The sequence below is a fragment of the Vigna angularis genome, chromosome 2 (assembly GCF_016808095.1).
Source record: "Vigna angularis cultivar LongXiaoDou No.4 chromosome 2, ASM1680809v1, whole genome shotgun sequence".
Lineage (NCBI taxonomy): Eukaryota > Viridiplantae > Streptophyta > Magnoliopsida > Fabales > Fabaceae > Vigna > Vigna angularis.
Genome location: NC_068971.1, coordinates 28,762,414 through 28,834,502, shown reverse-complemented (window position 1 = coordinate 28,834,502; position 72,089 = coordinate 28,762,414). Strand labels below are relative to the sequence as shown.

Below are 72,089 nucleotides of genomic sequence, written 5' to 3'. Positions count from 1 at the left end.
TTAAAATGCGACCATTGGACTTACAATCCTGCACTGCTTATGAGGAATTCTTAGGTTCAATAAGCTTAAATAAAAGTTATTTGATACCGAACTTGCATACATGCCAAAGAATGATTTTTGGCAATATATAGCTCTTTGGAGCTAGAGTTATCTTCAAGAGTTTGGCCATTTGATATGAAAGAAAAGCTATGAAGGGCATCCGAAACAGGAAATTGTCAAAGAGGAGTAGATATTTTGGTCTATATAATTCATACTGTACCCAGAATCTGAGGTACATTGTAGAATCAAATACTTTCCATGGATTTTCATATGCACAAGACATCGTGTAAACCCAGACAAGTATAAGAAAGTACTGCAGAAAGAAATTTGAAAAGTTTTGAGGACAATATGATGATAATTATATGGCTTGAATGGATAAAGAGACAATTTCTGTAGCACACATGCAAATAGTGATGTTATTCTATAACTCATCATTTAAGTTTTAACTTAGAGACTACAAATCAGTTTGAGTCTGTTTCTGAACAAGCACACTTATGAAGGAAAAAAACATAAACTGGATAAAATAAATCAAACATTTCGAGTTAGTTAAAATTTACTTATACACCTTGACTTTTGAATAAATTTCCTCATGTAAGTTCGCAAGTACCTATGACCCAAACTCTTTCCTTTAACGGTAGCGTTTTCCAATTGGAAAACTCTCTTAAGTTAGTAGCTAATACAAAGGGTTTTACTAGTTTGTCCGATTGCTAATAGAATGACATCCAACAATTTCCATTAGAAGTCATGAAGATGGCTGTTTATTCCTGCACTCTCGAACTGTATTGTGCACCCTCATCTGAGTAATGCAATGACCAAAGTACCCTTGAGAAATATTTTAAAAAAACCTTTCCTGTACTACTGACACAGCCTTCGTGATTTGCGCACACTTTCGTGCATCATTGCCCACAAAAGTAACCCTTCTCCCCATTTTTGCTTCATTTTGATTCCAAAAGATGTTGGAATACCTTCTGGATTAGGGTTTCTGATGAAGCAGAACTAGGAATAGAAGGAATTCAAAAGAACTGCAGAACTTGCAGGAGATTCAAAAGAAGAAAGAATGGATCCCGACACTGTTATTGAATGAATGAAGATACAAGAGAATTACAAGAATTTTTCTGAAAGCCATCAATACTACACTAACCTCTCATATGTAGCTGTTCTACTTGCTAACTAACTTCCAACTGAAATGGCTAAGTACAAAAGCGTGTCCCCTGTTGATCATATACTGTAACGGTTTCTGAAATGGGCTATCTAGGAAAATATTCCAGATAGGGTCAATCCGGAAGTAAGTAATTATTTTGGTGGAAGTTATGGATAAGACAATAAAAAACATTACTCAAGAACTGTCTATCGAGAAACTTGCAGACACCATTACAGGACAACGACCAGCAATGAAGAAGGAAGGGGAAGGTAAAACAGAAATAGAACTCAGAGGGACAATATTGTATTTTTAAAGATATGGGGGTGCATGAAGAAAGTATACGGTGTAGGATGAAATGGCCCATAAAGGTTTATATTTAGACTAGCTGCAATTTGATGAACTTTAGAGTTTTAGGCCGAATGGCTGAATAAATTATGAAGTTTTTCATAAGTTAAAATTTGTTTTATGTTTCGATTTTTATAAATTTCTGACATTTAAAAGTTTATTTAACTTATGCATGAATTAATTATTAATTTATTAGAGAAGCTTGATTTATTTACCCTTTTGTTTAAAAGTTTATCCAATAGGAAACCCATCCCCCTCCCATGCTGAAATAACAAGAACTGATATTGACTTTAATTATCGACCAAAATTACTAATTTAAGAGGAAAAACTGGCAATATATTTACTTCTTATGGCGAACCACTGCCCTGTTTGACCTGCTTATTGTATTGGCACTTCACTTGCTTCCCTCAATCTAAAAGGGGTTATTTCTACATTCAATGCAAGCATATATTTCCATGTGGATGGCTGCTTTAAAAGCAACATTAAAAATTACAGCAACGTAGCTATTAAAAAATAGAGCTTTAGTGCATCTCCTCCTTTTCTTTCTAAAACAATTTTGCATCCAAGTACATTATTGCGATGGGAACCATTCATTGAAGTAGGAATACCATTGACGTATTTGGCTTCTTTCCCTTCTCTCTCAGAGGGGTGGGACTGAGTTTTAGTGCTTTGGAGGATATGTCCCTATGAAAGGATGCTTTAGAAGGAATGTTGCAAACTCTCGACTTGCTTTTCTAAAATTAACCTTTGCAGATTGGAAGAATAAAGTTGTGTATCATATAGGTCTTGTATATGTACATCTTATGCTATATTAGAACATGTGGAAGGCAGATACCATTTCTAAGAGGGCAGGCAGGCAGGCATATGATATAATTGAAGACAAGGCACTTGTTTGGAGTTCTAAACACTGTAAAAGCATGATGAATCTGCAGTTTAGTAATTTCATAAGTATGACGATTGCAGTTGTGGTTGCTTATTTTAGATCTATTGCTCTCAATTTTTTAATGGAAAAATATTTTCTGAGATGGTAAATGGGTCAATATGAGATGAGGAATTGAAGCAAGCTGTTTGGTTTTTCATGCTGTGATAGTTCATTCCCTTTATTTATGGTTCTGATTCTGAAACCAGAAAATTAGTAGTAGATTCTAAAAGCAGAACTGTTTATGTCCCGTTTAACAAAACCTTTCTTTTTCATAGTTTAACAACACATTATTGATCACATGTCGTGTTGTCAATTTTTGCCCAATTGATTCAATTATGCATACCATGATCCAACCTAACTTTTCCCTTTCTTTCTTTTCTTTATGGGTGATATGATCCAACATAACTTTGTGAGAATGAAAAAGAAATGTGCTGCATGCACATTCAGTTGGGCCATTTGCATAATATAATTTCTTTATCTATTTTCTAAGCAGAACTTGCAGTGCGGGGAGAGTGTAACAATAGAAGGACAAGCCTATACTATTTCAGCTGTAACACATCGCTATCAGCTTCGGAAAGGAAAATACGAACCAAGCGAGAAGAGACTTGATGTTTTGTCCACAGGAAGATACTTAGTAAATTTATATTTAGAAAATTTATTAGAACAATCTTGATTAGTACAGTTATGTAGTAACTTCTATTTTTGTATCAATGTGTAATGACTTAGTTATGTGTCCATTCTTTAACTTGTTTCGCGGCCAATGGAAAATTGGAAAAAAATAATTATAAACTAAGAAAGGTGGGAAAATGAATAGCTAGTACATATTTACAACAGATTAGTAAAGATCTCACAAACTGAAAACCTTGTTCATGTTTATAACGTTCTCTTTGGTTTAAGAGGAAAGGATAAGGGATGAAAATAGAGAATAAATAAGTTAAGTAAGAAATAAATTTGAATGTTTAGTTATTTGATAAAGTACAATAAAAAGTGTTTTAAAAGTTGTGTAATTTAATTAAATTGATAAAAACAAGAAAAAAAGACAAGTATAAATATGGGTAATAGTAAAATGAATTATTTATTTTTCTTTCTCATCTAGTCTTCTAAGCATACATGCATTATTTCTTTCTTCTATTCTCACTTTCTCAAAACTAAACACAATGTGATTTAGTTTATGCATTAATGAAATAATAAATAATTTATGCTTAGAGTAGTATATTTATTTTTCCTTCTCAAACACAAACTAATTTATTTACTAAAATAATAGTATGTGTATTTTTCATTCTCATATAGTCTTCTAACTTTTCCAAGAACTAAATTAGTTTATACATTAATTAAAAGTAAAACTTTGAAAAAGTTATGAATTTTTTCACATTAATTGATGTATATGCCGACTTTAACTTATCAGAAAATCAATTTTTTTTGCATACTTTTGCTTTCGAGAATTTTTTACGAAGAAATTTATTTGAATACATCCTAAATAAAGTGATATGTCTCATCAACCAAATTGTATAATGCAAATAATAGTGGATTGTGTTATTTATCCAAGTGTTTTAAAAATAAAATATATTTACCTTATGGGTGCTAAAAAGTTCTGAGGATATTAACGTTAATGATTAATTTGACGAATGTGATGGGAAGAACAAAAAATTGTTGCTTAAGAAAGGTTTGATTATTAATTAGGGTCCATGAATAAAAAAAGATATGGGCATTTATTTCACAGTGTAGCAGGTTCCCGGGCAAAGCCTGCACGTGGGACCACTGCAAGTTCGCACGTGCAACTCTGGTAATAATGCCAGAGACTTTTATCATGCAGGGTCCGAAACATCCATGCACTGAACGATGGTACAACAATTTTATGAGATATACGAGCAGTTATACATATGGTGACTCCTTTGTTTATTTATTTATTTATTTCATTTGACCAATACATGTGGTGCCTAGTACACACCTCTTTGATTCATACTCTTGTCGTGTATTTTGGCAATAATTAATTAATTGACACCAGATTCTATCTGTCCTTTGGACAGATAAGATTGCACTAGTAACTTCCTCCAATTATTTCCTTCAATTGCTTGCTTCCATTCATGTGAAGGAATACAACAGATTTTGAAGAGTTTATATATATATATATATATATATATATATATATATATATATATATATATATATATATATATATATATATATATATATATATATATATATATATATATAAAATTTATTTGTTTTAGAAGAGTTTTAAATTTGAACTTTATAGACAGAAAAAAATATAATTAAAGCTGGGGTTATTGGTATTTTTTTTAAAAGAGAAGATATTATGAGTTAGATAAAATTATTATAAATAATTAATTTTTGTAATATTTATTGTTACTGTAAACTGAGTATTGATTTCAAAATTATTAATTAATATAAAAATATATGATTTCACAGTGTTAAAGACAAGATTATCTAGTGACATTAGATTGTCTAACAATTTATGTTTTAAAGTTTAGAAAACAACACTCAACAAAATGTTAATAATAGAATGTATCGTCCAACATTCTAAATGAAATAATGCTTATCATACATAAGCATTAATGTTTTAAAGGATAATACTAAATGAAATAATGCTTATCATACATAACAATCTATCTAAGTGTTGAACAAGATAAACATTTATAAATAATACAATGCTTAAAGTAAACTTTGTCCAAATGCAAACAATGTCTCATATAATGAAAACATAATCCATGTAAATGCTAAATGGTGATGCTTAAGATTCAATAACCAAACGCATTATGTCTCTAAACTTCTTATAGAAAGAATTACCTAGGATATCAGTATAACGTGTTAAACGCTATCAAAAGATATATATAAAAGCGCCAAACACTATAGAACTCCTAACAAAGTGTTTAATCACCATAGAGCTTTAACAAAGAAATATAGTGCCTATGAAAATAACTTTGCTAAGCAGTACTAAACGATGTATTAAAGCTTAGACAACCCTATGAAACAGGTGTTTAAAAGATCATCTCATCTAAAGCATAACTCATCTAAAGCATAACACATCAAACACTTTGCCCTCAATCAATGCTTTTATCAAACAATGCTGACATGTACCAAAATGTTTTAAACACGCAATATGCTTAATAATCATCAACGTTTAAAACATTTAATGTTGTACAAAAAAGTGTTTCCTTACTTGCATGCTTTATTCTTATTGTCTCTATTGTTAATGTCAACACTAAGGTTTATTTAGAAGCATTGCACAAAGGACAAAAAGATGTTGAGAGATAAGAAGACATTCCTAGAATGAAGAGTTTAAAGAGTGACAAGAAGCATAAAAATAAATAAATAGCATAGGTTTTCTTAGGCTTGTATTTTGTCTATTCTAGTTTCTGGTTTCTTTCTCTTAGATTTGTTGTAAAGAAGCTTATATATTCTTCTTTTCTTTAAGGTGCAAGCAATATGGGATTTCACATAGCTTGCACTTAAAAGAAAGAAGAATAAATAAGTCTCTTCTCCTTTTAATTGCTTGTATTGCAAGTTATCTTATGTATAATTTTAGTTTTGATCTTTAGACTAGTTAGGTAGCTTATATACCCTTAGGATATTGTAGAATTAAGACATGTGGGACTTAAAGCAATCTTGAGAGCTCTTGTCCAGACTTGTAGGCCTTCAAGTCTCACATCCTTTAGTTTTCTTCACCTACTTCATCTTCTAGTGCTATATAAGCAACCTAAGGTCTCTTTTGTACACACACCTTGAACACCTTCAAATTTGAATATAAAGAGTGTTTTGCATTCAATTGCATTACTTCTTTAAGATAAAATTCTTTCTCTTATTCTAAATTTGGGTCTTATCTTGTGAAGAACAAGTGGCGACATCCTTGGCCTTTATCTTGGATCCTTTCAAGTGGTATGCCTTCCAAATCATAAGTTTCCTCTCCTTTCTCTCTTACATTTTTAGTCTTTTCAATTCCATTTCTTAATTGTTTTAGTTTAGTTCTTAGCTTATTTCTATCTAGGCATGTTGTTCCATATAATTTCCTCAAAGTCTTTAGATTTGGAAGACCGTACAACCTACTCATGAACAAAAGATAAAGCATTGTCACCCTATAACATAGACCTAAGTCCAACTAGCTACCTAGAAGAGGTACACTTCTACACATAAGGCACATGTTAGTATATTTTTAGTTTTAAAGTTTAGGAGATACCTTGTTTTATGATCATCTGACTAAGAGCTTCTTGCAAGGAGTAATCCTTCTCTATTCAAAGGTGTAAAGTTTCCATTTTCCACAATATCCCACATGTCAATATGACATGATTATAAATATGTATAATCATTCTTTGTTTCCAAAAATTAAACTTTTCTTCCCTAAATAGAGGTGGATGACTTATGGCATATCCTTCACTTTCCATTGCGATCTGGATCATTTCCTCAAGTCTGGTTAAAAACTAACCCGTGAGGTTAGCTTTGATACCAACTGAAAAATATAGGCAAACACTATAGGAGGGGGGATGAATAGTGTTTTTAAAACTTTTCACAAATGGTGTCTGATAGGTTTTCAAAGGATTAATATATAAAAGATATGTTTAGACGATGATGTTTCAAAAAGCATTTGTGAAAACATTCGAAGAAGGAAAGCAATATAACACAAATTTTATACCGGTTCACTCAACCTGAGTTACGTCCAATTCTCCCTTAAGAACTCTTAAGGGATTCCACTAATCTTTAACAAGATTACACGAGTTTTACCTCTCCAGCTTTATAATGGTATTTTGACCACTCTTGGTTCACCTAATCAACACAACTAGTCCGAGTTTAACTTCTCCAACACTAGACCATTGATTGACGATCCGAACGGTCAGAATGAAGAACCATATATCTGGAACCCATTGTCCAAAAATTTGTCTGATCTAACGGTGAACGACTTCACAACAATGAAAACACCAGTACAAGTTTTATGTTATGCGGGAATGACTTCTTCTCTTCCTTTCTCTCTCACTTGGCTTTTCCCTCTCTTCAAATGACTCTAATGTGTCATACTAATCTGACCCATCTCCACTTGGCCAATCATTAGGCTTTATCTACAATCCTAAAACACCACCAATCTTTCTTTACATTAAGAGTTTTTCGTCATTCTCTCTCTTCTTCTTCCAAAACGTCAATCTCCTCTCTTTCTCTGTTTTTTTCCTTTAATTTAGAGTTTCTAAAATTTCTAAACACCAACAAACCCCTCAATTTCTACACCAATTAAATATAAAAAAATATCCTTTTACCTCTAGATAAAAATATTAAAAGAAATCTTAGTCATAAATATTTTATGTTATAACAAAAATATACACTTAAAAACACTAATTTTTAAACAAAATCTTAGTCTCAAAACTATTTACTTTTTAAAATATTTATTTTTCTGAAATTTTACAAATATATATATATATATATATATATATATATATATATATATATATTATTTTAGATAATAAGATTAATGGTAAAGGTGAGAAAGGAAAACGCGTCAACAGGTTCTAAGTGTTGACTAACATGTTTAATATAATGATTTATATAAATCAACTAAAAATAAATTTAAATATGTTTCTTAAAAGGGTTATTATTAACAATTTTTAATAATATAGTAATAATTCCACACAAATAATATATATAGTAATATTTTAAAACTGAATAACATTGAAAAACATCTTTAAATCATCAGTAATTTTCATTTTATTGTTCTTTTAATAGAGTACAAAGTAAATGAATTGTTATTATGTCTGGTAAATTGATAGGCCGGATAATTTCTCATTTAAATTAAACTGCGTGAATATTTTATTTTTTATATTAGAAAAATGTGACACAAAGAAAAAATTTGAAAATCATATATGTTTATTAACGATTTATTTTGATTTTAAAAGTACAAGGGGTTTTTGTAGATCAAGTAAACTCCATTATCTTTATAGAAAAAAAATAGTGATAAGGAGGAGGCTCTTTGCTCTTAATAGTAACGTTAAGGAAGAGCATTCACCAGCCATAAAAGTATATTTAAGTCAATGATAATTTTGTGAAAATAGAGTTTTAACATGAATAAATCAATATTTTTAATTATTTAAATTTTATTTTAAATTTATAATTAGTAATTTTAATTGTGATAAATATATTACTTTTAATTATTATTAAAATTTAATTTAAAAAGAAGGAAATAAACGTGATTAAATGTAAAAAAAAGAAGTATAGTTGGAGATATAACTTTTTGTGGTTATTATTGAAATAGCGCAAAAGTGTAAATTTAAATAAGTTGATTCAATAGTGCAGAAATCACTTTAACGTCCGTTATTTTGGGCCTTTTACGTTCGACCCCTACCCGACGTCTATATGGGTGACGTTGATGAGACATCCGACCTGTACAGTCAGACGTCTGTATAGACGTCTAACTTGTACAATCAGACGTCTAGATAGACGTCCGACCTTTACAGTCAGACGTTTAGATAGAAGTTTGACCTATACAGTCAGACGTCTAGATAGACGTCCAACATGTTACCGGTCTGACGTCTATATAGACGTCTGACTATACAGGTCGGACGTCTAAGACCCTGGAACGAGTTTGGCCTCTGTAATTCATTGGACCTTCGTGCGCGTAACTGCCTCGAGTTCGCGCAAAGTGTAATAAAACAGCCTTAGACGTCGGGGCCCTCCCCCATCAGACGTCTATAGAGACATCAAACGTCCGACATATGGGGCCCGGACGTCTATGTGTATTTAAAATTTAATTTTGACGGAGGCTATCCACATTCGATATATGGGGCCCGGATGTCTATAGAGACATCATACATCCGACGTAGGGGCCCGGACAATGGAACAGGGTACCTTTTCACCTACTTGTCAAGTCATTAAGCGTCCGACATAGGGGCCCGGACGTCTATAGAGACATCATACGTCTGACATAGGGGCCCGGACGTCTATAGAGACATTAGACGTCCGACATAAGGGCCCGAACGTCTACACTGCGAAATAAAATGACTTTTGGTATTCTTTGCTACCATAAGACGTCCAGTCGGATGTCTAAGAGCTGTAAAAAATTATTTTCTACCACATTTTGGCGTCAGACTGGGAGAAGCTGACGTTTTCATCAGTATATGTGTCGGGGACCACCCGAGTCGAACGTCTACAACATTAACTTATTTACAGAAGTGCTACCGGTCATTTTTTACGTTAGATATGTATGAGTCGGACATCTAATAGATGACGTTATAAGCCTTTTCTGCACTAGTGATTCTTTGACATATTACCTTAAGATATAATTTTAGTTGTCTATTTTAATAAATATTTTTCTATAAAGGTATATCTAAACAATCGGATTGTTTAACATGTTTAAAAAATAAAGTTATTTACAATTATTATATATATATATATATATATATATATATATATATATATATATATATATATATATATATATATATATATATATATATATATATATAATCATACTTGAAAGTTGTTTTGTAGTGAACGGAATCAATATAATAGGAAACAATCATTAGTCTGAATGATTTTGGATGATTTTTTTCAAACATCCTTATGCCGTTTGACTGGTAAAATAATATTAATTTTCCCTCTTAAATGGTGTATCAGCTTAATTTGAATGATTGTTCACCATCCATTCTTAAGTAGTAGTCACTACGATAACGTTCTCGATTCTATAATTAGCAATCAAAATTACATTAGACTCCATAAAGATTTATAAAAAAATACTAATGATAAGTATGTCTATATATATCTTAAATACATTTGAAATTTTGGTATAAAGTAGCTTTTAGAAATATCACTACAAGTAATTTGGAACATTCAATTCATATTCATAAAATATATCTAGAGCGTTGATCTTTGGGATCAGATGATAAGATCCATCCAAGTGATGGTTTGAAGGTTCAATAGTTAAAATTAAATCTCTTGTTGTGTAAGAGAATTGTATGATCTAATAATAGTAAGTTTGAGAATGTAATTGTATTCTCATAACCAAATATAACGTGTATCTGTTATAAAATAAAATATAATAAAAACTTATCATATTTACATTATAACAATATGATAACAATAATATATTATGTAATCATGTATTTTGTTGGTATATGTTTATGATGTAATAAAACTACTAAGATTTGATTATATTTTGTTATTGTATAATAACTCCTCCAACAAATATATTTGTAAATAATATTTAACTACTCTAGGTAAAAAATGTTAAATGAACCTTATTGAGTTACGTTATTCTTTGGTATATTTGTTAGATTTGGTATCTACGTTTATATTTTTAGTTTGATAAGTATATAGATTGCATGTAAACAGTTTTATAGTATCAAATAATTAAAATAGACCATAATTTCAATAGGTTAAGTATATTTTTAGTCTCTAAACTTTAATCTGGAATTGAAATTCATCCGAATCCTAAACTTTAATACATTTTGATTCTCAAAGTTTAAATTTTAAAAATGAATAAATATAGTCTTTTTAACCCAATTACGTTAAAAAAATTATGTGTCAAAAATGTTTCATGTATCATTTCAGTTGTTTAGATCGTTTGGCACGATCCTATTTCATTGTCTACTAAAAAATGTGTTTGACACGTCAAAAATATTTAACTTAATTTAGTTAAAACGATTATATCTATTATTTTTAAAATTTGGAGACCTAAATGTATCAAATTTTTGAATATGAATATATTTTAATTTTAAGTTAAAGTTCAATGACAAGAAAAAAAACATAATTAACTCTTTTAAGTATAATTATTTTCAAACATATATGATATTTAGTGGTTTGTAATAAGAGAAATATATAAAATATAGTTATATTGAGAGAGTATAAGTTTTGAAATGTTTTCATGTTGTTTTAATTAAGTTGAACTGCATTTCTAATGTTTTTAAATATAAACTTTATTATTTTATTGTTTATTTAATTAAATTATATACTTTACTTTTTTTTTATTTTCTCTTTATTGGTTTCAATAACTAAAAACTTATAGGAAGATAGTATTTCAATGAACTATTATGTTGATGATCATTATAAAATGCAAATATACAAGTACGTAGCATATATAAATACAAATGTCTAAATTAATCTTAATTACATTCGTTTTAAATTAATAAAATTCACCTTAATCTCTTATAATTTTAAAAAAATTATTTTAGTTCTTAAATACTAAATTTTATGAACTAATAATTTTTAAACCTTCAAATTTAGTATTTAAAGACTAAATCATACTTTTACCATTTCAAATATTATAATTCAAGGCATTTAAACTAAATTCATTTTAAAATTATGTGATTGAAAACATAATTAAATATTAAAATATTATCTATATAAATATGAATTTAGTTTGAATATTATTTTAACCTAGAGTATAATTAAACTAGCATAAAATTAATTTAGCTTAAATTTTATTGGTAAAAGTTTTCTTATTAGGTCGTCTTTTTTAAGAATTTTATCAATATCTGATTTGAATGCCAAGATCTTTTTTTTTATCCTTTTCTTCATCTTCGTTCAACCTTTCGAGATTCAGTTTATGTTCTCTCAACTTACCAAACAATGCGGTCATTGACATGGTATTGAGGTTTAGAGACTCTCTGATGGCAGTCACGTTATTTGGTTACCAAGTCATGTCCAAAGATTTAAGAATTTTTATATTTAATTCATCATTTTCAAAGGACTAAGCTAACCATATGAGATGATTCACTATATGCGTGAAGTGCTTCTAAACATTTATGATTGTTTCCCCTTGCTTCATGCAAAACATCTTGTACTCTTGAATTAGAGTATTTCTTCTTGCTCTTCTAAAATCATCAGTTCCTTCATGGGTGACTCTCAGTATCTCCCACATTTCTTGAACATTTTTATAAGTTGAGACCCTGTAAAATTCATCAATAGTTAGAGCAGATGATATAATGTTACGAGTCTTAACATCATGTTGGGATCTTCTTCTATCTTAAGCATTCCATTGTTCTCGTGGTTTGGGTTCCTACAAATTGTTAATAAATACAATAGGAATAAAAGGACCATTTGTGACAATTTCTCAAATCTCATTATCAATAGATTCCATGAAAATTTGCATTCTCACTTTCCACAAAGCATAGTTTTCTCCAGTAAACAATGGAGGTCAATTGATAGAGGCACTCTCAACAAAGGTTTGATGTTGCCCCGTCATTTTGAATTACTATCAAAGCAAGCTTTGATACCAATTGTCAAAGCGGTGCAGCATAATGGTTAACGTGTTCAACAAACCAAGAGAGGGGTGAATTGGTTTCTTATCGCAAACTATTCTTTTAATAATTTTCACATAAATATAAAAGTTCCTTAAAACAATTTAAACAAATTTAAAGAGTAATGAACAAAGAAAATTGCACAGGTAATTTTTATATTGATTTAGATCACACAAATCATACATCCAGTTGTTAATCTCAACTGAGAATTAACGCTTCACTAGCACAAACCAACAAATTGTTACAATCACAAAGAAAATAAACAAGTTGAAAGTTAGAACACCTCTCTTGTTACCCCAAGAGATGAAACTCACTTCCCCTGCAACCCACAAGGGATGAACACCTCCTCTGAATACTTCACGAAAGATGACCACCTCTTTGAATCTTCACAAAGGATGACCACCTTCTTTGAATTTTCACAAAGGATGAACACCTCCTTTGAATCTTCACAAAGGATGAATACCTCCTCTGAATGCTTCACGAAGGATGACATGTTTTCAACTCAGCAACAACAACATCACTCAATCACACTCCTAGTGAAAGTTCTCGCTCTATGCTAACATGTCAAGTTCTCAAAGTCATAGCACAAAGGTAACACAAACCCTAGAACACTTATCACCGCACACTACAGATAAGAATTTGTAAATACACTTATTTTGTATGTTGTATATTAGAATGAGAGTCTCAATCTAATTTATAGAAATCACACTCAAAGATACCTCTAAAAATTCGTTGTCAGCTATTTAGCGTGTAATAATCGATTATCCAGATATGGTAATCGATTATGCAACAATGAATGCACAACAGTCAAAAAATTTCTTGAAAAATCTCATAATTGCTCGTGATAATCAATTGTGGCAAGTCATAATAGATTATAGATAATCGATTATCATAAGTAGTAATCAATTATCTTGAGTATAAAATGAGGTTTTCTAATTCAAAACGATTTTTAACGCAACCTAAAGTAAACAATACACATAATCAAATATAAATGACACCCTATACATCAATATACTAAATTATATAAGCTTTAGTATAAAAAACAAGTCTTCATGAAGATCTTCCTGCAATAAGAGAACTTAAGACTTGAGTTTGAGACATCAAAATTTCTGCTCTTCAACTTTATGCTAACAAGAAGGTGGCTAGAGGAAGCCACTTACTTGGGTTGCTCTAGCCTAGGATGACCTAATAAAAGTAGTATGACACAAAATTGGCAACATAACAACACTCTAAATCAAAGGTGAATACAAGAGTGGGGGACACCTCTATTTATAGGCTAAGGGTGTCTCCTAATTTGTAGAAGCTAGACCTAAAAAACCTACATTGGCTAACTTGGAAAGCAAGGAGAAAATCCTCTCCATTAGGAGAAGACAAATGGTGAAAATCCTTTCCAATGAGTGCGGGACATGTGGCCATTACTTATGGAGAATCTTCTCCATTCCTAGAGTGACATGTGGCCGCTAACTAGAAGGAAAAACTCTCCAAAGAGGGAAAGACACATGGCATCGACGATCCACTCTCCTTGTCCACCAAGTTAGATAAAAACTTTGACCCTTTAGTTAACTAAGCCAAATTTGTGTCCCATTTTGGTCAACATTGGGCTTTGGCCCTTTGTTGAATTGAGTGGTTAAAACCCTATTCTACTTGGCCCAAAAATACAAGGTCCAAAATAAATCCTATACTATGAGGCTAATAATACAAAGCCCAAATAAATCTAGATTACTTAGCCCAAAATATAAGGTCCAAAATTATTCTTACTCTGCTAGAATCTTCATAATGGCTCAAGATGGCCCAAGAGAGAGAGAGTCTAGGTCCATCTTCCATAAATGAATCCAACTCTTCTTGAATGTGTTTTGACCACGAATGGGGGTATACCATTAAAAGATTTAGTTTTTTTTTAAAAAAAAATTGTTTTGCTTTCACATTATGAGACATCTATTTTTTTCTGACTAACTGAATTAAAATACTTGAAATAAGACATGCCTTTCGTAATTATATATATTTTTTTCGAGAGAGAAAAAATTTAACATTTTATTATTCTGACTGAGTGTTTAATGTAACAAAGCTTAAAGCTTAAAACATGAAGAAATTGTGTATGATAACTTTAGTACAAACCATGAGTGCATGTTTTTCGTTTGACATGCAATAGAAACCATGTATATTTCCACTACATTTGATAAGTAACGATGAAGATAACACAATAAGTATAATAAAAAAAACTTTAAGTTAACATGAACTTGAATAATATTTCTAAAGCTTAAGTCTTCACCATTTGTCATTAAACATTTTCTTTCCAAATATCACTAGTGCAGAAATAACATTTAACGTCAGCGTTTAATGTCTAACAAAAATAAATCCAACGTAAAAAATGACCAGTAGCAGTTTTGTAAATAAAACGTCATTATAGAAGTTGGTTAAATGAGTCCCCAGCGTCAAATAAGGTATAAACGCTGGCTCCCCCAGGGTCAGATGTCAAATGGTCTACATACAAAATTGAAAAGTCACTATTTTATTGTCTTTAGACGTCGGCTATAGGCTCCCAGATGTCTAATTTGAATTAGACGTCGACTCCCCCCTCCACGGACGTCAAAATTATCCGAAAATATCTCATTTTAAGCGCCAACATTACTTTTTTTATGACTAGATGTCGGCTCCCCTCCCTACAAACATAAAAAAAGTGCAAAATTATCTCATTTGGGTGCCAATATTAATTTTTTTTTTGCCACTTAGACGTCAACCCCCCTCCCATAGACGTAAAAAAGGTGCAAAATTACCACGTTTTGAATGTCGATATTAATTTTTTTTACCACTTAGACATCGGCTAGGAAGGGGGGCCGACGTCAAATACCCTACATTTTCACCCACTCCAAAACGCGAGTACCAGTTACGCATCTTCTCTTTCGTTGCATTCATCTTCTTCCTCTACTTTCTCTCATTCGCCATTAACGTTTAGGTAAGTATTGTTAAATATCAAGAAAGTTACCACTCTTTAAAGTAAAAGGTTATGCAACATAGGCAGATAAGTATTGTTAAATATCAAGAAAGTTACTTGAAGGAGAGAAAAACAATTAATGCTCCATGTAGCATATTTAGGTCTTCTTAACATCCAAGCTCAATGGACAACAAAAAAATGAAAAAAAAGAACACATTAATTTGAATTTGAAGTTATTCAATAAGCAGAAAAGATATTGCAACAATTACTTCTTCATGATTCCATTTAATGACACTTCTTGAAGAAAAAGAATAAAAATGGTCATTGTTTATTAAAGTATCTGAAAAACACTAGAAATGGGTTGAATAATGTTTTTGGAAAAATTCTTTTTGTAACCCTTCTGATATAGCACATAGTTAAGCTCTTAATGTATCTTATGGAAGCTTAGACACTCAACTTAGTATAAGATGTAAATGATAATTGCTTTTAATGTGCTATTCATAATGCACATTGCAGAGTTTTATAAGAACTTCCTTAGTTGAAGAGTAATTGTTTAGCTCGGAGAGTTCTAGTATTTGGAAATAAAAACAAAGGTGCAGATTTTTATAAGAGAAGCATTTAGGTAAGAGAAAAGATAAATGCACAGTTATTTTTATACTGGTTAATGTCTACTCTCCTCCGCAAAGGGTTCCACTATAATCTTCACAAGATTACAACTAAGTATTCTCATCACTCTTGGTATGAGTATTCCCACCACTCCTAGTACTAGACTACCACACCTAGATTTTCTTTGAGTATTCATACCACTCCTGGTACTAGACTACCACGCCTAGATTTCCCTTGAGTATTTGCACCACTTCTGGTAATAGATTACCACGCCTAGATTTCCTTTAAGTATTCGCACCACTCCTTGTACTAGACTATTACTCCTAGATTTCCTCAACTCAAAAGAGTTCAGTTACAAGTGTTTTAATTCTCTCTATAACTGCAATCACAAATTGCTTACAAGTCGTTCAGACTATTACTCTCGCATAGAGGATTTGAATACAATACAAAGCAGTTTAAACACTTGCAGGTGTTTCTCTGTTTTCTCTTTCTCTCTCTCTTACAATTAGTAAGCAATAAAACAATGAAGCTTAAGAGAATTTCTTTTCTTCTCTTCTATTTCTTTTTTCTCTTCTTCTCTTTTTCTGCTCAAATGTGATATTTCTCTTGAGTTCTTTCTTTTCTTCTCGTCTGGTTAGAAATGAAATGCCTTGTTTCTTAACACCAAGAGGGGGGGGGGGGTGAATTAGTGACTACTAAAAACGAATGTTTTTTAAATATTTTCACAAATTATGAATGATCTTGAATCTTTCTTGCAATTTAAGTAATACGCGTATGCAATTCAAAGTAAAAGAGATAGGGAAAGAAGAACAAACACAAGGTTTTTATCCTCGTTCGGCCTCAATGCCTACATATAATCACCCTTCCAATCAACCTTAGATTAAAGGATATTTCACTATAATGATTTGAGATTTACACCAAAGGTTTTACAGTGAACACACTCTCACAGTGTAAACACCTATCCCACTCACAATCAAATATAGAAAGAAAACACTTGCACAAAGAACCACACGTCCTTACTGGAGAATCCCTTTGAGACCACCTCCCAAAGTCAAGAACCCATTGTTCTTCTTCCTTTCGCACACGACCAGGGAACCACAATCCCAGATTGCAAAAACATGTTTCTGATCAATGTAGAAACACCTCTCCAGTGTAGAATATGATCAACCAATTTCCTCCACAACTTGTCTCTCAAGAATCCTTCAAGTTACTTCCAAATCTTTGAATTTTGGTTCTTGGAGCTTCTCTATAATCTGTAACACTTTTTAGATATGAAAATTTCAAATGATCAATTCAATATTCTTGTTAAAGTTCAATTTGCATTGCGTCATTATATAGTAATTTCATGACAGACGCAGATTAATCGATTACATTAATAATGTATTCGGTTACATAAATGATAGATGTAACAAAATTACAATTCAAACATTTTTAATTGAATGCACAATTAATGTAATCGATTCGCATTTAATGTCAGTAAACCTATTTAAAAATATGACCATTAAAACAGTTAGACTAAGCTTCAAAACAGTTTTCAAATCATAACAGACTTAATTGATTACATACACAGTGTAATCGATTAAGCTCAACACTTAAGCAAATTTTGAAAACATTTTCTTTCCAAAACTCATCATAGCACATTTCAAAATGATGTATGCAAAGACGCGAGTTTTAATCGATTTAACACTTAATGTAATCGATTCAAAACTTGTTGTTTTACCATTGTTTAAAAACTTAAGTTATCTGATGAATTCAATTGATAACTATTTCACTGTAATCGATTTCATTATACAGAATTGCTTTGTGCTTGATGTTTTATCTCATAAAAACATTTTGCATGCATATAGAAGATACAAACACATTTATAATCACAGTAGTATGCAAACAAATCAACATGATAACATGTGTTAATCATTATAGAAACACATGTAAATCATCATATGTATCAAACACACAAAAAAACTCATTTATGTTGTGTCAGTAGAACATATGTGTGTTTTTACAGTAAATGTGTTGTCATCATCAAAAACCAAAACATCGGAGATTTTGGGTTCAGCACTCATATTGCTCCCTCTATCAACACTTCTGTATGCTTCTCAGGATAGTAAGCTTTTATTATTCTCTTGGTTATCCTCTTGATTTCTCTTTTGAAATCTCTTCTATAAAAAGACTCCTTGAATAAATGTCCGTTAGACTTAGCATTCGCCTTGATTGTTGTGCTTTCTCTTTCTTTGTGTAGAACAATGGTTGGATGAGTCAATTTGTCAAAGCAGACATGTTTTTTCAGTACTTTGCTTGAAGTATGTAGTACGTCCTTTTAGGCATGGCTTCAAGTGAAGAACATTATGTGAATATCTCTTTTGTCTCTAACGTCCACTTTCTGATATTTGATTTGAAGCTCTATGGATGTGTGTAGAATAACTTATCTGCAAAGAGTGTAAATTGTTCATACAACATATAGGTCTTTTCTTATCACTTTTGTTATTTTCGAACGTTGAGCATTTAATGTCATTTAATGCTTGCTCAGAACAACAAAGTTCTTTTTGGTTTCTTATCGTTAAGGTAGCATTTGACAATTAAGCTTTTCTTTTAAAGATATCAAGCATTGAGTAAGACTTCATCGTTGGACGAAGTATTATTTTAGCTCATGGTACAATTTAGGCAAGTAAACGATTCATTTGACCTTTATCTCTTTTTAGACAAATAGCGTTTAACTTTTTTTTATCTTTTATATTTTAGGCTTTTAATCTTTTAGTGTGTTTTGTCAAAGACATCGTTTTGACATGGCTTATTTTTTAGAGTTAAGCCGAATACCTTTTGGGCATGATAAGCTTTAAGCGTTTAACTTTAACTCTCTTAGACACTTTAGGCATAATATCCGTTTAACATAGTGTTTAGGTGTTTTTGACCTAGATCTTTTTTCTATTTCCTAAGAACCTAGATGGTTTCCTAAGGTTTTTTATGTTGGAAATTTAAGTTCCAAGTCTTGTGTAGATTTTCTGTGTTGGGGATTCATGTTCTAAGTCTTTTGTGTTTTCATCCTAAGTTGTCTTCAGATTATTATCTCGTTTTAATGTTATTTGGTTAAACTTCAAAATATGAGAGCATTTAGGCACATAGATGATTATGTCTTAATATTTACAAGTTCTAAAACTGGACCTTATCCTTACACTAAGAGCATTGTAAGAATATTGTTTGTGTTCATCCTACAATACTAAGAGTGATCATAGATTTTGTATATATCAAAATATACTACCCTTTCTAGTGAGCATAAACTGTTATATTTTGATCGCTAAGACAATGTATTTATCATAAGTCAATAGTAATTTGTTAAAAGAATATTTAGAATAAGTGACTTGTTGAAAGAACACTTAAGTTGAACTAGGAGTTACTTGTTGAAAGGATACTTAATTAAATTAGGAGAAAGTTTTTGAAAGAATACTTAATTATAATGTGTTTACTAACAAATATTTTCCACCAACCTTTTATAGTTCAAAATGATATCCAAAATTATCTTTATATTTTAGATATAATTAAAATAAATTGTATTTAAAGAAATAAATTTTCTAGTGAAAAAAAACACTTATATCTCATATATCAACTTTTTATTTTTTTTATCTATTTAAATTTATCTTTATTAAAACTTTATATCTTTTATATGATCATGTTTTAGAAGTTATTCTAACTTTCATTTATTATATATCTTATTTTAATATTATATATTAAGTATTTTACTTTTTTTATTTTCTTCTTTCAAATATACTCTAAATTTTGATTTTTAATGTAATTTCATCTAAACTTTAGTAAAATTTTCGCTATTTATTTCACGTCTTATATAATGAAGTTTTCATTTTATTTTATTTTTCAAAAATATTCTTAATTTTGAATTCAAAATTAATATGATTTAAGTTTTAATAAAAAAAAACCTTAAAATAATTGAAATTTTATCTTTATTCATATAATTAATTGCATTACCAACTTAGTTGTTTCAAAAGAATTTGTCAATAATGACAAATAACCTTGTGTCTGAACATAAATTAATATTATATTTTGCTATGTAACATGATAAATATTTATTTTATATAAATAAAATATTTAATAAATAATGAATGCATAAACTATATTATAATTATAGCTATAATTATAATAAATAAATATTATTAAATATATAAATTACACTATAGATTTTTTATGGGGCAATGTTATTTTTAAATGCAGGTAACTCTTTAAAAATATTACAATTCAATTTAAAAATAAAGATGAAAAGCGTATTTAAAAACATACAAACACCGTTAAAAGAAAAAGGACTATTAAAAATACTTTCGTCGAAAAGTAATTCCAATAAAAAGATTTACAGGAAAATTAAACCATAAATTATGTTTCCTAAAATATTTATTATTGTGAAATTTAATTACAAAATATTTTATATGTTAAACTATTTTTTTTATGAATTTTAATGATAATATATATATATATATATATATATATATATATATATATATATATATATATATATATATATATATACTATTACACATATTAAAATATTATTTTCTTTTATTATGTAATGTAGTCTATAGATAGTTATCGGACCAATATAGTAATATTCGGGAAAATAAGAGTTTTAAATTTAAAGTAGTTGAAAGAAAATAAGAGATATAATTTTAATGGGTTTAGATATTAAAAAAAGATATTATTATTATTAGTTATTAGATATTAGATATTTTAAGTGACATATTAAGATATTATTATATGTAATTAGATATTATGACTAAATAATAATAATATATATTATTGATAGGCTTATAATAAATTAAAATAAAATGTATTATTATAAGTGAGAAAATATTAGAGATAGAGTTCGGTGGATTCATAAATATTAAGATATATAGAAAGGGGTGGTTTTGTGTTTAAAAACCCTAGAAACTCTAAATCAAAGAGAGAAAACAAAGGAAGAAAGGAGATGGACGTTTTGGGAGAAGAAGAGAGAGAACTACAAAAAACTCTTAGTGTAAAGGAAGATTGATGGTGTTTTAAGGTTGTAGATAAAGTCTTATGATTGGTCAATGTATGTGGAAGCTTACCTTTGTTTGTTTATGGTTGTATGTTATATGTGTTTTTGGTTATTTTGGATGGATAATTCTTGTTGATACATGTTTATATGGTTATGATTATGATTATATGTTGATATTGTTGGGCAATGATTTGTGTATGCATCGACATAGAATTTATGTAATATTTTTGTTGGGTTTTCCCTATGAATGTATGTATTGTTTGTTGGGTTATCCCAACAAAGGGTTTAATGCTAAGGGAGAACAAAATTATGATGTTTCGGGATTTCCATGTAAATATATGTTGTAAGTATTAGGTTATTGGGATCCCTTCTTATGTGGAGAATAGGGTTAATATATTGGACCATTGCATCTCATTTTGCTTTAATGGATATCAGTTAGATTAGTAGAACACATTAGAGTCATTTGAAGAGAGAGAAAAGCCAAGAGAAAGGAAGAGAAGAAGTAATTTCCGCATAACATATAACCTGCACTGATTTTTGTCGTTGTGAAGTCGTTCACTGTTGGATTGGGCTGATTTTTGCACAATGGGTTCCAGACATATGGTTCTTCATTTTGATTTTTCAAATCGTCAATTGTAGGTCTAGTTTGGGAGAAAGCAGTCGTGCATCAGCAGCTCTGTTTTGGAGAATTTCACAAAATCTGCACTGGTGTTTTCGTTGTTGTGAAGTCGTCCACCGTTGGATCGAACTGATTTTTGGACAGTGGGTTGCAGACGTATGATTCTTCATTCTGTCTGCTCGGATTGTCAATCATAGGTCAAATTTGGGAGAAAACAGTCTCACATAACGACTCTATTTTGTAGAATTTTCATCTTCTTGGTTCTCATTTGTAAGTATTATGCTTAGTTAGTTTGGCTGATCGAAAACCCTATTTTGGTGTTTTTATCGGAGACTATTTTGCACCCTATTATTGCAGGTATAACATGTCAATGATTGTTTCTGGATGATTCAAGTGATGTATTATATGTGTTTTAGTATGTTTACATGGGTATGTGATGCTTGAATGCATGTATGATGTGTTAACTATGTTTCCACGTGATTTAGGGTTGATGTATGTATTTTTGATTGCTTGAATCAGGTCCAAGATGTGTTTCGATTCGACAATAATCGATTATCATTAGTTATAATAGATTATCTACGCGTTGATTTTGAGTGTGGTTTCGGGAATAATCGATTATCTGGGATGATAATCGATTATTCTTTCCTGTGTGATGTTGTTCAAGAGTAGGAAGTGATCCAATGTGGTGGCGGTGATACCCTTAAAGTTAGGGTCTCTCTTTCACCTGTGTGAGGCAGGGGAAGAGGATGGGTTACGAGAAGAGCGGTAATGGTTTTCCGTGATCATTGGTTAGCTTAGTGAGAGAATCATGGTATTGAACCCATCATATGGTGTGATGGTGGGTATGTTTTAAGTATGATTTTATGGATATACTTAGTTAATCTGGGGTTGTACCTTTCCTCTTTCGAGGGGTAGAAAGGTATTCACCTTTCCTCTTGTGAGGGAGTAGAAAGGTAGTGACCTTTCCTCTTTTAAGGGGGTAGAAAGGTGGATCTCTTCATCTTCAAAAGGCGGTGGAAGAGATGAGTCTCTTCGTCCATGAGGGTGGTGGAAGAGATGGGTCTCTTCGTCCATGATAGGCGGTGGAAGGGACAAGGTTCAAGTGCTGCTCTTTTCTCTTTCAAGGGGGTACAAAGGTAGTCACCTTTCCTCTTGCGGGAGGGTAGAAAGGTGGATCTCTTCGTCTTTAATTGGCGGTGAAAGAGATAAGTCTCTTCGTCCTGAAGGGGTGGTGGAAGGGACTATGATTCGAGTGTTGCTCTTTCCTCTTGCGAGGGGGTAGAAAGGGATTGAGGTCTCGTCCGAAGGGTTTTGACTCGTGTTAAGTTTAGTGTTCGGGTAAGGGAACAAGGGAGACAGGTCCAAAGTTGCGGTGGAGGAATAGTAAAATCATCTTGTTTTGATAAACAGGAATCATACGTGAAGTATGGAAGTTGACATACATTTATAATGATGGTTGAATAGGCACGAGTTGCCTTAAATTGGTATATGATGCAGAGCTAATGGGTTGAACATGATTTCGTTTAAGGGAATGAAGGTGTGGTTATCACATTAGTTGTTATAGTTTTATTATAAATTGATGTTGTTTGGTGTGATGGAATTGTAATAAGGACTTAACTACTGTGATATAAATGTTATATTGGTGATTTGATGTTTATTTTGGTATTATTCTGAATGCATTTATCAATTTATGATAATGTTGTAAGGAGATCTAAATCTCTAAGGTTGTGATATTAGATGTTGTATATTTCCTAGATCACATTATTTGGTTTAAATGGTGGGATTTTTTGTGGTGTAACTCATGCATGAAGGGTATAGTTTTTTATCGGTGTAGGTGTGGTACTTGGGGTGTGTTGCTTTGATTTTACTCATGGGTGGTTTGGGTAGTAACAAATCAATTATCTTAAGTGATAATTGATTATCACAATGCATTTTAATGAAATATGGCGAATTTGATCAAGAATGGACGTGAACCAAGCCTCAGGAGTTGTGGAAAATGATGATAATCAGAGATTAAGGTTAATGGTTATGTTTAGGGTCAGTTTGAGTTGTGGTTGAGAGTGGAACATGAGTGAGTGTTGGGATGTACCTGAGTATGTGATTGATGAATGTGAGAGTGAAGGATAAGTCTACTCGTTGTACCTCGTAAATCCTGGTTCTATCTGCGGATAGGTGCTTTCTTTTGCCTTGTGTGCACTAGAAGAAGATGATCTATAGGGGAGGCTACATATACCTTGTAGGGGAGGCTATAGGTAGACTGTAGGAGAGACTACAGTTGGTGACGTAGGGTACATGAGTGAGATGAACTCTTGCATAATGGTGTTGCGGTACGCTGATGCTCGTGGTGTTGTTCATGATTGGGATAATCATGATGGTGGTGTATCTATAAGGATGATCATGATACTTGAGATGCTCCAGGTTTTTATGTTGATAGTGGTGTTACTATAATGGTTATAGTAAGTAGTGAGCATGGGTGTTAATGAGTGAATAGACCAACGGTCTATGTGTGAGATGTTAGTGATGACATCAAGGGTAAGAGATCAAGGATCGATGATCGAAGTTCAAGGATCGAAGATCGAGGATCGAGTAATTTAGTATGATTGAAAGTTTTTATGTTAGAGGATTAAGAATCATATTGTTGTTACTACTATGTATGTGGTGTTTGATTATGGTTGATATAATCAGAAGGTATGTATCTTGTTGTGTGTTTGATTATGGTTGATATAATCAAAAGGTATGTATCTTGTTGTGTATTTGATTATGGTTGATAAATCAGTATTTATGTTTCTTTGTTATGATTGTTTTATCGGTAGCTAACCCCATACATGTTTGTATTTATGTGTTTGTGAATGAAATTATTGGCAATGATAGTATAATGCGTTATACGTGAGCAAAAATGTTACATATGTTCTAGAGGTGTGATTGACTCGAGAGAGGATGTGAATAACCTTGGGATTCATTCAAAGGTATTTTGTTTTAAAGTTAAGACAATATAATTGAAGTATTTCCTTCGTTATTTTATTATTCGAAATAATATAATTGAATAAGGTTTTCTTTAAGTACGTTTTTGTGCTATGATAAATTTTGAATTTTACCGATTTTTAATAACCTGTGACATCCCATGAATCGATGTGTTACACGTATAATGTAGTCTCAGTACACTTTCTAGAATCATAACCAAAAAAAAAAAAGAAAATCCTTTCTCTTTTAAAAAAATTATTATTTAGCTAAATATTGTGCTTAGGCTTTTCAAAATGTGAGATACGAACAAGTACTTCGACACATTAATATTGATTTCGTTTATGGACAATATAGCATAAAACATCATTAGTTTGTATTTAGAGATGTTTGACTTGTATGATGACTACATGAAGTGGTCTACCTGATTACTTGTTAATCTATCATAACAATAGTGTATTGACTATTGTATAATTTCATACACTATGATCAAACTGACTTATAAAATATAAATAGATCACTGAGTCTACATAAGGATTCACAAATCACAAATGTAAAAATATCATATTATAAATAATATAATTATTAAAATATTTTATCCATATTTTCATTAAGTATACTTAATATTTTGTTGATAATACTGAGTTAAAGTGTAAGAATGTCCTAAGAAAGAAAAAAACAAGTATTTTAAAGAACAAAACTTAAATAAAGTTCTACAATTGAAGTATTTGCATATAGTTTTTTACTTTTTAACAACCCATACTATTAGCCTAATATCACAAGAATATTATGTAAAATATTATTCACTTCAAATTTAATCTATTTCACAAAATCGTTTAGTATAATAACTGAAGTGAAGGTATTTATTATTCATTAAAAATATTAGAAAACGATTTTATCCGAATTTATAATTAATATCCGTTGATAATAACACTACCTACCACTTTACAGAACACTCAAGCGAGAAAAAAAAAGCATGAAAAACATATACAGCAAACAAGAAAGAAAAACAACCTCAAAAAGTTGAGAGCAACAGAATATAGCGTTATGTATTTTTTATTATTACTTAATTTGAATAAATTATAATTTTTTAAGTTATTACCACTTATCAGTTATATAATATATTATATTGAAACAGTAATATAAAATGCATTTCCATTGATATCACATCAATAATTATTCTTATCATAGAACGTTATTAAATAAATGTAGCCAAAAAAAAGAATTGAACGCTTTGAAAATCTGTAAATTATACAAAAAATTAAACCCAATAATTTTTTAAAATTAAGAGATCTTAGTAAATCATAATATTTATAAAAATTAAAAGCATATCAGAACCAATAAAAAAATTGGGAAGAAGTGCCTCTTAAGTTGAGAATGAAAGTTTCTCATGCCAGTTCCAACCACAGTGTATGCTCAAAAAATGCATTAAATATTGAGAAAACAAGAACAAGAAACTAGACAAGGTTGGGTTTCTTTTAGAGGGAACACATACATAGCCATTAAGATAAGGAACTGCGCTCAATTATTTTAATTGGTTAGCTTTGCTTGTGAGGTTGGCTTCGTTTTCTGCAATTCCCACTCCACAAAGCCACGCCCTGCATCACCCCCAAAAAACTAACAGAAAAGCAAAAAAGAAAAGAAAAAGAAAAACCAAAAACTTAAAACTTAAAACAACATATTATTATTAATATCGCTGTAATTATTGTTACAGTTTTCATTTGTCTTGTCCCTTTATTTTTCGATTGGATCTGAGGCTCTTCAGAGTTGCAGAAAGGCACACCAAAGTTGCTTCACTTTCTTGGAGTGTAGTTTCGCTTTGTTCAGAGCAAACTCACACAGAGCTTGTGAAATCCACAGCCATGGAAGAAGGTTTCTTACTATGCAATTTCATTGCTGTTTTTCTGCTTTGATCAGGTATGCATGTTGTTGTCCATTATTTGTTTATTTATTTGCTCTACTCATACCCTTTTGTTGCCTTCCTTTATTGGGTGGCTTTAAATCACTGTTCCTGTAGTGTAACAAAAGAAAAGGCTGAAGGTGGCTTCTAATGGATACAAAAACAAAAACTTTAACTTGGGTGCTGTTACAAGTTAATGCATTTTTGCAATCAAAAGCAAAGGGGTTGTTAGTTTTGCGAAGTTATGGTTTTGGTTTGTGTGGTGTTGATCAAGGAGGAACAAGATTTCTTGGTGATTTTGTGAAAGAAATTTTGATATCTGAAAGCCTTTGTGAGTTTCCTTGATGCTTTTCTTTCTTTTGGGTTGAAAGACTGAATTTGATTTGATGCTTTGCGTTTGGGTTCAGCCGTTTTCTTTCTAATGGATTCCGTTCAGTTGGGTGGTGTTCGAGTATGTGTATCTAAAACAGGCCTCTTGGAAAGTTTGTAATGCTTTTCTTTATCTGGTCGTTTGAATATCACTCTGCATCATTTTAATTTTCCTTCTATTTTCGACCTGTGTTATTTCTTTAAAGTAAGAAAGTGGTATAAGGAATTTTTGGTTGTTTATGTTTCTATGCCTTTTAAATGAGTAAATCTCAGTAATTCACTGCGTTGAGTTGGATTTTGCAGCTCATCAAGGATTTCTTAATGGGTTCACCTGTTAATGGATTGGATTCTTTAGCAGAAGTTCAGAATTCAGTTTCTGTGGCACATCATGATCCTCCTTCAACATCAGGGATTCCCCGGCCATCTCGGCCGCCGTTAAGCACATCCAGAAATCATGGGGCTTCATCCAGTCAGCATAATAACTATGGAATGAAGACCATCCACCACCAAAAGCATTCATATCAGGAGGCTGACAGCGTAGAGCGAGATGAAATGCAGAATATGGAGAAGCAGCACTATAACACAAATGGGAAATCTGAGTATGTGAGCCTCAATAAAGCTGTTGAAAGTTGTTTAGGAAAGAATATCTCCAAAATGGAAACTAAATTAAGTATCAAGCAACCGTTAAATGCTTCCAAGAATTGTGATTCGTCAAAAGGTGTTGTTGATGGAACAAAGAGCAACTGCCAATCAGAGATTACCTTTTGTCCAAGTCCTCAGAATAGTTTCTATTCAGAAGCCAAGGAAAGTTTTGGCAACACTGGAGTCAGTGAATGTGTTAGTGTTGATAAGTCAGTTGAAAGTGGAGAAGTTACTAATTCCTGTGAATTTAACGAGAGCAGGAAGACCAGCATCTGTAGAGGAAGCACTGGAAGCGACGTTAGTGATGAGAGCAGCACTAGTAGTCTGAGCAGTGCTTTATACAAGCCCCACAAGGCAAATGACATAAGATGGGAAGCAATTCAAGCCATTCGAGCCCGTGATGGGGTGTTGGAAATGAGACATTTCAGGTTATTGAAGAAATTGGGATGTGGAGACATAGGAAGTGTATATCTAGCTGAACTAAGTGGCACTAGGACTTGTTTTGCAATGAAAGTAATGAACAAAACTGAGTTGGCAAGTCGCAAGAAGCTTGTTAGGTCTCAGACAGAGAGAGAGATACTGCAGTCTCTAGATCATCCATTTCTACCCACATTGTATACACACTTTGAGACAGAGACATTCTCCTGCTTGGTAATGGAGTTTTGCCCTGGTGGGGACTTGCATGCACTCAGGCAAAGACAACCTGGGAAGTATTTTTCTGAGATTGCTGCCAGGTTAGCCATTTCATTTTTCCTTGCTTGCCCCATCAGTTCTATCGACATACAACATGCAGAGGCATTAGATAACTGTATTTTCCTTCCTTGGAGTCATGGAATCAAGTGTTCTATCTGTAGGGCCAGAATAGAAACCGTATCATTTTAGAAAATATCTGTCTTTCTCTACAAGAATAAGGGAACCTGACTGAGATTTTTATCATATAAAGCTGAACTGTCACAAAACACTGTAGTTACTATCCATTGCTGCTCAAGGACCATGAGAAAATCCTTATATTTACCAAAACATGGCCCAAGAATTCTAAGTAGCCAAGCTTTATTGTTTTCCACTCCCTTTATTGTTTTAAAACCTTCCAAGCTTTTTTCAAGTCTCTTATGGATGTCTGCCAAAAATTGTAAAAATACGCTTGCTCGCTGCACACTGGACCGTTTCTTTTTCTGCCTGCATAATTACTTTTCCTTTACTACTTCCACCTTTTCCCACAATCAAGTTTCAATCTTTATTTTCTTGACACTTCTAACTTCAATGGTTGTGATTGTTACCTGACTTGCCTTTCTCTAATATCTTTTTTAGAGTTATCTTTCTATGTCATAGAATGTAAAAATTATGTTTTTCATTTTTCTTTGAGAATAACTAACATTGATTTTCTGTCATCGACATCAGATGGCAATTCATTTGGTCTCTCTGGTGTTATCCATTCCTCCAACCTGTGTCCTATTAGATGACACGAATAAAGTTGTCATTTGATTAATATGTACCGTGCAGGTTTTACGTGGCAGAAGTTCTCCTTGCGTTGGAGTACTTGCACATGCTTGGGGTGATCTACAGAGATCTGAAACCTGAGAATGTGTTGGTGAGAGAAGATGGACATATAATGCTTTCAGATTTTGATCTCTCTCTAAGGTGTGCTGTGAGTCCAACACTGGTGAAATCATCAAACTCTACCTTGGAGACAAAAAGCTCTGGATACTGCATTCAGCCTGCGTGCATTGAGCCAACTTGTGTAATTCAGCCAGACTGCATTCAACCATCATGTTTCACACCACGATTTCTCTCGGGAAAATCCAAGAAAGAAAAAAAGTTGAAGCCAAAGAATGATGTGCAGAATCAGGTGACCCCTCTTCCCGAGCTCATTGCCGAGCCCACCAATGCTAGATCAATGTCCTTTGTGGGAACACACGAGTACCTGGCACCTGAAATCATCAAAGGTGAAGGACACGGCAGTGCTGTAGACTGGTGGACATTTGGGATATTCTTGTATGAGATCTTGTTCGGAAGAACGCCGTTCAAAGGTCCGGCGAACCGTGCAACGCTGTTTAATGTTGTTGGACAGCCCTTAAAATTTCCAGAATCTCCCTCTGTGAGCTTTGCTGCCAGGGACTTGATCAGAGGTTTACTTGTGAAAGAACCTCAGAATCGCCTTGCTTACAGACGTGGAGCAACAGAAATAAAACAACATCCGTTTTTTCATAATGTTAACTGGGCACTGATCCGATGTGCAAATCCCCCAGAGGTTCCAAGACAAGCCATGAAAGCACTTGCAGCTGAAAAGCTGCCTGGAGTGAAGCCTTCTGGTAATTATTTAGATATTGATTTCTTTTGATCTTATTGTCTGTTTTCTCATTTGAACTAATTTCCATCTTTCATTTCTGTTGTTTTTCCCCTTGCTTCTTTCCTTTGTATAAAAATCATGCAACTCTTTCATCTACATTCATTCTCGCTTGTAATTGTCCATCATAAACTGTCCTAAGAACCTCCCAAATGCATGAAAATTCAACAACAAAGTTTCTGCTCACTTATTTACTTCTATTTTCTTAACATTTTTCATCATGCCCAATTTTTCAAAGTGAAAACACACTTAAAAACACTAGAATGAATTTCAAAATCAAAACCTAAGTTCATCCTATATTACAACATTCATCTTAAAAAATTCTCAATCTTATAACAGAGTGCTACAATACGTTTAAAAAAACAATAAATCTTGATAAGATATATTTTTAATAATTTTGATATTATATTAAAAAAAATAGCTTTTAAGATTAGTTTAACTTTACAAAACTATTTTGTAAAAAATAAGATTGCACCTCCTTATACATTTTAGTTTAGATTATATTTGTTATATTTAATTTATGTGAATCTCCAACAATTTACTCACTTCATTCTCATATGTTAAATTATCGCTAATAAGGGTATGTTATTATTTTCAAATTTGAATAAATTGTTTAATAATAATCTCCTTCATTGAAAGAATATAAAAATAAAATGATTGTGTATAAAAATTATTTCATGAGTAAATTGGAAGGATTAATGGGATTTCTAGTAATCAGTGATACATCATCCGATTATAGTCCAATTTCTGAACGAAACTCTGGATTCAGTCAAAGATGAGTGGGTGACAGATTAAATGTGCCACGGAATTTATGGTCTAGAACGTGATGATTCTTTCACGGTAAGTGTGTTTAAGAATCACAAGGTACATTTCATGTATACGGACTCCTATTCATGTAAGGATATAAATGTGAGAAAGCGATAGATACAGAAATAATAATTTCGAAGATTTGTTTTACTATTTTTTGTGTACCATAGAAAACGATTGATCTGCTGATTTTGACTTGACCAAGTTGAGCCCAGGGATAATCTATTTGGAAAAGGAGAATTATTTTGCTTTAAATAGTACAAGGTCAATGAGAGTGTATATCATTATTATTAAATAGGGCTGAGAAAAAACATCATAACCTAATCCAAAGAAACTTAACTAAATTTCAATAAACAAATAATATTGAATATAAAAAGTTAAATAATGAATAATTATGGTCATATTTAAATAATAGATTAAAATTTTATGGATATATGATTAAACTCGAATTTATCTGTTAATATTTATAAATTTTTAAATATGTTTTAGATTTTAAATTTTATTTTTTAGAATGATATTATCTGAATAAATAGTAAAATTATACATGTTATTCTTTTAGTTAAAAATTCATTATATACATTTATTTAAAATATAAAAAAAATTTATTAAATTTTTTTTTTTGCATAAATTTGCAATCTAGAAATACAGATTGAATTAACCCATAATTTGAATTTAACTAATTTGATAAATTAAATAATTGAATATAAATTTTTAAATATTAAATTCATATTATACATTAAATTAGATCTTTTGATTCAAGCCGACATACTCACTCGTAAATGAAAACATGTTAGTGAGGAAAGCGTTCACTTTTCTTTTACTAATTAAAAGATAAATTATAAATTACTATAATAATTATTGTAAAAAGATATCATTAAAGTTACTAAAAAAATGTCTATAAAAAATTACAGAAATAAATCAATTTTATTAATCTTTATAATTTTATTGTGTGTAACTTTTTTTTCTGACATTTATTAGTGATACAGGTAAAGAAAATATATACACATAAAGTCTTATTATACCAAGAAATTCATAGTATAACTTTAGAGAATCTTGTAATTAAACTAAATTTTGATAGTTTTTTTTGTAAATCTATCATACTTTTTTTCGTCTACAATCCCAACGAAGAAAGCTTTTTAAGAATAATGACTTTGATTTAAAGGAGAATTTAGTACAAGGAAATTTCATATTTTTTTGTCAGAAATCTAAAGTTGAAAATTTCTTCTATCAATTTTGGTTTATTTTTAAATAACATTTTCAAAAATAACACTGTTTAAAAAAGAAATATTTACATTTCTTACAAAATTGTTTCCAATTGAGAATGGTGAGGATTAAAAGAGTTTTGGGCTAAAAATTTTACCTAAATATTTACAAAGCTTTCATAAATGTATAAGAACCATAATGTATAATGTCTTATTCTTTAATTTCTGTACAAAACAATGAAGAAGAAACTTTGCTATCAAATGTCATGTGCAAAAAAACCTCAATTTAAACTCATCATGATGTCAATAATGTGATTTGATGAACTTACCAAACACCCAATGAGTTCTTGGCACATGCATAATAAATAAAGGTGTTTGAACAACTAATTAAATGAGTTCTTTGTATTTAGTCCAACTTTATCAATATAGTGTGTATAATAAAATAACGCCACATGGTTCTATGAATTTGAGAATAACTAGACCAAGAGTAATTATAATGGTTCAAATTTTATCTATAAATTAAATAATGGAAAACTGAATTTAAAATTGAAGGGATTGAAAGTAATATAACAAAGAGGATCACGTCATTGCAAAATGAATGTTGAAATAGAATGAAAAAAATGGACTAAGAATTGAAACCGGTGAGACAAGAAAGAAAAGAAAGATTACTAAGAAATGTGAATATCCGGAATTGCATGGACCCATGACCATGTGTCAAGAATCATGTGTCTTGTCCCCATGATAAGGACCTCATTCAATGTCTTGCCTTAGATAAATAAGATTATTCAGATTATGCACATATATTTCTATTCATTTTATTTCTTTCCCTAAGATGAATAAAAAAATTGGATGACCCAAACAAAAATTTGACTAGGTGACTTTACTTATACTTTTATCAATCTTTTGATAATGTATATTTTTTTTGAAAAAATAGTTAATTATTTATTTTTAGCATAGAAAAGTATTTAAAAAATTATTTTGTTTAGAAAAGTTAGAATATGGTATGAATTTACTTTTAATATCTTACCAAATAAGCATATATATATATATATATATATATATATATATATATATATATATATATATATATATATATATATATATATATATATATATATAAACATACAAATACTATTAAATGCATTAATGTACTAACAAACATGTTTCTTAACTAGTAAAAACTAAATATTTTAATATTTAATATATAAATCATATGTCCAATTAAAAAAACACACACAAATATATATAAGTTAAAAAAACACACACAAATTTTAATCATTATTTTTAATAGTGGCTTTAAACTGATGACTCATTTTCTAAACTCATAGGCACATGACTTGAAGAGAAGTGAGCTTAATGTGAAAGCAAGGAAGAAGATGAAGGCTCATTGTGTGTAATGGTGGTGAATAAATGCTCTTACAAGATACTGGGTCAACTCTTAAGGAACAGTGGAGAAAATTAAAAAAGAAAGTTCTAGCCTAAGCAATTTACAAAATGAGAAAAAGTCTAGAGTGATCTCAACAAAGTTTGTCTACTATATTTATGAATGAATTTATAAGAGGGTTGTTCTTCTATTAATAAGAACAAAAGACAGACAGATGTCTCCAAAAGAAGAGGAAAATTCAAACAATCAAATTTGAATTTTGGAGTCAAAGTAAAACATGCTTCTAATGTGATATTTATAATCATGTGCCATTTAACCATTGATGCATATTCAATTGAATATATTATTCATATATTCAAATATCTTCATCTTCTTTTATCTAAAAGTACTTTATATAACAATAAGAGTGTATTATTTCTTGTGAATTATTAATTCTTTCCTTTTTATCCATTCATAAATTTGAATTTCAAACTTCATATCACTGTGGCTTTAATCTTCTTAATATTCTCCTAGTGGTCTTTAATTTGTAGAGTCTTTTACTTACTCGTGATTATTTGTTAATCATATGATAGTTGTAACACCCTAATATTTTAAAGGGTATTACTGATAGTAGAGACTAAATTAATTTGATATCTTCTATAAACAATCAAACTTTATTTCAATTCTCGCAAAGTACAATACCAAACTTACAAACTTCAAACAATATAGTCTTCACCACTTAACATAAATTCGAAATTTCAACTTATAAGTTTTACACAACATAATTTTTCCAATACAAATTTATTCTTTTTACAAAATATCTCTGAAAGTTTTTCCCCGCATCTCTCTCATCTCTAAGCTTTTTCAACCGCATCTGCAACATTATCTATTCACATATAACATGAGTTATATGATCATAGCACAAACAAATAAGGGTAAGCCAACCATATTATATAAATCATTAAACTTGTAATAAAAATATTTCAATCATGTATTTCTGCAATTGATAAAATATCATTATCCCGATGTCATTAATTCATCATTATCAAAATCATCTTCCTCATTTTCATAAACCTTACAAGTGTACCATACTTACTCACGAAGCCTTATGGTCAGACCGCTCTCTGCCTGCTTCCTTAAGCCTCATTTGTATACTATGTCTTACTTTCTGAAGCCTTATGGTCAGACCTCTCTCTGCCTGCTTCTATAAAACTTATGAACCATATATTTATGTCAAAGCCTTATGGTCAGACCACTTTCTGCCTGCTTTCATAAACCTCAGGTGTTACTTTGCTCATATCAAGCTCTCATGGTATAAACCGAACATACTACTCCCCGTAGTAAACATCATTTCATAAGCAATGATTTCTTATATCCACTCCAACATTTCATCAAATCAACATTTCATACCCTCTTATCCACTCCAACATTTCATCAAATCAACAATTCATAACCTCTTATCCACATAACTCAATCATGTTCCTTCTCTCATCATAATTTGACAATAACCTATTTTGGTGTCAATAAATTAAACATATTGTCAGATATCATACTTCATATTATAAACTCATTTTGACCATAACGAGTATAACTCAACATATTTTCACCAATCAAAGATCATAGATCAGCCAAAACACTTCAACATATCTTAGCAACTACATATTAAAGTCTGAGCTCAATGTAACGATACATGAAATATATATGAAGTTTTTTACCATGATAACTTTATGCATCTACAATCAACTTGTTTTATTTTATTTTCATCCTAGTAGAGATCTTTCTTTACCCCAATTGGTCACCGGAGAGAACCCAGATGTCTGAACGCATCAAACTCACCTTCGACGCCAGCACATATGACTAGTCACAACTGACTGGACCAGGCCAGGGCTGCTCTATGATCAGGGATGTGCCAACTCAGGTTTTTAAGGTTCCTCTATCCTACCAACAAAGGGAGGCCCTCAATAATTAACAATTTATTTATTTAAATTATCTACCTTGTTCTCTTATGCTCTAAATCTAAAATGCCTAATTTTAATATTTTTACTTCCTCTCACAACAACCTCAAACAGTATCTGTACATCTATTTAATACCCATATACAAGCTATTACAGAACCCTTACTCCAGACCTTCCAACAAGATCAATTTCAACCAACAAACTCATTCAAAACAGATTAAATTCATCACATCACAACATGTACAATTTAACAGTTTCAGTTATAACATCCAATATAATAAAAGTCATAAAACAGTTTCACAAGAGAACACCAGTTCAACATTCGTATGTATATAAATTCATACAAAAATAATTAGTTGCCCTTACCATCAAAATAATATTAATATAAAAATTCAGGGGAAACAAGAAGTTGAATCTGGCAGAGCCGGTTAGACAACTTCTCATCCTTCCAGAAAGATGCAATAAAAAGAATAGATAAAACAATAAAATTTCTGGGGAAACAAGAAGTTGAATCTGGCAGAGCCGGTTAGACAACTTCTCATCCTTCCAAAAATACAATATAAATAAGAAATAACAGGTATGGGGAAACAAGAAGTTGAATCTGGCAGAGCCGGTTAGACAACTTCTCGTCCTTCCAAAAATACAATATAAAGATATAAGAAATAACAAAAGCTTTGGGGAAACAAGAAGTTGAATTTGGCAGAGCCGGTTAGACAACTTCTCGTCCTTCCAAAAATACAAAAGAAACAATTAAATGTTCTCATTCAAAATTCAAGACCAAACAGAATCAAAATACTTTATATTCAAGATTTAGGATTAGATAAAAGCAAAGTATAAGAATGGCTTCCCTTACCTCTATTACAGACTTAATCTCCTCGCTCTCTGAAAACTTCCAGAATATCCCCTTTGCAAATTAGAAATTCTTCCAACTCTCTTCTCTCAAAAGTTTACTAAGTTCTTTGGTGTAAATTTTCAGCCTCCCCCCCTTGGCTATTTATAGCAAAAAAATTTACTATTCAATTTTTACTATTCATTTTAACTATTCATTTTTTTATTCATTTTACTATTACAAAAAATAATTTTTTATTTGCAATTTGATGAATTCTGATCTCAAAGCTACGTGGAACACTTATCCTTTCCAAAAATATATATATATATATATATATATTTTTTTTTTTACTATTCACAATTTACTATTCACTTTTTTTTATCTAGTATCTAACTTACAAATATTTTCAAGGATCTTACAATAGTATCTCTAATTCTCAATAAGAGATAATTTCTTTTATATTTCTATTCAAATAGATATTCAATCAACCTTGATATTCTTCAAATGTATCTTCAATCAAAATTTTTACTAGAATATCTTCAATCAATGTTGAGCCTTTGAATACTTGATTTGTAATCTTCTTAATACCCTGTTGTGCTTGGATTGACTCGTCTAACGCTTCTGTTTTGACTCATCTACTACTTGCAGGAGTCTAGTACCTTGTCATATTATGTTGACTCCTTTGGTAAATGTGTTTGTCTATTGAGTTCAACTGAGTTTTCACTATTTTAGTCGTGTTGTGCTTGGGTTGACTCATCTAACGCTTCTGTTTTGATTCATCTACTGCTTGTGGGAGTATAGTGCTTTATCATATTATGTTGACTCCTTTGGTCAATGTATTTGTCTATTGAGTTAAACGAAGTTTACATAATTTTGAGTTGTCTGGCAACATACATACATAAACACACACAAAGACATACACACACATAGACACACATACACATACACAAACACAAACACATAGAGACAAACATACACAGACACAAATACACGGAAACACACACACATAGACACAGAGACACAGATACACACACACACACACAGATAAAGACATACACACAGACACACACACAAACACACACACACACACACACACACAAACACACATACACACAAACACACACACAGACACATACACACACATACACATAGACAGACAGACAGACACACACAGACACACACACATAGAGACACATACACACACAGACACACAAACACAAACACACAGACACATAGACACACAAACATAGACACATACACACACACACAGGAACACACACACACCCACACCCCCCCCGCCACACACACACACACATTTCTGGGTATATGTTAGAGTCTAATGAAGTCTTTGATTTAGTTTACCCTTTCTCTATCTAATCTCAGTCTATGTATATCATCTAATCATCGTTAACTCAATTGAATCATTATCTTACTAACTTAACTCTCATGTTTTATTATAGTTTGTTATCATAAAAATCCTACCTACTGTTAGGCTCATCTAACAGGGTCTTTCAGTGTTTAATGCTAGTAATTAGGCTCGCTAAAGGATTTTTCATATTTATTTCCCTAAGTCTCTTTATATAGGAGTTTGACTAGGTCTTTTTGTGCAATTTATGTTGATCAAATATTCTTTTTGTTAATATAATTTTTGCTAAATATCTTTTAAATATATATAATATCTCCATGATATTCTTGGTTATTGTGGTGAAGTAAAAAGATTGGAAACTTTTAGTCAAGTTTGAAAAGATTTAGCCAGATTTGGCAATTTGGCCTCTCATTGCTTCATAAAGTCTTGATCACTCTCAACCAACATTTAATTTCATTGTTGAATTGCATTAGCCATCATCTTTATGGCCCTTTCAATCCCACTCATCTTGATAAAAGGTAGGGATGTGTTACGTGGTTTATAAGTCATTATGGTGACATGTGCTAAAACAAAATCGTCTATGCGTCTAAACGCTCTCATATTTTGAAGTTTAATCAAATAACATTAAAACAAGATAATAATCTAAAAACAACTTAGGGTGAAAACACAAGATCTAGAACCTGAACCCCAAACATAGAAAACCCACACAAAGACTTAGAACTAGAATCCACAACATATAAAAGTTTAGGAAAGCACTTAGGATCTTAGGTAATAGAAAAACATCTAGGCTAAAATATCCAGACACATGGCTAAATGTTATTGTGTCTAAAGCGTCTAAGAGAGTTGAAGTTAAAAGCTTTATGCTTATCATACCTGAAAGAGGTATTTAGTATAACTCTCGAAAACTAAACAGTCGAGACGATGTCTCCAACAAAACACATTAAAAGACATTAAATATTAAAATATAAAAAGAAAATTTAAACAAGCTAAACTTCATCGTCTAAAACGAAACAAAAACAAAAGAAACGTTTACTTGACTAAATGATACCATGAGCTTAAACAATACTTCATCCAACGATAAAATTTCTATCCAATGAAAAATTTATCAATTATACTTAAATTATGTCAATCTTTGATAAAGTCAAAGATATTTTATTTGATTGATCGTTTATTTATCTTATTTTAACTCTCATTTATTTCGACGAAGATTATCAAAACTTGAAGAATAAAAGGAAATATAAATTTTCTATAAATAATATGATTATTTATATTAAATAAATATAACTGAAAATTTTACCTGTGAAAAGAATTTGAAAGGGTGAAGAACAATCCTTCAAATATGTGTAATGTATTTTATAGTTACACTTATGTACTTATTTTTATTATATTAGTGACAAATTAAATATATAAATTTAGAATGTATTATTTTGGTTTTATTAAAATAATTGGTCAAGATTCATCACGATAACAACACATAGATATATAATATCTTAAAACAACATATTAATTTCATATTGCATAATCAACCTACGTGATAATACAGATCTCTTAACCGTGTCATAAAACTAGCAATAATTATTATATTGAATCATAAATAGAACATACTTCATCAAATCAAGGATTCTCAGTGAAAAACAAATGATTTACTCTCTAATTCTGTTGTTGTCAAACCTTGAACCTTTGACCCTTCAATCGTCCTACCTATTTCAAGTGGGCTTTCTTTCCTCTTGAAATCTTCAAAGTTCAAACCTTCAAAGTAGTAGATTATAGGTTTAATACCCAATTTTGTCCCCACTTTGGTTCGGAAATCTCAAGTTAGTCCCTTTTTAGAAATGTAAGTGCAATGGATCCTTACTTGTAATTATTTGAGTCTAATGAGTCCCTTCCGTTAAATAGAAGGAAACGGAGTTAGTGGGCTGATGATGTGGCAGTTGTCTTTGGTGAGGTGTCAAGACGCAATTGTTTGCGTGCTTACGTGGTGTTAGGGTTCCCCAATTTGAAATTGGGTTTTATTAAAAATTGGGGATAAAAGGATTTGGGGGTGATTTGTTGGAGATTAGGGCATGTCCGTGTGCGAGAAAGAAGACAGAGGAAGTGATCGCGGGAAGACGGAGCAGTGGTGGTTCGCGGTTGGCGAGTTGTTCTTCGTTGTCAGTGGTTGTCTCTCTTTGGGGTTCGCTCTTTGGGGTTCGCTCTTTGGGGTTCGCTCTTTGGGGTTCGCAATGTCTTCGAATCACGGTTGTTCGTCTTGCTCATGGGGGAGCTGTCGTGGTGGTTCATCCAGAGGATTGGTTGGAAGCCAAATATGCCACTGTGGGGAGGGTGCTGTGTTGAGAGTGGCAAAAACAATTAAGAACGAGGGGAAACAATTCTGGGGCTGCCCTAACTACAAGCGGACAAGAAATGAAGAACTTCAAGCATGCAATTTCTTTAAATGGCTTAATGAAGATTGCGTAGATGATACTGTTAGTATTATTGCAAGGCAAAGGAGGAAGATTAATAGTCTGGAGAAATGTGTTCGGGAATGTCAAAAAAGGGAGAAGATGTTAATAACAATGATATGTTTTCTGGGATTGATTAACATCATTGTTGTATGTATTTTGTTTAAAAGTCCATGATGTGTTCTGTTAGATAGTTTATGTGAAGAGCACTTTGGACAAATTGTAATATGATGTTATCAAATGAAGGTTAAATTTGAATTCAAGCATCTGAGGAAGTGGTGTGTAACTGGCAATAAAATGAGGAAGTGTATTCTTTAATCCAAAAAGACAAATCTGTATAAGAAGGGAGTTTTTAGACAAGAAGAAGTAGACTTTCAGTGTTTGTAATAGTACTTCTGTAATCCAAAAAAAGAGTTCTGTAACAGAGGTGGAATTGATATGCCAAAGGTCCAAACAACATTCATAATTACATCATAATGAAATTGATATGCCAAAAATCTGTAAACAAAATATGTGATTGAAATTGATATGCCAAAGGTCCAAACAACATTCATAATTACATCATAATGAAAACAAAAGCTGTCATTGAAATTACAAAGTGGAATTCAAATCCATGTCTGTGATTACAAAATACATGTATGTGATTACAAAATAGCCATCACTTAAGCTAAACATACTGTCAGTCCTAAATCAGTTTTAAACTTGCGTTGTAGACTGCTGAGTATGTTCCAAAACGCATTGAGTAAGTTGACTTGGTCCAGTAATTGGCTGACTTTGTTCAGCTTGGGTTGCAGGTTGCTCACTTGATTGACATTGAGTTTGGTTTGTTGGAGGAGCTTGTGGACAACTATTTCTTTTATGACCAAGCTAGAACATATGGAACATCTCTTACGAGTTCCATTTTGCTTCAGTTGTGTGTCATCCTTCTTTAGCTCCCAAGCCTCTAGCCTTCTCTTCTTCTTTGGTCTACCAGGCAACACTCTTTTAGTTGGAGGCAAAACATCAGGCTGAGAAGTTTTTTCCCATAGCTGAGGACCATTGACAGGGTAGATGATTGGAATGTATGTTTCTTGGTAGGTTGACTTTGTAAACCAATGTGGCACGTAGTCTTCTCCATTGATGTTGATAAATGTCATGGTAGCTAGTGCATGACAGCATGGGATAGCTGTTAAAGTCCACTTTCTGCAACTGCATTCCAGTTTATCTATGTCAACAACATACTTGTCAGTCATCATTGAAATGTGTCTGACCTCAAACATTTTTTCTCCAGACCAACTGCAAATTTTTAAAAGACAAATCAGTGTTTATAGTAAAAAAATTGCATACATAAAGAAGTGAAATGGTAATGTGGTCATGTCAACATACCTAGGTATCCAGTATTTAGTCAAGTGCAGTTCCTTGTCAAATCTTTTCTTAATCTTTGGACAAATACTACCTTCATATGTACTTATTTTGTTTCTATTTGTTGCCCATCTCTTCATGAGGTACAGACGAATGTCTTCCATCATTGTGATGATGGGCTTACCTCTTGCATGTAAAATTACACTATTAAATGCTTCAGACATATTATTCACTAAGGTGTCACAAACAGCATTACTTGTAAACCTTGACCGTGACCAAAATCTACTTACACAAATAACAAGTGCAAAATATCAGCTATGAAAACAAACAAAAATTAATAGACCGTGACCAAAATCTACTTACACAAATAACAAGTGCAAAATATCAGCTATGAAAACAAACAACAATTAATAGGAGCAATGAATTTTAAAGGCATGTGGATTGGCATACCTTGGTGGGATGGCTAATAAGTATTTAAAGGCGTCTGGATTCACCCCTTTAATTTCTCTCATCACTGCTTCCCATGTTTGAGGGTGTGTTGATGCTGCTGCCTTCCATAGTAGACGTTTTAGAATCTGGCCAGGAAACCTCTTCCTGAAATTAGCATAGATGTGCCTCACACAAAACCTTTGCTCCACACCAGGGAGAAGTTCTTGTAAGGCTGGTAAAAGTCCCTATTCACATGAAGCTATACAAGTTAAAATAAAACACATGAAGGTTCAAAAGATAAAAAAATATGGCAATGGTAATAAGTTACTAACTTTTTGTTGATCTGACATAAATGTGATGGTTGAAGAAATCTCCTCACCACCAAGGTCATCAATGAGAAAATGTAGAAACCAACTCCAAGTGTCCTTATTCTCCACTTCCACAACAGCATATGCCAAAGGACACATTTGGTCATTCCCATCTCTTGCTACTGCAGTTAACAACTCACCTCCAAATTTTCCTTTTAAGAAACAACCATCCAAACCTATAATCTTCCTACATGACACGAAGCTGTCCTTACAGGCCTTCAAACACACATATAGTCTCTTGAAAATTGGAGTGTCCTCATTAGGTTGAACATGAACTTTCACAGTTGAACCACGATTTGACCGAAGCAACTCATTGGCATAGTCATACACTCTTCTATATTGTTCTTTAAAATCACCTTCTATTTGTTTGGATGCCATTGCTTTTGCCCTACAGGTTGTGGACCGTGAAACACCAATGTTCCACTTCTTAGAAACTTTGTTATGGAGGTTATACAGATTAATATTTGGATTCTCTTTCATAGTCTTCTCTAACCTCCCACTCAACCATTTTGAAGTCATTAAACGGATGTTAAATTCTCTACTGCAAGTGTGGTTGTCTACTATTTTCCTTAGCTGCCATGTATTTTCAGCTGCCTTATATGCACAATATGCATTCCAAGGACATTTCCATTTTGCCCCACAACATCTGACACACACTCTTCTTTTGTCATTTTTATAAACTTTTAATTTTCTACCATTCTCTACTCCATAGGATCTTATAGCTTCTGTAAAATCTTTTTTGTCACTGAAGTACGTGCCCACTTCCCATTTATATTGTTCCATAATTTTGGGCATTGAAAAAACACCAAAATCCCCATAGTCATCCCTGTCATCATCTGTGTTATCACTTTCCCCAACACTGTTCAAACTGTCGGATTCCCAATCACTATCAGATAAACCCCTAGGTCCACCAAATTCAACTTCATTAGTACCTTCAAATATATCAAATCCCACTTCATCTCCATGGTCAACCAATACATCCTCTTCGGACCCATTCCAACTGCTAACATCATACTCATCACTTTCTACTCCATTACCCTCTACCTCACCCTCTACTTCTGCCTGCCCCTCCACATCAGACTGCACGTCTACATTCACACCATTTCCCTCACCCTTTGAATCACTCTCTGCCTCCACACCAACATCCTCCACTGCCTCTGATTGTAATTCTACGACATCCTCTACATCACCCACTACATCAACCTCAACTTCAATCATTTCTGGGGCTACTTCTGATTCAGGTTCTACCTCAACTTCTGATTCAGGTTCTACCTCAACTTCTACCATACCCTCTACATCAGCCACTACATCAACCTCAACTTCTATCATTTCTGGATCAACTTCTGATTCAGGTTCTACCTCAGGTTGAACATCAATCACTGCCTCTGCCTGAACTTCTACCATAGCCTCTACATCAGCCACTACATCAATCTCAACTTCTATCATTTTTGGATCAACTTCTGATTCAGGTTCTACCTCAAGTGCTACTGTCTCAACCTCTGCTTCATCCACTGCCTCAACATCTGCTACACCAATCTCTATCTGAACTTCCTTTTCAGCACTCTCTCTCTCAACTTCTCCTTCAACACTAGGTCTATCAATTTGGGGTTCAGAAAAGTATTCCAATTGCAGAAGATACTCAGGTTCACACACCCTATGTATAACATAAAGGTGAGCTTCACCATTCAACATATCAATATTGATCAGATGACAAGCACCCTTGTCATCTAATAAAGGTTCCAAACAATCTTCTAATACAGGACCACGACCCAATGAATACAATAAGTCCTTTACATTCCTATAACCCATCTCCTTTAGAATGCTTAATATTTCAAAATAACTCCATCGATCAGGGTCTATTTTTATAGTTGTGGTTTGACCATAGTGATATCCAAATGTCCCATTATTCTCAAATTTCGCCCCATGGTGAAACACGACTTCAATGTGTGAGTTGGCCATATTATCTAATATAAAATTGGTCACAGTTAGTTAATCTATGCTTAACCCTTAACCTAAATGATATCTAAGCAAAAAACAAAGCATAAACATACTACTGTACAGACCATAAACAACTCAAACAAAACAAAACCACATTTATCACATTAAATAAAGCAAATGCCACAACATAGTACCACACACTATGAAGGGGGACCACAACGACAACGTCGCAACAGAAACAAAGCAAATGCACTGACAATGGGGCACACAACACAGACAAACCATAAAAAAAATCAAAACTTCTGGGGGGACCACACCGAAAGCAACGAAACACACAACAAAACCTACCATAAATGCACCTTCGAAAGTCGCTTTTCGTTATTTACCCCACAAACAATCAAATGCTTTGTCTTAAAGTTAATGCTTCTTCCCGCGATCAGTGCCTCTGTCTGCTTTCTCGCACACGAACATGCCCTAATCTCCAACAAAGCACCCCCAAATCCTTTTATCCCCAATTTTTAATAAAACCCAATTTCAAATTGGGGAACCCTAACACCACGTAAGCACGCAAACAATTGCGTCTTGACACCTCACCAAAGACAACTGCCACATCATCAGCCCACTAACTCTGTTTCCTTCTATTTAACGGAAGGGACTTATTAGACTCAAATAATTACAAGTAAGGATCCATTGCACTTACATTTCTAAAAAGGGACTAACTTGAGATTTCCGAACCAAAGTGGGAACAAAATTGGGTATTAAACCTAGATTATATTAAAATAAAAAAGAAAATTTAGGACAAGGATCGGAAATAGAAAACTCAAGTTAAATTAAAGGAAATTGCACTGCATACAAAGGATAGAGAAGTGATTTATTCTCTAATTTCAAACCTTAAACTCAAGAAAATATATATAAAGAAAAGAATTAAAGGCTTCTCAGTGGAAAACAAATTTTGTTGTTGTTGTCAACCCTTAAACCTTTAACCTTTAAATCAACCTACCGATTTCAATTTCGTTTTCCTAGTACATAGATATAGGTAATATGGTAAATTTCATATATACAGAAAATGAAAATAACAAAAAGAAAAACTAATATAATTGACAGGTGTCCAAATAAGCATCATTAATTTAGTACTTTCCCTTATATTCTTTTCCTAGTTATATAATTGAATTGAAGTTATGTAATTGATAATACATTAATAGATCTTAACAATAAAAAACTAAATAATTTTTACTTTTACTGTTTTCTTACATTTTGTTTTCCAGTCGCCTCTTTCTTCCTTACAGAAAGAACAAAGGATCAGTTGATAATAAGATAAAGAAATCCAGAGTGTTTTATGAAGGAAAAAAATACGGAAGAAGTTTTAATATCTAATGACACTCTTTTGTTTTTATTATCACGAACGTCTTTTTTTAAATTAAAAGAATTACAGTAAAGGATAATAAACTTTAAAATATTTATTTAATGATAAGATAATTACTTTTAAAACTTATGACAATTTTAATCGTAGTTTTCTTAAAACTAGTTAATTTTAATTAAAAACATTAATGATTAAGGATATTAGGATCAACTCATGACATGAAATTTACTCAGTTTTTAACACATTACAAATTTAGAAATAAACAATTAAATAAAATATATGAAAAAAATATTTTAGCCATATTAATATAAATTATACGGATGTATCAATTTCAACTTTCCCAAATGATAATGATTTTATGAACTAAATGATTTAACATTTAGTTTAAATATAAATTAAAAAACATGATAAAAGGGAAATGTATGTGTGTGGTTAAGCATTTCTGACTACAAAAAAAATTACTAGTTTCTGAGTGGGAAGGGCAAATGCGTCAATACGCGAGCCTCATCCTCTGCTCCCGCTTCTTTTCACTAGAAGCACACGAAACTGATCACTAAGTCGTTCTTTTTTTTCTTGATGTATTTTCCGGATAAAATGCCATTCTGAATATCTCGTAAATTCATAGTCTTCATACTTCCGTGGAGTTTAGGTGTTGCAGTTACAGTCATCAGAACAACCAAAGTTTCTTCCATGTCCAAATACTGAAATGGCGTCCATTTCGACGTGCATCACTGGGATCCCCAGTTGTGGGCTCCGGAGGCCACAATCCTTCATTCTTTCGAGTTTGGCGAAGCGCCCGAAGCAAGAAATAGCTTTCCCTTGCGTGCAAAACCCGTTGATTGGGGGAGTCTCGAGAAGGGTATTGGATTCTAGGGTTTTGGTGGCGAGGCCGGGGGGCCTAGTGGAAAGCGATAAGGTGCCGTCGGATGTGAGGAAGCGAACGATGGACGCGGTGGATGGATGCGGAGGGAGAGTGACCGTTGGGGATGTGGCTAGCAGAGCTGGCCTTAACTTGAATCAAGCTCAGAAGGCTCTTCAAGCTCTTGCCGCTGACACAGATGGCTTCTTAGAGGTTGTTACTTTGTTTCCCTTTACATTAGGAAGCTTCCAGTACCATATGTGATAGGATGATCCTAAAAAGCCCAAAAGAAGGAAAATTAAATGGCTAAGGATTTTATAGGATGGGTTTAGAATATTACAAATTTATAATATTATTAGTTTATTATATTTTAATTTCCTATAGTTAGATAATGACACTTGTAGGGCATATTTTAGGTTATATGTGTATTTTTCTTACCTATCGAAAAATTTAAATGCTTGTATTTATCTTCCTTATAGTAGTGGTAGATTTTGGGCTATTGTAGAATAGTGCTCAAAACTTCTTATCAATGTGGGGAAAAAGTGCTGCAGTTAGATCGTTATTAATTTATTTCCTTGGTTTCCTACACTGCGATTATGGTTAAATTTTAGGAATAAAATTCTGTCTGTGCTACCGTGGTATCTGTAGGTTTCTGAGGAAGGTGACGTTCTCTATGTATTTCCAAAAGATTATCGATCAAGGCTTGGTGCCAAGTCGCTTAGGATTAAAGCTGAACCCTTTTTTGACAAGGCCAAGGTATGAATTCTATTGTCTTCTCTGTAACAGTTGTTGCTGATGTTTTATCGCTTGAGTGTTGTTGTATAACTTTGACTTTGACAGGCCGCAGTAGAATACTTGATAAGGGTATCTTTTGGGACAGCGCTTATTGCATCCATTGTTATTGTTTACACTACGATAATTGCTCTTGTAACTAGCAGTAGAAGGTATTCCATAACTTTAATGTCTATAACTATAGTTTTTCTTGAAAAATTTAGTAATGCGAATGAGGGAATACTGTTTTTTATTTACAGTGATGACGATAATCGTGGAAGGCGTGGAGGCAGGTCATATGATTCAGGAGTTACTTTCTACTTCAATCCTTTTGATTTGTTCTGGTAATTCTATTTTGTAGTATTGGAGTTGCATTTTATACAAAATTTCTCAAATATTTTCCTTCTTGGTTCTCAAGGTTTTTCTGCCAATTAGAATTTATATGTGTTTCTGGTTGCTTAATGAAGTTTAGTAAGTTTTCAGGTGCCTAAAAATAAAGAAGAGGAAGACGAGAGACACACAATTAAATTAGGGTCATCACTTACATGTGCACATTTAATATTGGTGATGGTGATGCTAGGTAGTTAAATTAGGTTGCTTTCACCTCTCCTTTTGATATGAATCTTAAGAGAACCACACTACAAAAGCTTGTATAGATGGATATATATATATATATATATATATATATATATATATATATATATATATATATATATATATATATATATATATATATATATAGAGAGAGAGAGAGAGAGAGAGAGAGAGAGAGAGAGAGAGAGAGAGAGAGAGAGAGAGAGCCCAAGACCTTATAAGCCCAACACTAAAATCTCACACTTCCTATTTGGGACTCAAGTTCCTTACCTCCCATGTTATTGATATTGCATAACGGAAAATACCGTAACCCAAATATCCTTAATAGAAATCTATCAGAAGCCATAACGGGTTTTGCTGGAAGTATAGCTGTCAAAAGAATGAAATATATATGTGTGTGTATAGATGGATAGATAGATAATAATATAAAAATGCAGAAATATTGTTGTTGTTTGAAAGTAATGAAAGACAACCTAATGATATTAAGTCTAAAAATTCAAATAGCAAAATCATTATAATCATTGGCCACCAAGTTCTAGACAAAATAATGACACAACTAAAGATAAAGGTTCTAAATTTAATTCACAACTTCTCCTAACAACAAAGCATAAGCCATATTAATCCTTAACTTCAAATTGAATCTTCAATTTGCTTTCCTTCTTCAGAGCATGTGTACTGAGGGGTTTCAACCTTTTAGAGAACGAGTATTGAGTAGAACAAAGGGGTTTCAGTTTTTTAGAGAATGCTAGTCCCGTGGTCATTGTTGCACCATGATGTAGTTCCATTTTGGTTGTTCGCTGTGTCCTTGTTTTCTTCTTTGATTGTTTGCCATGCCATTACTGTGCGGTTGTGTGCCTTTGCCTGTGTTGGTGGTCTGCTCTATCTTTGTGGCCATCCTGTGCTGCACGGGTAAGGGTTAGGGTATAACATAATTTTTCATGTGAGATGAAGTTTAAGGGGTCTACTTTGTTTCTATGCTGGCCTTTTGGGCCTCATTGTCCAACAACTTTTTGTTTTATATAAAACATATATATCATATAATTAATTAAAGTTATTTTAATTATAAAGTTATTATACAAGAATAATAATATTAGAGAAACATAAAAAATCTTTTGAAATATATAATATGATAAACTAATAGTAATAACAATAAAATTTCAGTAAGAAAATGTAAAATGTTATTTATAATGTCATATAACATGGAATTATTATTGTTGAAATAAATAATAAGTAGTGCATTGGGAACCATTTATCTGCTGTAATCATGATTAGCACCTACCTAGGAATCTAGGGTAGTCTTTTGATCTTTCATCTTCCATTGTATCAGTTTCTATCATTATAAATACAAGATCACAAGAGGGATCTTGTAAGCCCTCCAATTTTATATTCTCTTTTTATTCTCAACTGTTATATCATATATAAATATTTTAATATTTTTTTATCCAAAGTAAACTCGTAAGAGTTTACGATCTGAGTTTACAAAGTTCTTTGGTTCTTTGCTGCAATACGGTTTAAAAATTGCAATGCAGCTAAGAGCATGTTGGGTCCCAAAACAACCGGAAATTAGGAATACATGTTTAAAAGTGCGGTATGGGAGAGATATTACTGACAAACCATGTAATTGTATACTATAAAGGCGAAACACTTTTCTTAGCCTGTGTGGATAAATGTGGAAGTGTAGGGGAAGTTGATTTGCTTTTTGTGTATGGTTTAGATTGAACTAAATATGTCTTCATTCCTCCAATTGCATTCTCAGATTGTAGCACATGTATCTAGTTTCCTGTATGTATAATCACATTTCATTTTGAGAGAAATGTTTGGTGTCATAATTTAATTTTTATACTATTGAAGGTACTGGGATCCATATTATTATAGGAGACGAAGGCTACAAGCTGATGATGACAAGATGAACTTCATTGAGTCGGTGTGTGATATAATTGAAATAACATGTCATCCTCCCACCCCACTTTTTTGGTTTCTAATGAAGATAAGGATTTTTTCATTTTGGTAGGTCTTCTCCTTTGTATTTGGAGATGGTGATCCTAATCAAGGAATTGAAGAAGAGAGATGGAAGTTGGTAATAATTGAGGACTGAATTCAGTGGTCCGTTGCCTTTGATGATTTTTTTTTTATTGTTTCATATTTGGTACTATTTTCCATTTTATATGTGAAAATGTTAACTTTTTTCTTTTTTCAAACTTTCCTATATATTTACATGTTTATTTCCTCTAATCCACTTTACTCATCTGATGTACAGATTGGGCAATACATAGCATCCAATGGTGGTGTTGTTGCAGCTGAAGAACTTGCTCCATATCTTGAAATAGATTCTACGGAGGGTCTTAAGGTAATTTGGTATATGTTTGGTTGTGTCTACATACTTAGACAAGCATATTTTATGTGATAAATGGAAGCTAAAAGGAGTTGCTTTTGTCAGCACGTGGAAATTGAACGCACATAGAGCTGGAATTAATATGTAACTGAACATTCTATAATTTGTTTAACAAGGGTATTTGTTGAAGTGGGACTTAGAGACCTCATAATTCACACGTCTTGTGTCTTGGTATTTTGCAGTGACCACACCCATCGTTGTTCTTATTTTGAGTTCCTCTTTTGCGTGGCCAGATGCACTCTTTTTTCTCCATTCCTTGAAATATGAAAATCTGGAGAGGGGACTGTAATCATAAATAAAATATTTTAGCATGGAATATAACAAATTTCCTATTTAAACATGGATGCTTGAAAATAACTTGAATAGGGTAACACAATTTATAAACTTAAAAGCTTGCGTAAGGTCAATACAACTTATAGACTTAAAAGTCACAACATAACTTCATTTATGAAAATGCACCCCTATTATCCTTATTCGCATCAGCTCCATTTGAAGACATTTTTAGCCAACACAACTCTGCATACCCAAACATAGCTTTTTAACATAGCTGTTAAACACAGCTAACCAGAACACTGAAACATCTGAAAAAATGCCCAAAGGGTGACAAACTTAAGTGCAATAGCAAAATCAGAAAGAGAAAACAAAGGAATATTGTTAGGATAAAAGAAGGGGGAGTTAGTTATGAGAGTCTGAATATTGAGTTAGTCTGTCAGTTTGAGTGGTTGGTTAGATATAAATAGGGGGAGAAGGATATGAGAGATTCACATTGGGGTTGTCATTGTAAGTTGACCACTGACTATCTGGGAAAGGAGAAATTCTTTGAGAAGGGAAAACCCTTGGAAGAGCTAGTGCTCTCCCATTTCTTGTTCTTTTTATTCTATTCCCAGTCAGCCCTGCTTTTATATATATGATGTCATTCTTAATTTTTAACCTTGTATCTTTGGATGGTGACAGGATGACGAATCTTATATCTTACCTGTACTTTTACGATTTGATGGTCAGCCTGATGTTGACGAGGAGGTATTTGAGACAATAACTTCTGCCTTTCCTTTGTTTCCTCTCAAATGGTATCTGCAAGTTGATCCTGTATATTACTCCTTAGAATTACTCTTTGTTGCCTATTAATAGTTGGCATACATTAGGAATTTCTTTAAGGATTAACCTACAATTGTTATTAGTTGTTTTGTTTTTACACAAGACATGGATCTCTTATACATAATAATACCACATGCTACTCATGTATAAAATATATTGTAGCTATTGATTTCTGCTGAGAATTATTTGTTCGCCTTATTTCTCCTCTTTTTATATATACTTGCAGATTGCTTGTTATGCAGGGAAATATTCTGTATAGGTTTCCATCTCTGCAGAGGACAGCTTCTCAGAAGAGTAAGAGGAAAGAATATGTTGGAAGGAGATGGGCAGATTGGGTTGGAATTGATAAGTTTTTCCAAGAGAAAAAATGGCAGTTCAGGTTTTGTATTTGTATTTTTTCTGATCCAGTTGTTGTTATCCATATATCCACATATATTTATTAAAACATAACATTAGTGGTTGTTCTTTTGCAGTAAAACTGGCACGTCTGAGAGAGCAATGGTCATTGGTCTAGGTGGCCTTAATCTGTTTGGAGTCATTATTCTCGGAACCATGTTGAAGTAAGTTCTTCAGATGATGCATTACAGCATTAGGTAGTTTTTCAATTTTATTTCTTGTTTCAGTGCCCTCACTTCTGTTTTTCTTTGATCAAAAGAGATATGGCAGTTCCCAGTAGCTTCATTAAATTTGTAGCCGACATATTTCCTCTTCTTCAGGTACTGACTAATATTTCTGTGTTCAAGCAACTAGATTTTTCAATATTGAAAAAGAGTTATAAATTATCTTTTAGAAGGATCATTTTTATATAGGTTGTGATATTGCTATTTTTGGGAATTTGATGGCAATTTAATTGCTGCAAATTTAAGATTAGTTAATGATGGGGTGGGAGGTTCATGTGAACATGGGAGTGGTCACTTTCTTAATACCTTTGTAATTTATCAAGGAAGAAAAAAAATTGAAGATGAAGAAAATTGTCGTAGTACAGGTTAAATAAAATGACTAATAAAATGTCTTCCACCTTGTTGAATATAGTGAAAAACTATATGTGGGATTAATCTCCTATGTGTTGAATATACACATAGGGTATTGTATTTATAATAGAAGAAATATGGGCTAAATCCAAAATACAAATAAAAAATAATAACAAACTAACTAAAGATAAAAGATAAAGATAATATATCTAACACTCCCTCTTAAGCTGGTGTATACAAATTATATATATCAAGCTTGTTACTAATATAATCAATAAAGACTTGGTGAAAATATCTGTTTCTGCACTTAAATGACACCAAATTGTTAATGATTTGCGAAGACGAAATACCAACTCAAAAGACTCCCCTGAGCAACAAATATGAGGTTGCAACATATAAATCTCTTCTTGCAAATCATCATTAAGGAATGCATTGTTAACATCTAGTGGATAAAAAATTGTTTAAGAGCTACCACGACTATAATAAACTAACAAAATCCATCTTTGCCACTGAAGAGAAAACATATATGGACGGGTCAAATGCTTCGGTGACAAAAGAGAGGTCAGAAGAGACAGCAATGGAAGAAGCCATGGATGAATAGGAGAAAGAAACCCTAAAAATCTAAGACTTTCCAATCAAGGCACCTGAAAGGAAAAAAAGAGCGATCTCGATGCTTTGAATAGCTGCCTGAGAGGAGATGAGACAGACGACCATGCATGGTGGCATGAAAGAGGAGAAAAAAGTGATCTCGACGCTTTGAATTGCTTCCTGAGAAGAGATGGGACGTGCCACCATGCACGATAGAAGGAGTAGATCTACAACTTCGAAAGACGTTCAGAGCGTGTAGAAGCTCCAATGAAGGCATCATTGAAGGCATAATGGTCGTCTAGCTAAGACAATCAAAACCATGTGCTCGTAGGTTAAAACTAGAACTCCGACAATGGCAGTGGTAGTCAGTCACAATAGACGGTGCCGCCATTGGCAGTGGTGGTAGACGGCACCGCTGCCGGCAATGGCAGTAGAAGACGCCGCCGCTGGTAGCGTTGGGTGTATTGGTAGAGGCGACAATTTTTTTTTTCTCAAAATAAACTGGTTCTAGATACCATATTGAATATAATGAAAAACTATATGTGGGATTAATTTCCTTTGCATTGAATATAAACATAAAGTATTGTATTTATAATAGAAGAATATGGGCTAAGCTCAAAATACAAATAAGAAATAATAACAAACTAAATAAAGAAGATAAAGATAATATATCTAATACACTCCAACACTCTCATGATCACCAACTCTTTTTCCCAACATCCCTTACCAATGTTAGACCTTTGTAGAGATCCCATGTTTACTAGAGATAAGGTAGATTTACAATTTATAAGTGACTGCATCCCTTATCTTATAAGATAATTTTGTAGGGTTGAGTCAGAAAGTCTACTTCATAAGAATCCTTATATTACCCACACTTGACAAGGTACCGTGTCCTTCGTCATCCCTGATGTGTTACAAGAAGGCATCATTACACCTGACACCAACCCTTTCTACCAACACATGGTGCTTGTGTTGATTACAAAGCAATGAATGTTGTTGCAATCAAGAATAGATTTTATATACCCACTATTGATGAACTAATAGATGAGTTAGGCCTTGCCACAAGTTTCTAGATTGATCTACCCTTTGGATACCACCAAATCCAAGTGCTTCCCCGAGGGCAGGCACAAAACTACCTTTCATACACTGGAACAACATTACAAATTTTTGGTAATGTTATTCTATCTCAAAAATATTCCCTCCACTTTTCAGTCGGCTATGAATGATTTACTCAAGCCATATGCCAATTAGTCTTGGTTTTCTCGTGTTCCCTCCCATGTCAAACACTTAGACTTGGTTTTAAAGTTATTATCCCATAACGGATTATTTTGCTAGGTTCTCTAAGAAGTTGAGCTGTTAATTTAGTACATTTCTAGGACATTTCATTTCATCATTTCATCGGCAGGTGGATCTCTAGGTCAAGAAAAGGTTCAAAATTTCCTTGGCTTGACTGGCCACTATCTTCATTTTGTCACTCATTTTTCCCTCACCGATCTCCTTTGACCAAATAAGATTACATGGACCATTTAGACTACCCAATCCTTTAAAGATTTACAATGCTAACTGTTCTGAACCTATCGTGCTTGAAACAAACACTTACCATTGGTGTAGTCTTGAGTCAAGATTGGTTCCCTTGACTTTTTTCAGCAAAAAAATTGTGCTCCCATCTTGAATTAGCTTCACTCTACACTAGGGAAATGTTCGTCATAATTGAATCTGTCAAAAATTGGAGACAATATTGGTGAGAGTATGCTTTCCACAATTGTACAAATCACAAGACTCAATTCCCTTTCAATGCAAACAGACGCAAGACAACAAAAGTGCACTTCTAAATTACAATGCTTTAGCTTCATATTTTCTACCAACCTAGTAAAGCAAATCTTGTGATGCATGCACTTTAGAAAAGGTTTCGTATCCATCTTTGTCTCCATCTCGTCCCTGGTTCTCAATCATCATGAATTTTATACCACCACCACCACATGGGGCAATAATTTCATTAGCAAATTACATCTCCAATAACGCCATAAACATGTTTTTTCTATGGTGATGTGTGTTCATACCTAAGTACAAGGACATGCACACTGCTTTTTATCAAAGTTCCATTCCACCTTGACAAGCTAACATTCTTGTACCAAACCCACTGTTGCATGTCTTGCGTGAGGTAAATCTTGTGATTATATTTATCAGCAATGTGTAAATCTTGTGATTATAGTTATTATTAGCCTTGTTTAACATCAATGTCTCATACTTTGTATGGTAATATTTTGCAGATTTATGCTGCTTCTTTTTTCGCAATTCCTCTTTTCCGGTGGTTTTTTATTCGGAAAAAGAATGATGATATTGAAAAGAGAAATAAAGCTAGGGAGCAGTGTGCACGACTTCTTGAATTACCTGACACTTCACTAAGGCAGAAGGTATGGTTTTTGAAAGTCATCTTGACCATATAGTATATCGACATCTTTATCTCCTATATTTTATTTTGTATATAATTCAAGTGAATCTTTCTTTAAATTTATGAAGGCAACCTTGTGTTTGTGTATTGAAACATAATGAAGAAGCAAGGAAATGTTGGACCTGTTTTAGACCTTCATTTGTTGCTTTATATATTTCTAATTACTCTTGGCTGTCATTTTATAATAAAGTGTTACCTCATTTTATAGTTTACAACAAAACGAGGATGTGATTGAATTTGAAAATGATTCCTTGAATGAATTGTGTATATTAGCAATTCCAATCTCATTTCTGTATTATTTTTGGATGTTGATGCTTATATAAATGCTTTCTGGATCTGCTCTTGTGTTGTTTGAGGGGGTGGAAGTTTGGATAGGGGATTGCTTTTCTCAGGCATAATGTCCCTGAGAAATTCTTTTTCTGGCTTTCAGCTTTTCAGTGCCCGGGACATGGCCCAAAAGACAGTCATAGGAAAGGATCAAATTGTGTATAGCACTGAGAAGGACTTACTTGAGCAAGATTACGAAGCTCTAGACTGGGATAAAAAATTTCGGGAGCTTGAGAGGTCCGATTAAGAAGGGTCAACTGTTAACCCGTTAAGCAGGTAAATTGTTTAACTTCAATGCATTTCATACGTTATTTTGATGGGAAATGCATCACAGGGTCTACAAGTTAAAAGCTAATTTTTAGCAAAATGTTTCCAGTGTATTTAGCAAGGTGCGTGATACTGTAGACTTCTTAACATGTGTTCAATTCTTATGGATTAAAAAAAGTCAATGAATTGAATTGTAAGTATTTTTGTCAATGACTTTTTTTTTTGGCTTTAACGATCCAATAATTATTTTAGTTTCTAGGGGTGGCCTCAAGAAACTATTGTGGTGGTAGTGAGGGTGTGACTATTGTGAAGCTGCTTTTTTTTTTAAATTGAGAGGTATTGGAAGATTTCTTTTAGATAGAGGTCAAATGTAAATGAATAAAGCAACTAGTTTAAACTTTTTAATTGCGCCTTTAAAAGTGCCAGAAAATGTGAAACCTCTTTATTTTTGTGAAATAATCTTTATAGGATGGTGTAAAAAGAAATATATAATAGAATCTTTACATTATTGAATGGGTGTTATTATAATTAAAATTTCAGGGAGTTAGCTCTTCTCATGTATTGACAACTTGAGCAGCACAGCATCTGGACTTGCCTTCTGTGAAAGCATTGGATGTGGCCCTCGTATACTGCAGTATAAAATTCATTTCTTAGATCCAGTAATTTGAGTGATAAAATTTGTAATTTGAACTATAAAAGTAGTAAAAGTTTCTGTAGGACAAGCAATATAACTTGATAGGCATTGCCTTTGTATTACGACTTTATACGTCAGTGTTGAAATGTATTAGCGCGAAGGTGAAGAAAATCAACGTTTATCGTACAAGCACCACAGATTATTAGGAAGCAAGATTGTTTAAGATATTGGTCCGGAAGTTTCTCCTTTGGCGCAGGTGAAAACGAAATACCTTTTGCTGGTTTGACTTTTTATCTTCGTAATTTTTTGTTTGTTTCTGATTTTGTTCTTCTGTTTTATTTTAGTTTGTCGTTAATCTTTTATCATAACTCTTCATTGTTTGTCTTTGTAACGTATAGATAAATTGTTTTCAATTTTTTCAAAAAGATTAGTTCGAAATTAATAAAATATATACAAACTAGCATTAAAAAAGATTAATATTTTATATGATCTCAAATTATCATAGATGAATACTTCAAAAAGAAATTTTACGGGAATTTAGTGTCAATTTCTTTATTTAAGGATGAATTGAGTCTGTTGTAAAGTAGCTGTTGTAAATCTGTTTCTGATCGTTGACTAGCTTTTGCACTTTTAAATGTCTTTCTTTTGTCCGATGAGTTTGATTGTAAAGAATGTATTAAATACATGTAAAACATTAAATGATTTTCTTCTTTTCTTCTTCATGTGACATCCTAATTGTTAGATGGGCTTATCTCTTCTTGGAGAGTTTATCTTTGAATTTGTATATAGAGTAATATGGTACAAAGAACATAGTCCCTTCAGATTTGACAATGCATGACTCATGGAACTGTTGAAGAAGACATCCTTAACATTTTATCCAATACATTTTAATGTGTTTTGCCCTTTTATAATGGTCTCTTTGGCATATGGAAGTGACGAATATTTTCTGCAATATATTATGTGTAGTACAAATATGTTATGTGTATCATCTGAGCATGTTCATGCTTTCTCAAATGTAAAGTAAGACTGCATGGTGTTATGTCGTCTGTTAGTCAGAATACTTATAACATGCAAGATTTGCTGTACTTAACTATTGTCGAATAAACAAAGCATGGTCATGTTTGTTACTTAACTGGTTTTCAACATTTAATCAAAATAATAGGGTGTTAGACTTGTTTATGTACATCCAAAATCAATCCAGCACCTATTATATATGAAACTTTATTTAAATTTGATTCAAAGTATATATAAGCATTAAACATACCTTTCTTGTCGAACCAAGCCACGTTTTGGGCAATCTTTTCATAAGTGCCTGGAATTTCCACATGAACGGTAGTTATCGCCCTTTAATTCTTTCTTTTGGATGTTCATTGTTGTTTGATTAACCTTTAACATTCGTTTTCCCTTATTATATTTCTTCACATATTTCTTTCCAGCTCATTTATTTCTCTGATGGCTTACATAATGTACATTTACTTCCTTAATTTTTAAACGTCGTTTCTTAAACCAAAATGCAATTCATGTACCACATTTTAGTTATCATGCATGGTATTTTGCCACTTGAAACAGGCTATACTTAGACCCTAATGGGTTCAAAATAAAGCGTATACTCACAATTATTTTGAAGGTCTTTTTAAGTCTTGTTGCACTGTTTATCATTTCAATAATATGCTCATACATAACATGACCCATTGAACCTCATGGAGATCAATGTACTCATTAATGTGTCATCAAGAGACCTATTCGTTGTTAGCGCGTGCTCTCCCACAAACCCCATAAAATCTTTGATACTTTAACTGTGGGAAGAGTCATCTTAATACTATGAGACAATCACTCTCATGAACATTAAGTTGAGTTTGTTTGATCTTCTCCAAGATTTATAGTTATAATAGGCTGTGTTCTTTGTTGTTAGAGTCATTAACAAGTTTCTCAAGATCAATATTAATAACATCAAGGTGAAATATGACTTATTCATTCAATTCAGAGATATTAAGATTAAATATTGACATAAACGATACATGAAAATTCATCAGATTGAGAATTGGTAATGAAATTTCACACAAGTGTTAAGTCATAAAAGTATGCTTTACACATAATACTCAAACTACAATTCAAGTATATTGAAGTTCTTCTTTGAGTGGTACATCAACATGTACGTGATGCTAACATACTACCTTGAGGGTATATAAGTAAATTAAAGGTGCACGTAAAATTATACACAATTATATTCATTTTTAAGAACAAATACTCAACCTGAGTTATCCATAACTTCCTTATGATAATGACTTTTAATTTACTTATAAAACAACATTCCTTTTATATATATATATCCTTAAAAAAATTTCAGAGTCTAGGTATTAGAGAATGAATATTTGTGTAATAGGTATTAGAACAAATATGAAAATTTCAAAAATAACAATTTTCTTTTTTACTATATTCAGGGCATTGTAAATATTAAACCATTGTATCAAAGCATGATTATATTATAGCGAGGAAGTATCAGAGTAAGTATTTAATTGTTGGATATTTACCAAAGCACATAAACATATAATTAGTTTTTCGTTTTCGAGTATGAGAGTATATTGTTTAACATTATTAGAGCAAAATATTATAAAAAACGTATAAGATTTATCGCATCGTACGATTATCATTTTATAAAAGATATGATTTCCTCAAGTCATAAATCATTTCAACATGTGTTATCAAAGCAAAACACAACTCTTTTATGCAAAACATGTGCAACATAAAATTAAAAAAATGAGTATTAGAGCATGAATAACTTATCAGATTATTAATAAGCATTTTTATGTATCAGAGCAAGATTAGGCATAAATTTTTAGGCATGGATATTTGTTCATATATCAAATCATATGTATATTGGATAAAACACTCTGTAAGATTTAAGGAATGTACTCTCCTTGATTTTGATAGTCTATTAATGTTTATGTCAAAATAATCAACCATTTAATTAATAGCATATAAGAGCAATTCAATGTAATTATAAAGATAGACACATTAAGGCATCATATCGTTAGTGCTTATCAAACAAGTATGCTATGATTGATTGGTGGCTTCCATAAGTAAAAAAAAATGTGGAGCAACGAATGTGACCATTAAATTAATTAGAAAGAGTCTAAAGTAAAAATTAATTACAAAATTAAGATCAGATGCATGCATGCAGAGTCTTCAACATTTAGCATATTCTTCTCTCCCTTATTTGATAAACATCAAGAATGGGAGGAGAGACAAGTAATGACTAGAGGGTGGTGGTGGTTGGTCTGGCTTTGGGAAGAGTTGGGTTATGGCATTATTAAGGGTGTTCATGAGGGCTTGAAATTGGCTGTTGTTCTCCTCCGCTTACTTGAAACATTGTGACGATTTTTGCTTCTTGTTGCGCATTGTTCTTAGCAAGCAAGTGATGAACATGAGTTAGGATGTGGTGAGAGTTTGGATCAATGAGTAAGGGAGGTAGGCCTAGAGAGGTGATGGTTTGAAGGGTGACTAAGGGTTGTGGCCAAAATATTATTTGTTGAGGGTTTGGTTTGGTTGGGAGGTTGAGGTTGTGGATTGGGTCAATATTTTCAAGGGTAGGGGTGGGGTCGGGGAGGGGGGGGGAGGGTGGAGAGGAAGGGTTTTGAGTGGTTGGGTCAATATTTTCAAGGGTAAGGATGGAAGCATGTAGAGGTGGAGAGGTAAGAGCTTCTTCTACATAGGGTTCTTCAACTATGAGAGGTAGTTTTAGGGATGGAAGACAAAGTATAGCAAGGGGTACATGTTACCAATAAGCTGATACAAAACTTTGAAAGATTTTGATGATGAAGTACTCAAAGAATTGAAAAAGAATTTACATGTTTGGATGATTTCCTGTTAAAGCTTTTTTATTGTATTTAAATTATAATAGTTGTAGTCATTTGAAATGTAATCTTAAATAGTCTTGTATATGCTCTTTTAGTTTAGAATGTTTACTGGAATAATCAATTATCACTTGGATAATCGATTATCCCAGGAAACATAAAAAAACACTTTGATTCGCAAATAATCGATTATCACTTGAGATAATCGATTATCCACGAAAAACAAGAATTGTTAAGGTTTACAGATAATCGATTATCACTTGAGATAATAAATTATAATAGAGAAAATATTTTTATAACGGTTTAGGATAATCGATTATCACTGGCAGTTAGAAGCTGTCTTTTAAGCTTCTAACTTTTGCTCGAACCTTGGCCTATAAATACTATGTTTTAGAATCCTTTAAAGTCTTTGAACAGGACGTGGCAGCCAAAGGTGACAATTATTTGAGTCACAAAATCTGTCCTTTATGTCAATGGCTGTGTTATTCAGAAAGCTAAGAAAACATGGGCTCGAGTTGGATAGATTGACTGTTGAGGAAGACCAAAGAAAGAAGAAAACCTTAGACTTCAAATATGAGATTTCTAAAGGGAAAAGTCCAAAGAAGGATGAGGACTTTGAGGATGAAAACATGAGCCTCATCATTAAAAGTTTCACAAAGTTCATGAAGACCAAAGGCAAGAATAAGTTTCAAAGTGAGAAAACGGAAAATCAAGCTTTATCATCAAACTACAAATGTTATGGTTGTGGTGACAGAGGACATGTAAAAGTTGAATGTCCTAACAACAAAAAACGTGAGGAAAAGAAAGAAAAGAGATTTCACAAAAAGAAAAAGGCATACATCGCTTGGGATGATAACGACTCAAGCTTACCTAGCTCAAGCGACTCCAATGAGGAAGCCAACTTATGCTTGATGGTAAACAATGAGGACACTACAAGCCAAGTAAGCCTTTCTAGCGTTGATATTGGTGAAGTTGATTTACAAAAATCATTTTTGGAATTACTTGATGAAAACTTAAAGAATGATTTTAAAGAATTGCAATCAAGTATGAAAAAGGTTTAGATAAGGAAGTTATTTTGAAGAAAAAAATGCAATTTGAAAATGAAAGAGCAACAATTATTGAATCTCTTGTTGAGTGCCTTTCTTGTAAAAGCCCCATGTTTGACATTGACATCTTAGAAAAGAGGCTACAAAAAGTGCATCTCTTGAAAATATGGAGTAGATAAAAGGATTTCTAAAAATAAAAAATGTGTTTAAAATGAAAAATCAAGTTAGAAGAACTCATAGAGTTTGGATTGAAAAGGTTATTATTTTAAATGTCAAGCCGCCTTGTGTCTCTTGTTTTTATTGTATGAAGTAGGGACATACCTTTAATAAGTGCAATATAAAGCACTATGGTGTTCCTTGTGGAAAATATGCTCAGGTTCAAGTCATGAAGTGATTTTCTCCATATTACTAACCCCAATGACCCATAAAATGATTAGGGACCTAAAAACTTGTTACCTTTGTTTTGTAGGGATCTTCAAAGTCCAAAAAGTCTATGTGCTATCTTGACAGTGGATGTTTAAGGCATATGACTGGTGACAAGAAGATGTTTATCAATTTTCGAAAAAAGAACAAGGCTTTGTCACACATGGAGAGAACAATAAAGGAAAAATCCTTGGAACCGAGGACATTGGAGGAGGGGACACTTTAACCATAAAAAATATGTTGAAGGATTAAAGCACAACCTCTTAAGCATAAGTTAATTATGCGACAAAGGCCTTAAGGTAACTTTTGAAAGTGATCAATGCATTATTTATCATAAAAGATCCTCTGAAATTGCATTGAAAGATTTAAGGCATAATAATATTTACTTGATTGATATTGAAAGTGCATTTAATCATAGTATAACATGTTTAGCTGCTAAGGAAGAAAATCCATGGTTGTGGCATAAAATATATGCTCATATTCATATGCAACACTTGAATAAATTAATTTCTAAAGACTTAGTAATTGATTTTCCAGAATTGAAATTTGAAAAAGAAAAACTATACATAGCTTGTCAGAAAGGAAAACAAGTAAAATCTTCTTTCCCTTTGAAAAATGTAATTTCAACTTCAAGACCTTTATAATTGTTGCACATGGACTTATTTGGTCCTTCAAGGATAAAAGTTTTGATGACAATTATTATTCTCTTGTTATTGTAGATGACTATTCTAGGTACACTTGGACTTTCTTTCTAACCTTAAAAATTGAGGCTTTTAAAGCTTTCAAAACGTTTGAGAAAAGAGTTCAAAATGAAAAGGATTTGAAAATAAAAATTTTGACAAGTGATCATGGAGGTGAATTTCAAAATGAATCCTTTGAAAACTTTTGTGAAGAGCATGATATAACTCATAATTTTGTTGCTCTTAGAACTCCCCAACAAAATGGGGTTGTTGAAACGAAAAATAAATCATTAGAAGAACTTGATAGAACATTACTGAATGAATCCAATGTTCCTAAATATTTTTAGGCGGATGTAGTGAGCACTGAATGTTATGTTCTAAATAGAATGCTCATTAAACTTGTTTTGAAATTGACTCCCTATGAGCTATTTAATGGGAGAAAACCAAATGTGTCTAATTTGAAATTTTTTTGTTGTAAATCCTTTGTTTTAAACAATGGAAAGGAAATGTTAGGAAAATTTGGTGCAAAATATGATCAAGCAATATTTCTAGGATACTCTCTTAATAGCAAGCTCATAGAGTTTTCAATACGAGAACCTTGGTAATTGAAGAATCCGTGCATGTTGTTTTTGATGAAATTATAGACCGTGAGGAGAACCCTCTTGAGTCAAATAGACCACTTGCAGGTGATGAAGATTACTTAAGGAAAGCTCTTGAAGAGATGTATATAACTAATAATCCTCCACCTGATAATCCTCATCCACAATAAGAACATACTCCTAAAAGCTTTCAAAAGCCACGTGGTTTATCAATGGACAACATATTAGAAGACATCTCAAAAGGGGTAACTACTCAAAGCAATCTAAATAATTTAAGTATGACAATTGCTTTTGTTTCTCAGATTGAACCTAAGAATATTGGTGAGACTCTTCAAGATGATAAATGGTGTGTTGCAATGCAAGAAGAACTGAATCAATTTGAAAAGAATGATGTTCGGGAACTCATTCCTAGAGAGGAAAACCATCAAGTCATTGGAGCAAAATGGGCGTTCCAAAACAAGCTGGATGAGGACAGTCACATCACAACATATAAAGTTAGACTTGTTGCAAAAGGATATTGCGAAGAAGAAGGTATTGACTATGATGAAACATATGCTTCTATTGCAAGGTTAGAAGTTATTTGCTTACTTATTTCTTATACATCTCTTATGAAATTTAAATTATATCAAATGGATGTTAAGAGTGCTTTTTTAAATGGTGTTATTAAAGAAAAAGTGTATGTTTAGCAACCCCTTAGTTTTGAAGATTATAAATATCCTAATCACATTTATAAACTTAAGAAAGCATTGTGTGACCTAAGATAGGCACCTAGATCTTGGTATGAGAGGCTTAGTAATTTTCAAATTGAAAATGATTTCTCAAGAGGAAAGATTGATTCAACACTGTTCATAAAAAGAGTAAGAGAACATATTTTACTTATTCAAGTGTATGTTGGTGATATAATATTTGGATCTACTAATAACACTCTATGTGAAGGATTTTCAAGTATAATACAAGGTGAATTTGAGATGTCAATGATGCGAGAGTTGACATTTTTTAGGAGTTGCAATTTAGACAGATGGAAGGTGGAACCTTCATTTCTCAAACTAAGTATTGCAGAGAGCTACTTAAGAAATTTAGAATGGACACTACAAAGGAAGAAAACACACCCATGGCTACTTCCTTATATTTAGATAAAGATGAATCAGGTACTAAGGTTAACCAAACTATGTCTAGAGGTATGATATGTTCTCTACTATATCTTATTACTAGTAGGCTTGATATTATGCAAAGTGTATGTATTTGTGCTAGATATCTTAAAATACCTTAAGAGAACTACTTTGAAGAAAAGAAATGCCTTATATCTCAAGCCGTGAAGAGGGGGGGGGGGGGGGGGTTGAATTGGATTAAGCCTTAAAAAATTGTGAAATCTTTGGCTTTCTTGAATAATTCACTGTGTATTTCTTTCACTGTGCCAGAATTGAGTACAAAGAATAATAATAGTGTTGGTCGAGTATAATAACTAACCACAAAATACATAATAACTGATATTGACCGAGCTTAATGAAATAAAAATAGAAATCAGAAACACTATAGCAAAAAAACACAATCTTGACAATGCAAAAACAGAAAATAAAACTTAAACAAAATTATAAATAAACCCCAAATTTAAGTTTATTCAAACGTTTTATTTAGACCCCAAGATAGGCGCCAAATGTTCTTATCGGGATCTGAAGTACAAACCTTTGAACATGTGGAAAGATCTTAGTAGTGACTTGAAGGCTCTTGATGGTTGGAATTGAATTCCTTGTTCAAAAGGAAAAGATCTACCTGCAAAAGATTCTTGAATGCTCGGTCAATAAGAGAAGTTTGGGATCTATATGAGTGTATGAGTAGGTAAGAGAGAATTGAATGTATTTTCTCGTGTAATAGCATATATATTTATAAAGTTTCTGGATCCTATGAAGTTTGTTGTAAAAAATGATAGTATTAAGAGAATATCAAATAATATTAACAAATATAACAACTTATCCATATATGACAATTAATGAAAAAATAACAATAATGTGATATCTTACCATGTATACCAAATATTCTATAAATATATGGTATTAAGAAATATATGATTAATATATAAATATTTATGCAAATAAAAATATTTTCTAATCACTTGAACTAACATTATTCTTATTAGAATTGGATCACCTCCCGTACTATAACAACAGTACTCCTCTATTATAACAAGTTTCGGTGTAGATTGTATTCCGAGACAAACATAGTTTCGAGTACAAATGGACTCCAACAACATAAATTTCGTTTAGCTTATGTTTTATTGGGTTATCAAATATATTTTGTTAGATAATGATATTTTGGGTGTTGCTCCCTCTACCACCCCAAGTGTTCCTACACCTCCATACTATTTTCTTTTATTCCAAAAATACCCTACACCTCCCCACTATCCTCAACAATCTTTCTCTTTCTCTCTTCTCATTTACATGGAAATTCCACAAAACCACAATCAAACCTGTTCTCAACGGTTTTCACCTATGATTGACTCCAATGCAGATTCTGCACACTACAAAATTAAAAAAAGTTAACAGGGAATAGTTACAGAAAAAGAAACGGAAAGCCATATACCAACGTTCACCGTGCGCATGGTGTCCTCAGATTCATAAACTTTCTCATGAAAATGCCACACAGGCTTTTCACTAGGAGCCCCATGTGCATTACCGTCAACGAGAAGGTAGAGTCTTCTATCAAGTGCTCTTTGTAATGACCTAAGTAGACATGTAGTAACAAGTAAAAGAATGAGCAATCATGCAAAAACTATGTCTGAAGGCAAATTCATTTCTTTAAAATAAAGAAAAATAAAAGGGATATAAAGGATTCATCTTCAGCGTGTGGTTTTGTGGAGTTGCCATGTGAATGCTCCATCAATGCAGAGAGAGAAAGAGAGAGATTGTTAAGGATAGTCGGGAGGTGTAGGATATTTTTGGAATAAAAAGAAAATAGTGGAAAAGTGCAGAGCACTTGGGATGGTGGAGGTAGCAACACCCATACTTTTGACAACATTTTCTTGACAATATTTTAACATCATCTAAATAAATTTCATTTAGCTTATGTGTTATCTGTAATTAGTTCATGTTGATATTTATTATTATTATTGATTATAAAACAATTTTGGACTAATCAATGACACATAAATAATTATAAAATGTTAAAAAAAAAATAATGTTGTGAAATTATCATTATCCTATTTTATTATATGTGTACCGAGTTTTCGATAACTTATGTCAGAGATAATAAAGTTGAGTGGTTAGATTTTATTTGTTTAAAATAATTTGTTTACAATTGTATGAGATGGCATTTGATCATAAAATAAAAAACTATTTTATAATATTAGATAGATACAAACATGAAACAGCAACAATCTATCAAAATTCTAATGGTGAACCAAAAGGAAACGATTCTCGTTTTTGAAAGTGAGAAATTTCCATGTAGAGTGATCAACAAGGATGCTACATGTGAGGAACTTCTACACATTATCATCCAGTTCTAGCATTAGGGTATCCATAGATGGTCGAAGATGTGGGGACTCGTGAGTGCAAAGCACAGCAACTCTTCTCAGCTTGGTGGCCTCTGATTCTGAGAACATCCCTTCAAGATTCTCATCAACTATATCTTTCAAAATGCCACTTTGGCAATTTAACTGGGTTATGTCACGTTTTCCGGTGAGAAGCTGGAAAACAATCACTCCAAAGGCATACACATCACTCTTTTCTGTCAAACGACCAGTTTTGGTGTACTCTGGAGGCAGATATCCCATGGCAGCGCTAGCTTTGAGGGCGGAAAAAACAACATCATCTTCAAGGAGCTTGTGCAATCCCGAATCTGCAAGTAAAGCCTTGTACCCAGCATCCAGAAGTACGTTTTCAGCTGATATATTTTGGTGAACGATCCCATGTTTGCTTCCTTTTTTCCTATGCAGATAATCGATACCTGGATAAAGATAGAATCGTTTAATTTTAGTTTACAGAGGAACTGATTTAATTTCCTAAGATTTATTTGAAGAGACAGAAGAAAAACTTACCTTTGGCAATACCACGAATGATGAACACTCTGGTCGACCAATCAAGTACCCTACCACTGTTTCTCTTAACATCAAGATACTGCAACAGACTCCCATTAGAGAGAGAGTCATAGATCAGAAAACATTCCCCGCGGCCTTTTGAACAGCAAAACCCTCTCAACCGAACTAGATTTTCATGCCTTAACGAGGTCAATATCTTCAAACCTTTCAAGAACTCACCTTCATCTGATTTGCAACTTGTTTTGGCGATGCATTTTATAGTCACAGCAGAACCATCTCTCAAAACCCCCCTGTACACAGCTGAAGAATCACTCTTCCCCAATAAATTTACCTCTGAGAAGATTTGAGTTGCGCGTTCTACTTCTTCAAGATTAAACATAAAGCTCTCAAGAAATTCCTGGGAATACCCACATCGACCTTTGTCTAATGGGTCCCAACCGTCAGAATACTCCAAACTGATAAGAGGAAACGCACTTTTCTTACACACTTGCTTAAGCCGGTTATCAGAACTTCCAATTTTCTGAATCTGACTACGTCGCCAGAATAGCAAAAGCAGCCCAGCAACAGTTGAAGCAAAAACGAGTCCAATGACGGTAAAAACCAGACCAATTTTTGAAGATTTCGATGTCCTTTTACAATGACCACCGCCGCAGCTTTCACGCTGTGGTTCCATTGATGCAGGAAGATCTTTTGTAGAAATATCACCAGGTTCATATGGTTCGGGTCTAACCGGTTCTGAAGTGCTTACTCCTTTGCAAGAACCTAAATCAGCGAATCCAGTCCCACATAAACCCGGATTGTTCATGTACTGAAACCCACCTCTGAGTCTTATCAGAGCTGCACCAAGCACACACACAAATTGAATTAGCACATAATTAAGTGCAGTTTTGGAATTTAATCTAGGATTTACCTCTACGAACCTCATTTTCAAGAAAAATAAACCAATTTGTCAAAATCAATAAGGTTGATGAATTACCTGTAGGTACACGGCCAGAGAGAGAATTGTTACGAATATTCAGAGTTTGGAGATTAGGTGCATTAGCCAATGTGACCGGAATAGGACCGAAAAGGTTATTGAAGCTCAGATCCAATCGTGCCAATGTCCCCACTTCACCCAAACTAGCAGGAATAGCGCTATTTAATTGATTATATTGCAGTGCAAGAACACTGAGCTTCCTCAACCTTCCCAGGTCAGTCGGTATACTCCCACTAAACTTGTTATAGCAAAGCTGCAAAACTGTAAACTCTTAACAAATTAGACTGAAAGTAGAAATAAGCAAGATAAACACTGAAGTGAAGGGGAGCAAAGATGAGAAATTTGTAAGAGTTTTTGAAGAAGAAAGCACCTTGAAGATTTGACATATTGCCAATCTCGCGAGGGATGTCACCAGAGAGGTTATTGACATTGAGATACAAATTACTTAGCTCAGTCAAAGTGGAAATTTCCATTGGTAATATCCCAGTGAGGGCATTGAAGTGAAGGAAGAGACCCGTCAAGCTCTTGAGAGCAGCCAAGGCTTCAGGTACTCTTCCATATAGACCCTTTCCTTGCAGTGAAATATTGGTAACGAGGCCTTGTTCATTGCAAGCCACACCCTCAAAAGAGACACTACTACAGGGGTCAGAATGGGGAGTCCATGAGAGCAACAGGCGGTTCTCTGGGTCTAGAGAGTCTCTGATGGCCAAGAGAGTGTCAAGCTGGGTCATGGAGGTGGAAAGAGATGGAGAAGAAATCCATGTGAGGAAGAGTAGCAGTTTCAGAAGGATCATGCACATGATCAGTTCCAGGGAAGTTGAGTCCTTGGTGTAGCAGTTATGCTGTGATGTCTTAGCAAATGAAGGGTGTGGAAGCAGGAGAAACAGCACGCACGTGAATTGAAGCAGATGAAACAGGGTGTTTTTAGACTGAGAAAATGTCAGAACGTGTCTGGTTTGTGGTCTGATAGATGTTTATTCACAATAAAATATGAGCCAGAGAAGACAGGAAATATGCGAAACCAAGAGTTGGATTTTCTTTCCAGCAACGATACAGATATACTTTAATTTTGTCTATATTTATTTTTTATCTCTTTTCTTTTATTACATCATAAATTTATTATTTTATTCTTTTATATATATATATATATATATATATATATATATATATATATATATTTCTTTTAGGTTTAATTTGTAAATTGTTCATTACTTTAAAATTATTATTCGTTTTAGTTTTTCATTTATTTTACTTAATAAGTCTTTATTTTCTAAATAACTAGTAGCTTTTTTTAATATTAAATTGACATTAATTTGGTGTAAAAAAGCCATTTATAAATTATTTTTTATCTGCAGACTTTTTTTAGTATAACACTTATATCTTCTAACACTTTTCGAACATGTGACATTTTAAAACATTTGACACACACTTTTTAAACTTTATTAATTATAAGACCAAATCGATGTTATTAGAAGAGTGAAAAGTAGTAAAAAATAATATAGACACCATAAACATAAAAACAGGAAAATAATTATTAATTAAGTCCATTAATGTCCATAAATGTTTTTCTTTTCTTTCCCATGTTAAATCCAAATTAAAAAAAAAAGGAAAATTCAATAGTTTACATTGTTTATACAAATTAAATGGCAAAATATATATCTGCATAAACTTGTTGATGGTTTACATTCACTCAGAATTCCCAAGCCAATTTTTTGTCCTTTAATTTCAACATCAATTCTAAGAATCCAATTATAGGACATAAAATCTATTTACTATAAGATTAATATTAAAACACAATAAAAGTTTAAAGCATAATAAATTATAATTTGCACGGTTTTCCATAACAATTCAAGCTATATAAAATTATTTCAAATTATTTTTTCTAAACTCGTTATAAACTATTATCAAAATACAAAATATATTTTTAGATATCTAAACTTTAAATACATACTTACTTTATTTACAGAGTCTCTTCTTCTCCTTTCCTAAACTTGCATAATTTTATGTACATGTGATAATTACAAGTGGATTATCACAATTACAAAACATAAGATAAGCTAGAATAAATTATAAATGTGTTAAAATTTTATATGTAAAAATTAATATAATTATTACATTCACACAAAAACATTAACTCAAGCATTATAATTCACTTTTTCTAAACTATTCATAGCTTTTCTAAACATAAGATACCAACAAAAGCTACTTTCAATTCCGAAAATTTAATGTATTGAATAGATTAAGAAACATTGTACTTGTCATCATTTGACCTTTAATAACAACAATAAAGACTATAATTATACTCAAAGATAATAGAACCTAATTTCTCATCAAGCAAACATAACATGACAAATCTGTACACTAATTATATTCGGGTTTTCTTTCTCATACTTAATGTAAAGACCTTCTTCAACTTTCATTATTAAGTATTTTCATTTAAAAATAATTTCCTTCGAGAATCTCAATTTAATACTCCTTATGAATCCCTACACAATTATCACATTGCATTCCTATCACTTTCAATATACGACAAACATTCATTAACATATATGTTACCACCATAAACATATTCAATATCAATTAAACAATTAGAGTCTAAGAATTTTAGCACTATACTCCTATACTTTCACTTAATGCAACACACACGTCCGATGCCCTTTCAAATTTTGTGTATAATAATTGTTTATGAGTTTTATTACACTAATTATTAAAACATAATATCTGCATAAAATAAAATATTGTGATCATATCTAGATCATCCATCCTAAGATATTATTAAAATAAAATTCAATTAGTTTTTCTTATCTATTAAAACTTGTTTGCTAAAATTTTAACTCCCTACTCCACTACTATCACTTAAAAGTTAAACATATAAAAACTTTAGTCTGAATATTCCTTTACCCTTATGATATTTCACTACTCAAAGGTTTTTCTTTGTCCTATAAAGACTATATTAAGACCTAATTTTCATGCAAAAAACCTTCCCCAAACCAATTAAAAAAATAGAAAAATGGAAACTTGCTTTATTCTTTTCAAAGACTCCTAAAGTAACTTTGAACTATGAAAGGACAAACAAATCCTTAAAATATCTAGAATAGAAATAAAAGAGAAAAAATTATTAGAAAAATACCTTTTAACTTAAATAATAAAATATTTACACCTTCAAAATACTTTTCTTCTTAAACACATTTTAGTCCTTACACATGTCATTCCTAAATGATTTGAAAATCTAATTTTTATATTAATATATATCCATCATGTTCTCTGATAATATATTTGGATATCGAATAGAAAGGTACAAATTTTCTCTGCACTAAGAAAATAAAAAATAAAATGTCGTGAATTTTATTAATATAAATATTTTTTATTTAGTATAATGAGATAAATAATTTATATTATATTATTAAAATATAAAAAAATCTTTTTAGTTACACAAAACATATTTATTATACTTTTTTATACTTAAATCTATTAATTTTCTCACAATTTAAACAATCTTACCTTTTATTATGTTTTAATTTTTTTTTATGTTCACTACAATTGAAAAAATCCTAATGAAAAGAAAACGAAAGAAAAATAAAAAGTGTTTGATATAAAAATGAGATTAATTCATGTACACTGTTAACCCAAAGATGAGATGAAGAAAAAAAGTCACTAACTTAATCACAGCCTGAAATCATAAAAGCATGATGGGATTCGTGGGTCCTCAAATCAGAAAAAAAAAGGCCTTACAGAGACTGGAAATTGTTCAGTTCATCCCGATTAGCTAATTATGGGTTCACGAGTTAAATTGTAAACATTAGTGCTCTTTTATTTTTTACATGCTTTGAAAGCGAGTCTTACTTTTTCCACATTAAACTATATACTTTCTAACATAATGCTTAACTCAACAATTTGGTTGTTAAATGTGTCAAATTTAATCACGATTATAGAATAATAAATTGACTTTTCAACTTTGTATTAAATTAATTTTCAAAAATACAATTCACTGTTAACAACTCAATAATATCTCAATTTTTACATTTCTAGAAATTATATTATTTTTTTTAATTTTTATATTATATTATAC

General features: G+C 32.2%; 4 protein-coding genes across 8 annotated transcripts in view; 3 read left to right on the top strand and 1 right to left on the bottom strand.

Moving 5' to 3' along the window:
* LOC108327077 (uncharacterized) overlaps positions 1 to 3,184 on the top strand; it is a 5,765-nt gene extending 2,581 nt beyond the window's left edge. For both annotated transcript variants that reach the window (XM_017560784.2, XM_017560783.2), the window contains exon 3: positions 2,941 to 3,184. In XM_017560784.2, coding sequence (XP_017416273.1) covers positions 2,941 to 3,120 — 180 coding nt within the window. In that variant the 3' untranslated portion in view covers positions 3,121 to 3,184. The remainder of the gene's footprint in view (positions 1 to 2,940) is intronic.
* A 23,061-nt stretch (positions 3,185 to 26,245) lies between these two features.
* On the top strand, positions 26,246 to 30,238 carry LOC108329401 (protein kinase PVPK-1). 3 transcript variants are annotated; one of them, XM_052872796.1, is made up of 3 exons: positions 26,246 to 26,680; positions 27,381 to 28,453; positions 29,220 to 30,238. In XM_052872796.1, the coding sequence occupies exons 2-3, from the start codon at positions 27,399 to 27,401 to the stop codon at positions 30,055 to 30,057; spliced, it is 1,893 nt and encodes a 630-aa protein (XP_052728756.1). In that variant the 5' UTR covers positions 26,246 to 26,680; positions 27,381 to 27,398; the 3' UTR covers positions 30,058 to 30,238. The 3 variants fall into 3 exon arrangements, with proteins under 3 accessions (XP_052728756.1, XP_017419070.1, XP_017419071.1); XM_017563581.2 differs by having other exon boundaries at positions 26,248 to 26,725; XM_017563582.2 differs by lacking the exon at positions 26,246 to 26,680 and adding an exon at positions 26,824 to 27,039.
* A 15,712-nt stretch (positions 30,239 to 45,950) lies between these two features.
* Positions 45,951 to 56,705, top strand: LOC108329683 (uncharacterized protein At5g03900, chloroplastic). Its single transcript, XM_017564019.2, has 14 exons — positions 45,951 to 46,534; positions 46,970 to 47,077; positions 47,162 to 47,265; positions 47,353 to 47,436; positions 49,538 to 49,610; positions 49,698 to 49,763; positions 49,944 to 50,033; positions 51,033 to 51,098; positions 51,416 to 51,552; positions 51,647 to 51,733; positions 51,829 to 51,889; positions 55,003 to 55,146; positions 55,615 to 55,787; positions 56,319 to 56,705. Exons 1-13 carry the CDS (start codon positions 46,169 to 46,171, stop codon positions 55,756 to 55,758), a joined length of 1,530 nt encoding a protein of 509 aa, XP_017419508.1. The 5' UTR covers positions 45,951 to 46,168; the 3' UTR covers positions 55,759 to 55,787; positions 56,319 to 56,705.
* A 9,557-nt stretch (positions 56,706 to 66,262) lies between these two features.
* LOC108327466 (LRR receptor-like serine/threonine-protein kinase RGI5) lies at positions 66,263 to 69,043 on the bottom strand. Of its 2 annotated transcripts, none has more exons than XM_017561163.2 (4): positions 68,391 to 69,043; positions 68,021 to 68,281; positions 67,045 to 67,881; positions 66,263 to 66,953 (listed from the first exon to the last, which is right to left on the bottom strand). In XM_017561163.2, exons 1-4 carry the CDS (start codon positions 68,818 to 68,820, stop codon positions 66,490 to 66,492), a joined length of 1,992 nt encoding a protein of 663 aa, XP_017416652.2. In that variant the 5' UTR covers positions 68,821 to 69,043; the 3' UTR covers positions 66,263 to 66,489. The 2 variants fall into 2 exon arrangements, with proteins under 2 accessions (XP_017416652.2, XP_052729472.1); XM_052873512.1 differs by having other exon boundaries at positions 68,021 to 68,273; positions 68,391 to 68,847.
* Positions 69,044 to 72,089: the final 3,046 nt, after the last annotated feature.

Coding starts and splice junctions, on each gene's coding strand:
- LOC108329401 (XM_052872796.1), top strand. CDS start 27,399: ATGGGTTCACCTGTTAATGGATTGGATTCTTTAGCAGAAGTTCAGAAT. Junction 28,454..29,219: donor TTTTCTGAGATTGCTGCCAG/GTTAGCCATTTC, acceptor TGTACCGTGCAG/GTTTTACGTGGCAGAAGTTC.
- LOC108327466 (XM_017561163.2), bottom strand. CDS start 68,820: ATGTGCATGATCCTTCTGAAACTGCTACTCTTCCTCACATGGATTTCT. Junction 68,282..68,390: donor CAATATGTCAAATCTTCAAG/GTGCTTTCTTCT, acceptor AAGAGTTTACAG/TTTTGCAGCTTTGCTATAAC. Junction 66,954..67,044: donor CATTCGTGGTATTGCCAAAG/GTAAGTTTTTCT, acceptor ATCTTTATCCAG/GTATCGATTATCTGCATAGG.
- LOC108329683 (XM_017564019.2), top strand. CDS start 46,169: ATGGCGTCCATTTCGACGTGCATCACTGGGATCCCCAGTTGTGGGCTC. Junction 47,437..49,537: donor AATCCTTTTGATTTGTTCTG/GTAATTCTATTT, acceptor ATACTATTGAAG/GTACTGGGATCCATATTATT. Junction 49,764..49,943: donor AAGAAGAGAGATGGAAGTTG/GTAATAATTGAG, acceptor TCTGATGTACAG/ATTGGGCAATACATAGCATC.